The 72,089-nt window shown below is 34.4% G+C and overlaps 2 protein-coding genes and 3 pseudogenes across 2 annotated transcripts; 4 read left to right on the top strand and 1 right to left on the bottom strand.

Annotated features, from left to right (window-relative positions):
• Window positions 1–380: 380 nt before the first annotated feature.
• Window positions 381–2,178, top strand: LOC149169419 (GDSL esterase/lipase 7-like; annotated as a pseudogene).
• A 12,394-nt stretch (window positions 2,179–14,572) lies between these two features.
• LOC149169418 (uncharacterized) lies at window positions 14,573–20,618 on the bottom strand (annotated as a pseudogene).
• A 25,850-nt stretch (window positions 20,619–46,468) lies between these two features.
• Window positions 46,469–47,524, top strand: LOC149169417 (peroxidase 72-like). Its single transcript, XM_089425188.1, has 4 exons — window positions 46,469–46,633; window positions 46,724–46,915; window positions 47,062–47,205; window positions 47,354–47,524. The coding sequence occupies exons 1-4, from the start codon at window positions 46,469–46,471 to the stop codon at window positions 47,522–47,524; spliced, it is 672 nt and encodes a 223-aa protein (XP_089281314.1).
• LOC149169416 (peroxidase 15 pseudogene) lies at window positions 47,369–47,851 on the top strand (annotated as a pseudogene).
• A 1,919-nt stretch (window positions 47,852–49,770) lies between these two features.
• Window positions 49,771–56,304, top strand: LOC149169415 (uncharacterized). Its single transcript, XM_089425187.1, has 5 exons — window positions 49,771–49,869; window positions 50,161–50,496; window positions 55,774–55,781; window positions 55,892–56,065; window positions 56,163–56,304. The coding sequence occupies exons 1-5, from the start codon at window positions 49,771–49,773 to the stop codon at window positions 56,302–56,304; spliced, it is 759 nt and encodes a 252-aa protein (XP_089281313.1).
• The last annotated feature ends 15,785 nt before the right edge of the window (window positions 56,305–72,089 follow it).

Raw genomic sequence — 72,089 nt, 5'->3', positions numbered from 1 at the left:
AAAGCCGAGGAGGTGTCGATCCCCGATACTGATAACTCCGAGCTGCATTAATGAGGGTCACTGGGACTTATACTTTGTCTTCTTAACTTACCCTTGATGATTCGTCACAGGCGAAACACGATAGCGACCATATTGTACTCATTACTGATATTAGTGAAGTGAAATGATTTCAAATTCGAATGCCAGATTAGGTTTATCTTTTATTTATTTATTTGTCAATTTATTTGAAACAATAAGTAGAACTCTTTTATTTTAATTAGAAAATAAATAAAATTTGTGAGTGGCCAAAGTGAAATTTGAGCGGGTTTGCATACTGTAAAATCCAACGAGCCCTGATGCAGAAGCGCTGGGAGAGAATCTGCAAGCAATTTATAGGAATTATGAGGCCATCCTCTTGTCTAAGCTCCATATCCCTCAGGCTGTTCTTCGCCAGCTTCACTCTTACATCCTGCATTCTTTATATTCCTACGCTACAGGGCGCTCTTGATCCCACGTCATGGCTTCAATCTGCGGGACCTGCTCAAGAATCAGACGTTTCAGAAAATACTGCCATTGCTCTCTGCTCCGGCGTTCTTGGCGATACAGCCGAAAATGAAGAAGAATCAATGGAATTCGACCCTGAGCTTTCCGGCGTAAGCCTGGCCGAGGAGAGTATTGCACAGAGAAGGGAAGAAACGATAAGTAGTGCATTGGTAGCCAATATTGAAGCACCAGCATCTCAAGGAATTAAAGAATCCTATCCCCTGGTTCCTGCGTTCTTTATTTTTGGGGACTCAACAGTTGATGCCGGAAATAATAATTATCTTGGAACATTTGCCAGAGCTAATAATCCTCCATACGGAAGAGACTTTGATACTCACTTACCAACAGGCAGATTCTGCAATGGCCGTTTCACAATCGACTACCTAGGTTCGTTCAAGAAAAAGCCCTTTAATATTTGATTTCTTTGTTGAATCTTGAAAATTCGTCATTCTCAGTGTAGGTTGCGGCTGAATTATTTATTTATTTTGAATGCCACAACGGTTCTCATGGGGCTGCCATTTGTTCCCACGTATCTTGGATTGGGAGGAATGTACCAACACATGTAGCAGGGGGTTAATTTCGCTTCTGCAGGTGCAGGAGTTTTGTTTAACAGCGGTTCTGATCTGGTTACCTCAAATCCCCATTTCCAAAGAAACTTCCTGCTCTTTTATATCTTCTTGTTTGAGGATCCCTATTTTCGACGAAAATTCCTGTTCTTTATATCTCCTTGTCTGAGGATCCCCATTTTCGAACAAAATTGCTGTTCTTTTATAGGTTCTTGTTTGGCCCAGGGTTAGCATTTGGAGTCTGATAATAGGGTCGTTAAATTGCAGGGGTAGCACATATCCCTGACTCAACATATCCAGCAAGCCTCAGATACGTTCCAGACAATGTCCCTATTCTTAGGTGAAAAGGCGGCGAAGGACATAGTATCGGAGTCTCTGATATACGTTTCCATTTCAGCAATGACTACATTCATTTCTACCTGCGCAATGTCTCTGGAGTTCGATCGATTAGTTCTCCATGGAAATTCAACCAGCTACTCATCGAAACCATCAGTAATGAATTGCAGGTATTGGTATTTACTCTTTCTGCCTATTTTGAGTCTCAGTAGTTAAAACTTATTACAGTCACAGAAGATTCTATAAAATTTATGCGAAAAGCAATTTATATTTACAATTCATTTATTTAAATCACAGATATAGCAAACTTACACTGCATTAACTTCTTTTAATGTGAAAGACATATAAAATTTAGATAATTTTGTTAATAAATTTCCATTATTCCAACCTTCAGGTTAAATGAAATCCATTTAATGTTGGTTACAGATATTTGTTTTCCAATATATTTTATTTTATAGTAAATCTTTATATAAAATGCTTCTGTATTTTTTGTTCATGAAAATAAGCGATATATTGCAGCATTTATACAACCTTAATGCGATGAAAATGGTGTGCATCGGTATTGGGCCTCTTGGATGTGCTCCGCGCTTCTTATGGGAGAGTAACAGTGTCTATGGAAGTAAACAATAAGATTATTGAATACAATTTTGCAATGAAATACATGGTGCAACAGCTTAACGCAAAACTTCCTGATGCGAATATAGTTTTCTGTGACGTATATGATGGAATCACGGATATTCTCCAGAATCCATGACGTGGGATTGATATGAACCGCAGAAGTCCGAACTCCGACAGCCCGCACCCAAACCATTATAGAGAAGAGTGGAAAGGATATCGGGTTCGCGATTGTTATCGCATCGCCAGATCGGAACGGAAGGAGTCTAGCATTGAAGTGTTGGAATCGCCGATAGTTTTGACAGTCCGAGTACTATCACATCGGGGTTATTGGAGCATTATGTTATTGCTCTGTTCCATGTGAAATTGCCGACAGCGATTGCAGATAAATTCGTGTGTATTGAGATCATTGAACAGAACATGGAGGGTGGCACAATAGATTTTGATATTTATAGCGGTCTTTCAATTTTAAAGTAAGCAATAGGTTGTTGGATATTTTTTCATGTTCCTTCAATTTAAAAATAAGGAGAAGGTTCATAATAATAATTAAAAAGATAAACTTACGTGGACAACCATGGTCAAATAATAATATTATCATGGTCAACCATGGTCAATAATCATGGTGACATTGTCATGAACATTGTCTTTTGCTCCAATGTCACATTATTAAAACCATGATCATTCATGGTCAACCATGGTCCAATGTTGCATTGTGACAAAGATTGTTTCTATATGAAAATCAACCATGGTCCTACGTCACATTGTGACAAATATTGTCTTAATATGAAAATAAATCGTGGCCAACCATGGTACAACGTCGCATTGTGACAAAGATTATGGGAATATGAAAATCAACCATGGTCAACGATGGACAAAGATGTTTATTTTAGGGTTTATAATATTTATTCAAATGTCGCATTGGCACTTAGATTGTATATAAAAATCAATCATGGTCAATTATGCTCAAGCATGGTCAATCATGGTCAACCATGTTCAATATGAAAATCAACCATCGTCAATTATGGTCAGTCATGGTCCAACATCACATTGTGAAAGAACTGTCTCAACATGAAAATCAACCATGGTCAACCATTGTTGACCATGGTCAACCATGTTTCAACGTCGCATTTTGACGAAGATTGTCTCAATGTGAAAATCAACCATGGTCAATCATTGTCAACTATGGTCAACCATGGTCAATAATCATGTTCACATTGTAATGAAGATTGTCTCTTTGTCCAACGTCACATTGTGATAAAGATTGTCTCAATATGATAATCAACCATGGTCAATCATCGTCAAGCATGGCCATTCATGGTCAAACATGGTCCAACATCACATTATAAGAATTATTGTCTCAATATGAAAATCAGTCGTGTCAACCATCTTCAATCATGGTCTACCATGAACAAATGCCACATTGTGACAAATATTCTCAAATGAAAATCAATCATGGTCAATCATGGTCAACCATGGCCAATATGAAAATCAACCATGGTCCAACGTCCCATTGTCACAAAGATGTCTCAATGTGAAAATCAACCATTCTTAATCATGGTCAGATTGTGACGAAGATGGTCTCTTGGTCCAATGTCACATTATGAAAACCATGGTCATCCATGGTCAAACATGGTACATCACATTGGGACAAAGATTCTCTCAATATGAAAATCAACCATGGTTATCCATATCCATGGTCCAACATCACATTGCGACAAATATTTTCTCAATATGAAAATCAATCATGTCCAATCATGGTCCAACATTGCATTGACAAAGAATGTATCAATATGTAAATCAATGATGGTCGATCATGTTTATTTTAATGTTTATCTTTGTAATATTTATATTTGGGTTTATGAATATTGGGTTTATAATATTAGTCCCTTGGGTTTAATATTATTCCCTTGGGTCCATCATCCCTCGGATTTTAGTATTAATCCCTTGAGTTTATTATACCAATCCCTTGGGTTTATTATTCCCTTAGGTTATAATATCAATCATGGTAAACCATTGTCAATCATAGCCAAACATGGTCAACCATGGTTTTATTATTAACTTGGTTTATAATATCAATCATGGTCATCTTTATTAATCTCTTGTATTTGTAATGTCAATCCCTTGCGCTTCTTGATCCCTTAGGTTTTTAATATTTATCCGTTGGGTTCACTAATTCCTTGGCTTTATAATATTAGTCCCTTATGTTTAATATTATTCCCTTTGGTTCATGATAAACGAAAGGGACTAATATTATAAACCCAATGTATACAAACCCTAAGATAAATATTAAAAATACTAAAATAAACATAGTTGAATTAATAAAACCTCATAATAATTATTATTATGAATTAATATTACTAATTATGAATTATTAATATTACTAATATTATTATGAGTTTATATTATTGTAATAATATTATTATAATAATCATAAATATATAAGAATATCATTGTTATTATTTATATATTTATTAATTATTATAAATGGTTGGTCTTTAAAAAATTACACATAATTATTCACTTATCACAATTCTAATTATTATTGGATCATGATTATTATTATGAGTTATTATTATTGTAATAATAATAATTCAATATAATTGTGATTATTATTATTATTATTTTATATTATTGTTATAATAATATAATAATAATCATAAAATATTATTATAATAATAATAAAATAATATAATAGTAATTATTATTATTACTATAATAGCTATTATATTATATTATTATTGTTATTATAATGTTAATTATATTATTATCTTATTAATATTATATTATATTATTATTGTTATTATAATGTTAATTATATTATTATCTTATTAATAATTATATTGGTATATTATTATAATAATATAATATATTATCATTATTATTATATTATTATCTGATATTATTATTATTATTATTAATATAATTGTTATTATTATTTTTATAATAATATAATGATAATTATATTATTTTATTTCTTGGATAATATAATGATATCTAATTAATTAATATTAATAATATTATTATGAGTTTATATTATTATTATAATATTCATATAATAATATATATAAATAATATGGTTGTTAATATTTATATAGTTATTAATAATCAGTTGGCCTATATTTATTTTGGTAAATATGGTTGTGCTAATTAGTTTAGGGTAAAAAAACATTAGGCTAATTTGAAATATAAAATATATATATATATACCAAGTATCGATCCATTCTGCATATTAGTCTTGACCATCGCCTCCACTCGTGCATAGTTTACAACACACTCCCATCAGTCGTAATAGCGCAACTTATAACTTAAAGTCTTGACTCGTGATTACCGCCTCCATAGCACAACTGCAGATCAACTACAGGTTGAAAAATGTGCCATCGTGGCTTGCCCTTGATGACGATCGTAGACTACTTAGACTGAGTTCATCGTGTTGCTGGTGTCATCACGTGAACAATGATTTTGTCAAAGTTCGAATTGTGCTCAGAAATCATTGTTGGACTCTAGTGTTGGGCTAGGTCATGAGTTTAAGGCTCCAATCAAAAATACACAATTGCAAGTTAGGGTTTCGTTTTGCTCCTCGACTGGGGTTTGGGACCAAGGTATTACCATAATCCAAGGTTGGACGGGAGACCAGATAAAGTTTTAATATTGATTGTTTGATACAATGGAGGCTGGAGTGAATAGTAGACATGAGGGTGAGCAGAGAAAACCATAGGCTAATCAGTGAGCAACATGATCAACTAAGAGCTAAACACTTTTAGGATTCATTGTTCACCAACAAATATTTTTTTTTAACTAAGCAGAGCAAACCCTGGGCTAAGCAACATAATAAACAAAGAGATTTTAGGATTCATTGTTCACAAGCAATTTTTTTTTTAAATTAATGTTCGGGTTCAAGTTATGTTTTACATCTTAAAACCTCCCCAAAAAAATAATTAATGAAAAACAATGAAAAGGAAAGAAAAAGAAGAGGAGGAGAAAATAAAAATGTAAAACCTCCATTCAATTGTATTTTCAAAATCAATTATTATGGCATGGAAATATGTTAAGACTTTATTTAAATGTGGAAATCCATTCATTATCTCATGGAGCAATGGATTATTGCTTCTTTATTATTAGTAATAGAAGTAGGGGTAGTGTTAAAGGATCCATTAATATATTTCACGTAATATTATTAATAGAAGTGGAGGTTGTGTTGAAACATGTACTAAGATATATATGGTAGAAAAATGTAATCGAAAAAGACTATTATAACCTAAAGGGAGAAGCAATGAATTATATGGGAGATTTCCATGTTTTCCTCAAACATCATTTGTTCTATTCAAACATAATAATAAAAGTGTCCTTAAACACACAAATTTTAATTATAAAGGAAAACAAATTATATAATATGTAAGAGCTTACAACAATCATTCATTGCTTTTGGGAGAAAAACAAATTTTATATAAGCTTTTGTCCTAAGTTAATTTAGTTATGGAGAATTTGTTTAATGTGACAAGTGTCCATCTACATTTAATGTCATCCTAACAAATTTCCAAATTTGATTCCTAAATAGCCACACCATTCTAGATGTCAAATCTATTATAGAAAATAAATATTCTAAAAAGACTCAATGACTTGAAATAATTAAATATTAAACTATTTAAATAATTAAATACTAAACTATGTACATTGGATCATAAATCTAACATTCCCCCCCTTTGATCCAAAATTACATTACAAAAAATATCAATTTCTTCCCTAAACTTCGTAAATTTCATCCTGCCAAGTGGTTTTGTGAAAATATCTAAGATCTGGTCTTTTGAAGGAATATATATTAGTTTGATGATGATGTTTGCGATTAGTGCCTTGATGTAATGATACTTTTTGTCAACATGCATTGTTTTAGAATGGAAAACTAGTTTTTTTATAAGTTTTATAGTTGACTCATTGTCGATGAATAATGATGTTGCTTATGCTTGATGAACACCCTAATATTGAAAAAATTTGTGAAACCAAACAATCTCACATGTTGCTTCACATGCTAATAGATATTCTGCTTCTACGAAAGAATTTTCCATTGTGGATTTCTTTTTTCAACTCCAAGAAACTATTGACAACCCCATGTTCATCAAATAACTTAATTTTGAAGCCCAGTCCTCAATAATTCAAGTAAAATATGCATCTAAGTATCCACCATATACAAAATTCATAGTCCTTTTGTAGAGAAGAACATAATCTTTCGTACCATGGATATATCTAAGAACCCTTTTTATTTTTTCTTTGTCCATCCATAAATCGCAAGAGAATAATAACTACATAAGATAAGTTTGCACGAGTGCTTTTCAGAGAGATCAAGCTACCGATCAACTGTCTATTAGTAATATTGTTTACCAATTCTTCCCTTCAAATTTTGAAAGGAACATACTTGCAATTTTGCATTCCAATTTTTTTAGTAGTTTAGATGCATATTTTTTTTTATTAATGAAAAGGTTCTTTGAATGTTGAAATACTTCAACTACAAGATAGTAGTGAAGTAGTCTCAGTTTGGTCATTTTGAATCCAACTCATAATTCCTTCCTTACTTTCACAATATGATCATTTTTGTTTCAAGCAATGATCAATTCATCCACATACATAACTAAAATCACCATATTTTGACCCTTTTGGTGCACCTATAAGATGCCATCCGATTCACTATGCTTAAATCCAACCTTGCAACGATACTTGTCCAATTTTCCCATACCAAGCTCGTGGAGCTTGTTTCAACCTATATAATGCCTTAATCAACTTACAAAACTTTGTGTTCTTATCCTTCAAGTTCAAAACCAGGAGGTTGAGTGATATAAACTTCTTCTTGGAAGTTTCCACTAAGGAAGACACTTTTGACATCCATCTAATGTATATTCCAAACTTTTTGAGTTGCTAATGTGAGCATCAATTTGATGGTGTTCCATTTTCTCATAGGCACAAATAATTTGTCATAGTCTATTTTGTCTTATTGTGCAAAGCTCAGTCTTCCGTTATATTTATCAATTTCTCTCTCTAGATTATACTTGAATTGGAAAACTAATTTGCATCTGATGGGTTTCACGTTTTAAGGAAAATCAACAAGTTTCCAAGTATTATTTTCCATCACTGAATTATATTCTTCCACCAATGCTTTTTCCATTCTACATGTCTTACTGCCTCTAATGTGGAGGGCTCAGTGAAGTCATTTTTTACTAGGGAAAAAAATTCTTCATTTCTTTTTTAACTTCTTATGCCTATTTTTTCTATTGATCTGGTCTAACATCCTTCAAAAATTGAATGACCCTCTAGGTAGTTGATGTGACTTGTTTGTAGATCTGGATGATCACCATAATTATAATCAGATTGATATAAGCAAAGGATCATTGATTATCCAAAGGTTCAGGAGGTGGAGAGTCACTATTGGATGAACTACTTCCTAAAGATTTTGATGAACTTCCAGAAGATCCAGATGAAGCAGGTGAACTGGATGAATCATTTTCTAAAGAATTCCATTCAATCTCATACCAATGTTGTGTACTTGGTTTATTTTTATTTTTTCTTTTCTTTTTATCACCTTGAATTTCCAATTTCTATAGAAGAATTTCTATCTCTATGGCACTCTTTCTTTATGTTTCATAAAATATAACATCTCAACTTGCATTAAACTTTCCATTGGAAAGAATAATATATCCCTTCTTTTCATCGAAATATCTAATCAATATTCACTTCAAACTTCATGAATCAAGCTTATTTCGCTTTTCTTTCACAACTAAGGCATAACATATTGAAACAAAAACTCTTAGATGTTTGAATCAATGCTTGAAGCCAAACCATGCTTCATATTGTGTAATTCCATACGAAGAAGTAATGGGAGATATGTTCGTTAAATATACATCAATATGTATTGCTTCTTCCCAGTATGAAGGACTTCAATTCCTCTTCCCAAATACTTTCTCCCTTTCTACAAAATTCTCCACAAGAGTGTCAAAAGTAAAATCTTTAAGCTGGGCACTAGCTTATAAGGATTTATGATAGTGAGAATATGTGGGATAGAGAGCCTTGATGATAGTTGTGAGAGTAATGTCCATTTTAAATCCAGTAGCTTCTACATCATGCATGATAGCTCTAATTTCATAGGCTAGGGCCATGGGATCATCATCCTTAAACTCCAGGTTGAAGATTTTGATCATCAATTGGACTACCTAAAGCTATGAGTATGAGTCGTATAAATCTTTCAACTTATTTAATGCATCAAAAGCATTGGTAATTGGAATTATGTGAGAACTCACCTCTTCATTTTCAGATGTAGAAATTGGGGCATAGGACCTGGTGTTCCTTTTCTCCCATATGGTGAATTCTTTATTATATGTGGCCTTGGCAGGCATATTGTCATCTTCTCCTTCACAAGTACCCTTCCATAGGTCATTAAAGATAAGAATGTGCCTATTCTTTCTTGGCCATTCATGGTAGATTTCTTTTCCATTCATCACCACACCAACAATGGATATGAGAGAATGCATCTTCACCAATCTATTATCTATTCTCTAAGTTGAGTCATTAAACACCTTCTCCGAATAAAATAATCATTCTCCCCATAAGAAAAAGTTTACAATGGAATTAGAAAACCACATCTCTATGCTATGTCAACAAACAACAAGTTTATTGGAAGAGTTTGAGGTGTAAATGCAAATTGATTAATTGTGTCATTCTGGCATAGTGTAATACCAACACAACATCAATGCATATTGTAATATCAACAAAAATTTCACTTGAGTTGAAACACATGTCCTTGGTGAATCTATGGAACTAAAGTCTAAGTGATCCCCCGTAATGAGAAGACGCAAATCTTGGTGATCATGGTCTCCAAAAGTGACTTCTTGATCATAATTTAAACATTTTAACAAAAAAATAACTACACAATGTACATGATGCTCAAAGCTTATATTGAAAACTTTTTTACATTCTGTAAATGCAAAGCTAGTGACCTCAAATCTAGCGAACAATGTTTAGAATATTAAGCAATGATCTCAAACATTAAATAATGTTTAGAATATGAAAAAACGGGCTCAAACATTAAACAAAATTTAGAATATGAAACAGTAGGCTCAAACATTAAACAATTTTCATTCTAGTAAGTTATTTATGAATCAATGGCAAGAGTTCAATCATTAGTGCCACATCAATAAAATAATTTCAGGGCTTAAGTTGTTGGAGATTCCATGTTGCTTAAATTCTTTTGCATGTAATACGATTTTGATGCCATTGAAGGGTTGTATAAACTAACTAAGATAACTGTAGATTGTTTTCGATGAGAGAATAGGTTTGATCAAGAAATTTAGAGGACCATCTGAAGCCTTGGGCTTAACTATATCAAAGACAAGGTTTTGAATCTCAGATAACTTGAGAGCATGGAGAATGAACTATTGGGAATGAACCAATATGGTCAAACTTGTAATATCAATATTGGTAGAGAATATTGTTGAGTTATGTAACAAAGAGGCAAAGAATCCAGGGTGTACATTACGATCAAACAAGAACTATTTCACATTAGTGAACTAACTTGCAAATATGGTAATGAACACACATTTAACATGCTAAGAAACATAGATATGCAGAGGTGTTTCTCCCAAGGCAAGAAACCAACAGAGTTACAGGGGCAAAGGAATGCCAACATTAGGACCTGTTCTCTGATACCATGTAAGGCTAGGATGGTAACTCTTGAAATTGTTTTTTCCATTAGGATAAGAATTAATATATAAAATAGAATTATGACCCTTGGGATTCATATTCCCAAGTCTTTTCTTATTATAGGTTCACTATTTACATATTTACATAAATTCATTCAATCGTGGAGGATTGTGTGTCCAACACTTTAGTTAACATGCGTATTCAAATATTTGATTTATAATCCACATTAAAACTATCAATATATTTTTAGATATTATATATCAACTCCATGTTAAGAATGAAATAATTTACACATTTTACATTGAAAAGTGAAAAGTATAAGAATTTTTTTAATTTAAATTACTTTATTTTTCTATACAAAAATAATATAAAAGTACGGAAATTGAAATATTTAATTTATGACTAACATTAGAATATTTTTTTGTTATTAATATATTTTTATTTTAAATATTACATGTCAATCAACATTAAATGAATTACACATCATGTCACACTCAAATTCATATCTCCCTCATACTAAAAATGAATTACATATATTTTTAAATGTAACATTAAGGGAAAACAACTCCCTCATAGACACAAGAGGTACCCTAGTATGGGCGAAATGTTTTTCATTATTTCAAAAGAAATAAAATATTTCTTACTTCAAAAAAAATTAAAATGTTAATAATAAAAAAATTTATCAATATAGAACATATTAATAACAAAAAAAATCTCTCAATGTGTGCTATAAATAAAAAAAAATTCAATTTCCTTCTTAAATACATAACTTTACACAATTTTATGGATGAAGAGGGGAAATAATTGATAGTAAAAAAATTCTAATTTTTTCCATAAGTGCTTTTATTTTCTACTTTTTGGTGTGGGTCATATGTGTAATTAATTTATTGTCCACCTTAAATAACACAATTTTACGTCAACTTTATATAGTGTGATGAAGTAATTGAAAAGTAATAGATAATAAGAAAATTCTAATTTCTCATATACGTTATTTCTACCTTTTAATATCAGCAAGGTATATAATTCTTTCATTGAAAATTTTAATTATTTCTTACTTCTTAGTATTTTGGAGATTTGCATTTGAATATGAACATTAAATTTTATATGTGTGTCTAATTGTGTGTGGGTGAATATAGATAAAGATATAGACTTGGATCAACTATGTTTGTGTGTGTGTTTTTGTAGAGAGATATCCTTTGTTCTATTGAAACGTGTTTTTTCATTAAATAAATCACATATAGAATTTAAAATATATATATATATATATATATATATATATATATATATATATATATATATATATATATATATATATATATATCAGAGAGAGTTTTTCACATAAAAATATACTAATAACAAAAAAACATTTAAATGTTGGATAACATGAGCAATAAATAAAATATTTCAATGTCAACTATATATATATATATATATATATATATATATATATATTATATTAAACAATTAAAAAAATTCCTTATGATTTAATACTTTCTTGTTGTAGCACTCAAAATCAAAGAGATGGGATATATATATAACTAGAGTCAACATAGATCCATCTTAAGATGGGATGTATCAATTGTAGAGATGGATAACAGCTCTGAGGGTACATTCATTTTTCCAAATTTTACACTCAATTTTTTTTTTACCTTGGAAGATTCTTTGTAGGTGCTTAGGTGCTTAATAAATATTAGATTGTGAATTTATATACTTAAATAATATATATTGAAAAATCAGTTTGATTTGAAATGTGTGTAAAGTTAGAGGGTAGAACATTGAGCATCTAATTCAATGAGGATTTGAAGATTTTCTTGAAGTTTAATAAAAAATAAATAAACTAGCATTTGCACCAAATGTTGCAAAGGAAATGTTGTAAGGCATAAATTGAGGAGCAATGGCGACATAGGAGTAGGAAAATCTAAATAAGATGCAGAAATATGCATAAATTGAGGAGCAATAGTGACATAGGAATATGCAAATCTAAATAAGATGCAGAAATGTGCATAAATTGAAGAGCAATGGCGACATAGGGATAGACAAATCTAAAAAAGATGCAGAAATGTAACAATCAACATCTGGGGACATTTGTCCCCACGTCGCACCTCCTTTAATAAAAGCTCTGTCACGATGGTGCACATGCAAGCCTATACAACTTGTACCAAATTTCAGTTTAAGATTCTGTTGACAACAAAGAGCAACCTAGAAAAATTCTTTGGTCTTGTTAAACTGTTTTCATGGCGTACACCCAGTTTGGATACCAGTTGTCCAGAAGAGCATGTTTCATTGTATTTTCCTTCATTTCCGGTATAACCAGAATCACCATTGGAATTCACATGGAAAAACAATTCAGTCTCTATCAACGCCATTAAATGCAATACACATATTAGATATAGGTGCACAGTCTCTATCATCTCATGTTGGCAGAAGCAGTAAAAATGATTTCAATTATTGAGAAGTAAATCAGTCATATAATCCAATCTAGCACAAAATTAACACTCATGCCATCCATCAACATCATGGATTGGTTAAATTTGCAGGTATGGATCCCCCCATATTTTTCTATTTCTTTCTATTTCATGACCCTTCACAGTTTAAAAAATTGATAGCTTCTAGAAGTTGTAATATTAGCAGCCAATCAAATTTGAAATGAATTAATACAATCAAACAGAATATGTAGCCCACATTCTGTCCAAATACGATTTGCAGGCTCTGGATTCATAAACCAAAGAAATTTGCAGGTCCAAAGGAGGCTCTTTGAAAATGCTTCGATTGACTTTGTAAGAGTGTTGATATTCATTTGTTATTGTATTAAAAATGGCTGATTTGAACATGTGAATCCTCACTTTGGGGTCATCATGTCTCTTACATATGCAAATGGCAACTGATCCCGAGGATAAAAGATTTCTAATTCATTGAATAACAGGCAAAAAAATAGCTTCATTGGAAGGGTGTGCTTTCTCAATATCAGTGCAGTGTCAGCCACATCTGTAATGCCAACAACAACACACAAAATCAAAAATTAGTTACAGAGAGAACCAACCTCAAAACAAATCTCAGATGCTATCACACTAAAACTTCACCATAATTGAGCAAAGCTGAGTTCTCATACCACTGCTTGAGGGAAGATTTTCAGAGCTCCAAGGTTGCAAGTCGTCGGCACAATAACTATCCATTTGATACCTCACAGCTTCTTTGCTCCACTTTCTCCATATGACTGTGAAAACGGCTTCCTCCATGTTATGAGTATTGTAAGGATGCTTTGAGACAACAATATCAACATTGTGAGTTACAAGGAGATTTTCCAAAATTACCAAAGGATCAAGAACAAGTTGTAGCTTGGCATCCATCCAAATGTTTTAAACACAGTTTGGGAAAAACCTGTGGGAAAGGTACTTGCGAATGAGGCCATTCATTACAGATTCCTTGTATGGCAACTCCCTGACCAAAACAATGTGCCAAATTCCAATTCTATGAGACTCATTGGGCTTGATCTGGTATCTGGCAAGAAGTGTGAGAGTTGCATTGTCCATAAACACGAAGAAACAAATGTTCTGTTGTGATTTTCCTAACATACTTGGGTTTTTTAATCTTTCTTAGGCTCCAAATATAGTTGAAATTACCACACCCCCCTTGCACTGTTCCATGACCTTCCTGTCTTCTTCAGACACAAGGAACCCTTGGGTACGGTAATTGGCAAAACCACAAGGCAAATCAGTCCCTTCAGAATAATTGAAATACCTTTTTCTTTCCTTCACATCCAGAGTTCCACCGAAGGTCACTGGACCTGCTGCTGAATAGGGGTTTTCAGGTCCTTTCATGTACTGTAGCCAAGATTTACCAAATAACTCTTCTTTCTAAATCTGATGAACAATAGCCGAGACTGCCAACAACAACGAAACATAGTTTTAGCCTGATTCCTTTAACAGACATGCATGACATAAGGTAATTTTTCTTGATAGATCTCTCAAATTGTTAAATATGAGGATCTCTGATTACCTGAAAACTCAGAATATAAGTGGCAAGACCGATTTGCCATGGCTGTAGCTTTCCCAAGAAAATACTTCTCCGCTTCATAATCTGAAGGGTATTCGAGCAACTGCATTGCAGAAGATAATAGAAATTGTAAATTAATACCCATCATGATTGAACCTTTCAGGACTCATATAAGCACAAGTGCCCACAAAGGAATTGCACTGGGGAAAAGTGTGAGCCAACACAGTTCTGACACTGAAATCAGGAATCTTGACTTCTCTTATTGATCAGTAAATTGGAGGGCTTTATATCATGGTGAACAATTTTGTTCTGGTGCAGGTAATGCAAGCCCTTGAGCACCTGCCTAGCAACCTCAGCCAAATAGTGTTCTGGGATTTTATTGTGGGTTTGGAGAACCTACGCAAGGGTTCCACCGTCCATGTAGTCCAACAAAAAAGAGACTCATATATTTGTACCGTCTCAAATCAACATCTATCCCCACATTGCACCTCCTTCAATAAAAACTCTGTCACGATGGTGCACATGCAAGCCTATACAACTTGTACCAAATTTCAGTTCAGGATTGTGTTGACAATGAAGAGCCACCTGGAAAAATTTTGTGTTTCCGTTTGAGTTAAAAATGTTTTCATGGCAACGTTTCATTTTATTTTCCTACATTCCCGGTATAACCAGAATCACCACTGGAATTTACAATGGAAAACAATTCAGTCCTATCAACTCCATTAAATGCAATACACATATTAGATATAGGTGCACAGTCTCTATCATCTCATGTTGGCAGAGGCAGTAAAAATGACTTCAATTATTGAGAAGTAAATCAGTCATCTAATCCAATATAGCACAAAATTAACACCCATGGCATCCATCAACATCATGTATTGGTTAAATTTGCAGTTATGGATCCTCCCATATTCTGCTCTTTCATGACCCTTCACACTTTAAAAAATTGATAGCTTTTGCAAGCTATAATCTTAGCATCCAATCAAATTTCAAATGAATTAATACAATCAAACGGAATATGCAGCCCACATTCTGTCCAGATACGATTTGCAGGCGCTGGATTCATAACCTAAAGAAATTTGCAGGTCCAAAGGAGGCTCTTTGAAAATGCTTCGATTGACTTTGTAAGAGTGTCAATATTCATTTGTTATTGTATTAAAAATGGCTGATTCGAACATGTGAATCCTCACTTTGGGTGTCATCATGTCTCTTACATATGCAAATGGCAACTGATCCTGAGGATTGAAGATTTCTAATTCATTGAATAACATGCAAGAAAATAGCTTCATTGGAAGGGTGTGCTTTCTCAATATCAGTGCAGTATCAGGCACATCTGTAATGCCAATATCACACAAAATCAAAAAACCAGTTAAAGAGAGAACCAACCTAAAAACAAATCTCAGATGATATCACACTAAAACTTCACTATAATTGAGCAAAATTGAGTTCTCATACCACTGTTGTAGGAAGCTTTTCAGAGCTCAAGGTTGCAAGCCATTGGCACAGTAATTGCCCATTTGACATCTCACAGCTATTTTGCTCCCCCCCACTTTCTCCATCTGACTATAAAAATGGCTTCCTCCATGGTATGCGTATCACAGGGAAATGATAAAGAATACCAAATGTAACCAATTACCTGGAAAAAGCAATAAAGGCCTTGTGCGTTGGGGCGCTGAAGGAGAATTGTCAATATGTCAACTACAAAATATATCCATCCCATGTTATTAATTTATTTTTGCACACAACTTAGAAACTAATTAGAAGCATATGTTAACAATAACATAGACAAACTTTAATGTACATTTTGCTGAATTTAACAATAGTATTGGCTTATTAGATTCTGTTTGGAAAAACTTAGCAAATGAAACTGAAAATTTTGGGAGTTTTATATGCCATTTATGCTTTTTATTTACCTTTGTTCTGCTTGTCCATTGCAAGTATTAGATCAAACTCTTTAAAGTCTGTAGGTGATATAGACCTTGATATAGAAGTTATCTCTATTCCACGTTTCTTGGCTGCATTCTTCATCTTGGGATCTGCAGGACCGCCCTTCAAATAATTTCAACATATTAATACGTGATACCTATTTATTGCATTATAATAGACAAAAATACCAATTCAATTAGCCTTGACCCATGATAAGCTAGAACCTACCTCATGGTAGTCAATAGTTCCAGCAGAGTCAATTTTGAATGCTGATGTCAATCCCCTTTTCTACACAGCATCACAAAATACAGCCTCTGCAGTGGGACTCCGACAAATGTTGCCTTCCAAGAACAAGAATAAAAAGAGATTATTTTCCTGGAGAGATTAGCAAATATTTTTTCAACTACTTAAGATATCTAAACTTGCAATGCTTTTATCATTCCCAATTGCAACAGTAGGAGCCAATAACAAATCATTATCCTTGACAAATCAGATAATAATTTTTCCACAGCTAATAGTCATTATCCTTCTTGACACTGATATGCATCACAGCCCTAAAAAAGCAATCATGAGCATTGAGATATCAACGGTAACTAGTTACTAGAAATTCTGCTTTGTAAAGGACTGAAGTAATGCATAACTCTACATGAAATATTTAGTTACCATGAATTGGTAATTATTCTACAATGTTTTTATGAAGAATTTTATAGTGGATATTCTCTCATGTGATTGTTCTTTTTGTTCCATTTTCCACTGGCAAGTTAAACTCATGATTAAATATTAAAAAATCAACAACTTATGTAAACATGAAGCGGGCTCACGTATTTAAATGAAACTGAAATGCATCACTCAGCACTAAAAATAGAAAGACGGAAACCAAATCCTTGGCCCTGGATTCCACTAAAATGTTTCAGCTAGATTTAATGACTAAAGACACAAACATTGAGTGCAGAGAGCATAATAAGCCACACTCCTTGGTGACCGGCTCTGTTTTGACATGAAACTGACAACCAAAAACACACAAAAATAATCTAGAAAATACATACTATGGAGAGACCTTATGGAAGCAGTAAATTGGCCATTGAACTTAGAAAGTTCAAGCAATTGGAAGTAGCAAACAAAGTGATCATGTCAAGAGTCGGACCCTTGTTTCAATGGCCCTCCGCACACAACAGCCTTTGATTTGATTTCTTCCTTAGAAGCAAAAGGGCTTATTTGTTAAAGGATAAGCCCTAGTCCATTAAGATTGATCATTAAAGCATCTGCTTTCAGGGGTTGTAAGATGGGGAAAATAGTTGAGACAAAGCCAAGGCCTTTCTGAGGTGAGATTTCCCTTCCTCTCTCTTCCACATCCAAGGCTGGACCTTGATGTAATGCTCTGAGTTACCAGAAATAACTGGAGAAATACTAAAATACTAAATACACCAAATATAGAAAGGCAGTGTGGCTCAAAAGTATAATAATGATGAGACACATCTACATCTCTTAGAAATGGGAAAATATCTCTTAATAACCAAAATATTGAAAAATCATACACAACTGTGTGAGAATGGCTATAATAATCTCTTGTATATAGTAATTAGGCCCTCCTTATTCATGAGGACCCAGTTCCCCATTAATGTACCATTTCTTTATCTTGTGTCATCATGGCAAAGTTGTACCCTAACTAACAACCCCAGCTGCCCCGCAGCTTCCACCCAATCAAGAGTTGGCATTTAGCCCCTAGACTCCATACTAATTTCTCTAGCAATTTTACTCAGATCTGGTTTTATCGTAAAAACTGCCAGGATTTTGTCAACAGTTGGTCCTTAAACAACAATGAAAATATTTAATGGTATTTCTGTGCTCGGTATAAATATTTAAGGCTGTTAAAAATATATTATCGTAGAGTTATTGTCTGTATGACTATTACTTACCTTGATGGGACTTTGAGAATCTGAAAATGTGTAGAGAACCGCAAACTGAAAGCTCTTGGATAAACCAAAAACATGTCATAGATGGAATGGCAATGGGCATGATAAGCAGCGTGCCTATTGTGGCAATCAAAGCTATTCTACCTATGAGTTCCAAAATAAATCTAAGCATTGTTGTTTGATAAAGCTAACACCACTAATAGTCCCTGGGCAGCTCAATCGGCGGTGGATGTCCTATAAAGTCTTATGTAAAGTTTGTGGTCCAAAATCCTTAATTAACTTTGTGGATAGTGTGTGGGAGCGTGCATAGATTCGCCTAAAAGTTATAGTGGTAGTAGTCACAATTGACTCCATAGAGTGTTTTAGCAGCTGCTTATATATATATATATATATATATATATATATATATATATATATATATATATATATATATATATATATATATATATATAGATATATATATATATATATATATATATATAAGCAGCTGCTAAAACACTCTGATGATGTATCAGGGATCTAACAATGATAGGACAAGGGATAGCCATGCGGGTCTCTGAGTTGCAGAACTTCAATAGAATTTAGACAATGAGGCACATAAGGATAGTGCACAGCCTTTAGTGTCTATGTCCTTTTGTATTTTTGACAGTTGGTTGTCGATAACTAGCTTAACAGGTTGTAAAGTTGTTCAGTGATATCCACAAATTCTGTAAGCTTCACAATAGCAAGGCAAGGATGACAGAATCCCCTTGCGGGCACCTTAGGCTAGTTTGAAACTCGTCAGAGAGATGGTTGTCCAATTATGGACAAACGATGATAAATATGTAGTCTATCGTAGTAGTATCATTTTGTACAAAAGTAGCCCAATGAGCTATCTTAATTTTGTTGCAGTTCCATAACGTTGGTTGTTACCCTGCATTAGACCAGTTTAGCCTAATTGGTGGATTCCATATATTTCTGTAGTAACCGTGTACTAAATCTCATCGGATGTTCAGGAAACTGTACATCCTAAGTTTTAATAATCCTTAAATTAGAGGTATATATTGCAGTCATTTTTTTCATGTTTGAGTTCCACGGCTTTCAGCTCAAACTTAACTCTTTGATTATCAGGCACCCACCCTGGCTTGAGAGGTCACACCCATAGCATTAATAGCCTAAGGGGATATTGATTCACTAGTGAGGTTGGCGAAGTGTTAAGCTGTCCCCCAAGCTTTCTCACTGTGGGCTACCCCATCCATATGGCACCAAGGAATGAGGCTAGGTGCAGATCTCAGAGGATTTTAACAGAATAGTTATCCCTTAGACCCGGCACCTCAGTCGGAGGATGCAGCCCCTCACATCATGTTTCTTCTTGAAACGCTCAAAAGGGTAGAAGAAAATTTCTATGTCCTAACCGGACGTTCGCTGGTATTCAGGCATTACTAAAATTTGCTCTCTGCAATCATTGGGTGGATTGTATGACTGTAAAAATCTCCAGTGCCAGTTTATTATGATTTGTTCTAATAGAAACATAGATGAGAAATTGGGTCAGGGTTTTTAAGAATATAGAAGCTACGAAGAACCTAGCTCCTTTAGTTGAATTGAATAGAACTACAAAAATTTAGTTCGCTCAAGTCAGGCATGATACAGAGAATTGTGCTTGGCTTCAGGCTTTGGATCTATAGTGTACAATATACTATAATCTTCTACAATTGAATGGCTGACAATAATGGTAGACGCTATGGAAGCATCATCGCGAACAATGACCGATACCGAACGAACTCGTTGAATCATTGGATGGATGGTACTCACCAAGGCAAACAAAGAGAACTCCAAAAGGCTTGGAGGTTGTAGATGAATCAGACGCCATGGACCTCAATGCTTCTCTTCGTCCTCCTGGTGCTCCTCTTCATCCTCCTGGTTTGCTGCAAGTTCGGATTAAACCTGCAAACTTTTGGCCTGAAATGAGATGATAAGTTGTACTAAAAATGGGTGAAGGTGCAACAATTTGGGAGGGAGAAGCTTTCAGAGAAAAGAATGAACTGCGAAAGAATGGGCAATGAATGAGGCTTCACACCATCAACTTCATCTGCCACCCACGGATTGATAAATCCACACAGTTCTTGGAGCGAGAGTATTCCTTTGTCAATGTAGACTCGTATTTCGATTGCGCTGATTGGTCATTGTCATCAATAAATTGATTACAAGGAAGAACTATACTAGATTTCTCAGCAAACCCATATCTTCCATATACATTGCATTCAAATTCATGACGTTTATCATCATTTGCAATATCAAGATTCACATTAGAGCCTTGGGATTTGCAGTCCTTACCTCTTCCCGTATGTTCTTTCGCACAATCCGAAGGTGTTAACTGCAGATTCTCCTTGCAAAACTCCTCCTGAGAAGCCCTCAATTCCTTGGAAGCCACACAAGCACATTTTCTAGATATATCTCCATCTTCTTTCCTTTCACTTTGTTTTCATTCAGTGGGTTCCTTCTCGGGCCGATCATGCCCCTTTGGAACAAGGAATTTGCGGGGTTGAGCCTTGACCGAACCTCTTCCTGACTTTTTCTTCCTATTGCGAGGACTCTTGAAACGAGCGCTGGGACTCCGCTGATTTGGGTTTCCGAGGAGGGGCATTGAGCAAGAAAGTTTCCCTTCAGCAGGGAAAGATTTCTCAGCAAACCCATATCTTCCATCTACATTGCATTCAAATTCATGACGTTTATCAGCATTTGCAATCTCAAGATTCACATTAGAGCCATGGGTTTTGCAGTCCTTGCCTCTTTCTGTATGTTCTTCTTCTTCCGTACAATCTGAAGGTGTTAACTGTAGATTCTCCTTGCAAAACTCCTCCTGAGAAGCCCTCATTTCCTTGGAAGCAACACAAGCACATTTTCTAGATATATCTCCATCTGCTTTCCTTTCACTGCATTTGCATTCAACGGGTTCCTTCTCAGGCCGATCATGCCTCTTTGCAACAAGGAATTTGCGGGGTTGAGCCTTGAAATTGACCAAACCCCAATCTGGGTAGTTAGCAGCACATCTCATAGATTTACATGAATGAATCCCAGAGGCATTAGCCAACGAAGTTGTTTATGAAATATTGGATTTCAGAGACCCACCAGAGCTTTTCACACACCCATTAGATGTTTTCGCACTAAAATTACCATCATGGTTCTCTCCCGCAACAGCACAAGCAGGCTTGAGCCCATTGTTAATATCCTCTTCTTGAGACTTTTTCTTCCTGTTGTGAGGACTCTTGAAACAAGGGTTGGTACTCCGCTGATTTGGGTTTTCGAGCAGGGGCATTGAGCAAGAATGTTTCCTTCAGCAGGGAAAGCGTTGGGTTCCAAAGAAAGGCATTGTGCAGGGGAATCCACTGATTTCGGTTTTCCAGGAGTGCCATTGATTTGGGTTTCCAAAGAGTGGCATTTCAAGTCAGTGTCGCTTCAGTTATAACCATATGTTTAATCCAACGATGGCAATTGTTTGAATCGTCTAACATTTCAATCAAAGGGATTATAGCAAGACAGGTGTGATAAGAGGGGAGTTAATTTCATAGGGAACGCCTTACGGCGTAATAATTTCTTTTATGAAAAAATTAATTAAAAGGAAAATATTTTTTGGTTCAAATATATTTAGTTTGGAAAATTTTCAAAATTTAGAATGAAAAGGAAAAATATGTTTTCGTTTAAATATATTTAGTTTGGAAATTTTCAAAATTTAGAATGAAAACCAAGTGAAAATTAATGAGCGAATATTTATGGAGTTTCTATGCATTTACAAGGATTTGTAAAAGCTAAAAGAAAATAGACAATATTGATATTTTTATTTTTATTTTTTATAGTAGCAGTTTTGTGTGTGGAAGTAAGTAGAAAGAGGAAAAAAATGAAAAGTGAAAGCAAAGAAAAGGAAGTGCTTGGGCACAAAATTTCAAGAGCTTGTAAGAGATTGGCTTTATTTATGTCAATAAGTTGGGTTTATTGATATTAATATGTTGGATAAACAAGTTAAATTAGAATAATTAAATTTGGTATAATTATTATGGTCGACTAAAACCATTTGTAATCTAAATGTGAATGTTACATAAGAGATAGTATAATCTAATGAATATACCATTAGGGAATTTATTGCTCCTTGTATTCTTCCTTTATATTGGTTTATCTCTTCTAACATGCATTTGTTTTAAATTTATTAAAACCAATAATGTTTTTTTGAGTCGAAAGGTTCATTCTACCACCTAGTATGATGGCGATGTGTAAGTTTGTCATTCTACAACCTAGTATTATGGCGATGTTTTTCATTCTACAAACTAGTATGATGGCGATGTGTAAGTTTGTTCATCCATCTATGCTCAACATGGAGTTGACACCTATGATTATTAAAATTAAAAAAAAATAAAAATAAACTACTCTCTAAAAAGGAAAGTAATGTCAGCTATATTAAAAACAAAAACGAAACGAATAATCTATTTGAAGATCTATATTAACTAATTTATGTTGATATCAATTTATTTACACATGTATTTTGCATTTAAAAGAAACTTCCACCTCAAGAAATTTGATCCCTATCAACTCATATTAGATCCAGAATTAGATAAATCTAAATAGATTATTACCCAATCCTAGATCCAGTCGCAATCATATCAATATATATAACTAATCATGAAATAGAGTCAGGAATCATTCGAGCTTCATTATTTGACTTCTCTATCAGATTTTCAAAAGCTTACTTACTTATTCAAAAGATACTCCATAGAACAAATTAATTTGGGTTAAATTGCTGAGGTTGCCTATTGAATTCTAGATTAAGCAAGTCTTCATGGACATCGAGAATGTGATTGGGAAGTTTTTATATGTTGATCCGAGGTGTTTGGGGGCTCAGGATAAGAGAGTGGCCTGGATTTTGATAGAGAAAGAGTATATGGGTGGTTCTCCCGACCATATTGCATTACATTGGAGGGAAACAAACTAATCCCAGCATTTGGATTTTTGGGAGGTGTCATTCAAGTGTTTAAATTATCACCGTAGTCACCACCTTCTGGCACAGTGCCCTCACCATCGGGAAGGTGGACATTCGTCTCAAGGGTGGAATTGCTTTGGTTCATCTGGGTCGTCTTAGTATGAAGAACACGTACATGGATCCAAAGGTGGGACAACACAACATGGCACTGATTCTCAGCGTATTTCAGGTACTTCACATGTCCCTTTCTCTTTACACCCCTCTACTCACCGAAATTTGAAATTTGTATCCTCTCACATTATTGTTCCTTCATCCCCTCTGTCTTCTGACAGACCTAGTATTCCACTGGAAAATATCCCCTCCCCGAATATTCCTTCCTCCCCACTAGGGAACACTTTTCTCCGTAATAATTTCTCTCTCCCTTCCACATCGCATGACGTGCCTTCTACTTCCCATATCATTTACGCTCCTACACCATCTCCCTCCCATCACACTCATCCCTCCCAAAGGCATAGACAAAGCCTTATACCACCTAATTTGCCACTTGCATCACCTACAAATTCGGTGGGTAGCGACCTAGACTTTCTTCTCTAGAGGAATACCCTGAACCTCCATACCCTTACCATTCACAAACCGCCTGGCTCATCATCCCCACGTATCATCCCCACCTCCGCGAGTAATATTACCGTTCGTCTAAAGCATAATCGGGACAATAGGCACTTCTAAAGGCATGTCAAGCCTCTCCCTTTCAACTGTCCTAATGAACATTCTCTTGTTTAGGTTCCTATTACTGCTGCTAACTCTTCTTGGTCCCTTGGAGCACGGATTCCCGCATAGGGTTTGTCATGACTTTCATACTATCACTTAAAAATATGGGGATTGGGGGCCGACCTGAAATATCTGGCTCTCAAATAACTCTTTTCTTCTTTCAATCCATATATCATTCTCTTGAAGGATACCATGCACTTGGTTCCTACTGTGATTAAATATTTCAGAAAGATGTTTCTTGAGTGGCACATGGCTGCTACTCGTTTATCGGGTGGTCTTGTGGCTCTTTGGGACCCTCGATGGGTTAGGGTTAGGGCCTTCTCATGTTTTGTTGGTATCCTTCTTGAAGGACATATCAGAGGTCTTACAGGTCGCTTACATATTCTTAATATGTATGCTCCATATAAAAATAGACTTGTTTTTTGGGACAAACTGATTTCATTAGGGATTTTTGAGATGGTGTCTCTCATTATTGCAGGGGATATGAACTACACGATTAGTATGGATGAGGTATGGGGACACTCTAAGAAAATTGACCCTATGGTGGGGGTGATTAGAGATGTTATTATGGAATCCAATTATGTCGATATATGCCCACAAAAGGTGGTTCCTACATGGGACAATGGCTGGGCAGGGATGGCATACCTTGCGAAGGGACTGGACCATTTTATTATGCATGAACAGGTTGTGTAGCATCTGGGAAATGTACAATCTGTGGTGATTAACAGTTTTATCTCTGATCATCAACCCATTATATTATAATGGAGGAGTGGGGAATACATGAAAGGTATGCCTTTTAAATTCAACCGAGTGTGGTCGGATGACCCAAACTTTAATGATCTCGTGCATGCTATCTGGGCACATGATGTTGAAAGGGGCCTATCCTCCATGGCTCATAGGTTGGCTAAGCTTGGTATTCTTCACGGGGAGCTTAAAACATGGATGAAGAGGAAGAAATATTTACTTAATAATTTACTACAAAATATTATCCAAGAACTGGATGCCTTTAGCTCCCATATGTCAACACATTATCTCCCGAATGCTACCTATTGCCAAATTTATGAACTAGAGCTCAAAAAAAAGAACATTCTCTCTATAATTGAAGCCACCTGGCACCTCAAGAGCAGGGCCACTTGGATTCGGGAGGGGGACTGAAACACTAAATTCTTCCATAGATTTGCAAATCATAGGCGTAAAATTAATACTATATGGGAGATAAAATATGCAGATGGGAATTGGTTTTAGTCACAAAGCGATGTATGTAATGTTGTTGTCTTGCACTTTTAGAAGGCCTACAGTCAGAGGGATGAGATATATGTGGAGGATCTTAATTGGGGTGTGGAATTATATCCTTTCATGTTTGATGCAAATGTTAATAGTGAACATTTCAAAGTTGTCTCTGAGGACAAGCTCCTGGAGGTTTTAAAATATTTTAAGGGCGATAAGAGCTCGGGGCCAGATGGGTGGACGATGGAACTATTCTCCCATTTTTTTGATCTATTCAAACATGATCTTCTTGTCATGGTGGAGGAATTGAGGACAAGGGGATATATTCACCCGCATATTAATTCCACTTACATTTCTCTTATTCCAAAGTGGTGCCCAACAGACTCTTTCTCGGATTGTCGGCCCATCTCGCTCTGCAACCTTATCTATAAGGTAATTTCCAAAACGATTGCGATTAGGATGAAGAGTACCCTATCCCATTATATTACTCCTGAAATGTTCATGTTTCTTCAAAATAGGCAAATACATGATGTTGTTGCTATTTCCCAAGAGTGCATACATTCGATCCACACAAAAAAACAAGATGTTGTCATTATGTAGGTGGATTTACAAAAGGCATATGAGTGCCTCAATTGGGGATATCTCAGACTTGTCCTTCATAAAATTAGATTACAGCCCAGGGTTGTGGAGTAGATTATGGCTTGTGTCACAAATATAAATTTTGTTGTCATCATCAACAGGTATCCTTTAATTTTTTTCACGGCCGGACGGGGTCTCTGACAAGGTTGCTCGCTTTCACTGCTCCTTGTTATCTTGGCGATGGATGGATTGACTTTACATATTAAAAAAGAAGTGGTGGAGGGACAGTTCCAAGATTTGCACATGGGAAATGACATTGATATTTCTCATAGCTTTTTTTTTACGATGTACTTATTATGGGGATGCTTAACCGATTTGCTTGGCTGGCTCTATTTCACATATTTTCTAAATTTGCAAATGCTACTGGTTTATATATGAACCTCCAAAAGTCCATTCTATATCATGGCATATGTGATATCGAGATTGTTGTTTATATAAAAGGTCTATTCGGGGTGGATGCGGACCAAATGAGGAACAGTATGAAATACTTGGGATACCATATTAAACCATGTGGTTATAAGGTGGCGGATTAGTCGTGGCTTGCGGATCGTTTCTAAAAAAAATATCTGGATGGGAATTTAGATGTTTATCTCTGAGTGGCTGCATCATCCTGGCACAAGATGTTCTGATGTAGTTGGGAGTTTACTGCTAAATTTATATGGTCGGGTAGCAGGGACAAAAACAAATTTCATTTGGTTAAGATGTCTCAAATCACACTCCCGAAGCATATGGGAGGTTGGAGTGTTATGAACATGCGACGCTTTGGTTGGGCACTATTACTCAAATCTTTATGGAGAGGGATTTTTGGTGAAGGAACCTGGGGCAAGATCATAAGACACAAATACCAAAAGGACCAACATTTTCTTGTATGGTATCATAGGACATCTTTTGGCATCTCATCGAGCTCAACCATTTGGAATAGTTTCAAAAAAATAAATTCATTATTTTTCCAGAATCTTGCTTGCTCCATGGGGTCAGGAAATAACATAATCATTGAATTTGATCACATGTTGGGTTATGGGGAGAATTGCTATATTTTGGAGGACTTTATCCGATCCTTAAATGGTCGTGAGATATTTTTCTGGAGTCGCGTTATTGCTACCTGGAGGGGTCCCTGTCCCTCTTGGAAGAGCACAAATGCGCTGGGTTTGGTCGGTCATATGGCGGGGGTATGGGAACGGACCTGTACTCTCATGAATTTCATAGGAATCTGTCGTGAGGACTTTAGTGATCGGATTGTATGGATTGGTAAGATGAAAAGGGGGAACATCATGGTGGCTGATACATATACCACTCTCTGTGGAAGGGAGGTCCAACATTTGGAGATATGTGACTTTTATAAATTCTGAAAAACAAATACTCCCATCAAAATCATCCTCTTTTTCTGGCTGGTATGTCACAAAAAAAATCTCACATGGGAAAATATTCAAAAGAGGCAATGGCATGGACCGGGGATTTGTATGATTTGCAGGAACGCAGAGGAGAACAATGTACACTTGTTTCTTAAATGTCTCTACACGGTACAGGTATGGAAAAAATTGGCTCATACTATTGGCTTTCCATGTTTTCGATTTGATAATATCCAGGCTTGCATGATATAGTATAGTTCTCAGAAATCCTATTGGAGGATTATTCCCCCATCCTATTTTGGTCGATTTGGAGATGGTGAAATAGGAAAAAAATTAAAAATTCTCACGACAGCTTTATGATGGTTTTTGATCGCACTATCTCTTGTTATGCCATGGGTTTTTTCCATGATGTTGGGCCCAAAAGAGAACCATGCAAGTTACGAGGTCCTCAAATGGAATATCCGGTTGGATTTTTTGATGGGGCAACATAGAGAAACAAATGTGGATTCACATTTTGGATTGGCATTACTGAAGAACGGGAAATTTGGGTACACTGGGATGTGGGAAGTGGCACGAATATAAAGGCTGAATCGATGACTCTATAGGGATTGTTATGGTTTTCTCACTTCCTCAATATCCAAGATATCCACATATTTGGTGATTCCAAGATCATTATGCACATCGGAAGGGATTACAACCATAAGCTGATAGATTGTCAAAAGAGGGTCTTCTAGAGCAACTAGATGGTATGCACATTAAAGTCAAACTCGGAGACACTACATTGGATGCGAGGTGTTTCCATTTCCTGAGTCAGTGTAGTTTGTTTTCTTTGTTTTGGTATAATCTATGCTTATATTTATTATATGTTGAACATATGTCTCGTCTATTATCTATTGTTGTGTTTTGATGATAATATCATTGAGTATATGGATCATATGTATATATCCATGTAGATCTAGATGTGGCTTCTTATTTTGCCCACCTGTTTATTATGTCCCCATTATATGTGGCTAAACTTTCTAGGCCATTTTATGTGGAATAGTAAAATTGGAATGTCGTATGATTTTCTGGATGGGTAGCGACAATTCGCAGGTATGATATATGTTGTAACTGTATTGGTATCTGGAATATCATAATATGTAATATGTTTCTATAATAAAAATATTTATCGCTTTTCTCTTGCTGAAAAAAAAATATAATATATTTTGTAATCTGCAATTATTTGACTTCCTTCGAATCCCTGTATTGTTGGACCATGGGACATGAGTTGAGATAAAAATGAACAAAGTAGCAAAAGAGAGATAAGAGGGGCGAAATAGTGATGGCCAAGGCGTTAAGGTTGAATTGAGTACAGAAAAATCACGGAATTCAATGGAAGAAGAGTGTTCAGCTGCTACGCCGGACGATGATTGATTCGCATCTTTAAATTTTACTAAATAATTGTTAGATACATTGCGGAAAGGAGATTTTCCTTCCTGTCGGTTACTGAAGTTTGGTGTTACATAAATTGCAAAAAGGAGACAGCGAGACCAACAAAAGTTTCAGGTACAAGGGAGACGGACCAAAGTTTCAGGTAGCCGCCATTGTTATTGTTTTTATGTAATTCACATTCCTTTCCGGTGTTGGTTGCCACGAGTGTCTCGCTACCCCTTTTCTTTCCGTATATAGCAACGACTCGCGATTGGGTTCTACAATCTTTCGTTTATTTTATACAGCCCATGTGTTTAACCACTTTATTGCACATTACTATTTATTTGATGCATAAAATTAATATAAATCTTCAAAAATATTTCGTGTATTCCGTGTTTGTCGTGTCGCCAACTCCCTTCGTATAGTCTACACTGCAACGTAAGTGAGCTATCTTATTGTCTCACCTTCAACAACACAACAAATATATTTACGGAAAGGGGAACTAATGGTTTCCAAATTAGTATTTTTTTAATTGTTGTTGAGAATTCTCAGTGATAAATACAAATATTATAAATTTATTTTAGTTTCAGATTTATCAAATATTAAAGAAGAAAAATCTCCTAAAATAAACTAAAAAATTTATATGTAAAACTTAAAAAAATGTATATCTAAATTTTCACATTTCTAAATTTCTATTTTAATAAAATTTTAAATTTTCACATTTCTGAATATAAAAATATTCTTACTTTCAATTTTATTAAAATTCTAATGATACATATAATTACATATATTCTTCACTTTTTCTTTCACACATTTTAATATCATTTAATTTATCTTTTTAATATATATTATTATTATTATCATCATTATCCAATTTTAAGGTGAGGCCAAGCCACGCATTAAATTGGTGTATGAGACCCCCTTGTTTGTGGAACAAGAGACCCACCACCATGCAGTGATTTTACTGCTAAATCTACGAAGGCATACATACTCTACCCCCCTCTCTTTTTGAACTTGTGACTTCTTAGGAGGAAACACATGCTCTTAACTTATGAATATGAATCATTATTATTTAAATTTATTTTGAATTGATATACAACCCTCTTAGTGCATCCAGCCTAGATCCATCTTAACCTGGATATATCAAGCGCAGAGAGAGATCCAATCTCTTTAGGTGCAAACCTCTTTTTTGAGTGCAAAACTTAGAAAATGTTTACACCTCAAGAGATTTGATCTCTCTCGGTTCTTGATAGATACGAGTTAAGATGGATCTATGTTGGTTATATAATACTATATAATCTCTAAATTTGTATCTATGTGTCTCTTTCATATTCCCTCTCTATTTCACCCACCAAACATAAACACTCTCTATCTCATCTTCCTCTCGGCCTCTCTCTTCCCCTTCTCTCTTTCGCTCTCTCTTACCCCCCACTCTCCTCTCCTTCATTCTCTCTCCATCACTTCCTTGTCACTCCCTCTCTCTCTCTACCTTTCTCTCTCTATGTCTTTCTTATTCCTTCCCCCTCTCCCCCTCCAACTCCATCTCTCTCACATTCTCTCTCTTGAGTCCTTTCTCTCCCACCTCCCTCTCTCTCTCCTTCCAATCTATCTCTTGCTCCCTCTCTCTCTCTCTTTCTCCTCCATGTTCCCTTCCCTCTCTCCCATCCATCTTTGTGCCATCCTCTCTCTCTCTCCCTTCTCTCCCTATCTCTCTCCCCTCCTCTTCTATCTCTTCCCTCATCTCCTCTCTCCCTCACTCTCTCACGATCTCTCCCTTGTCACTCCCTCTCTCTCTCTCCACCCCTATCTATCTATGTCTTTGTCTTTCCTCCCTTTATCTCCCCCTCCAACTCCATCTATCTCTCTCTCTCTCTGTTTTATCACTATCTCCTTGATCTCCCCCTCCCCTTATTTTCCCCTCACTTTGCTTTCTGTCATCACTTGATCCTTAGTTAAGATGGATCTATGTTGGTTCTTACTAATACTATATGTATTATATAAATTTCACATTTTTAAATGTAAATTTATTCTCATTTTTAATTTTATTAAAATCTTAATTTAATTTATATGGGAATATTTTTAGTAGTTGTGAGGACAGAGGGTTTAAATATATCTAAAAACTAATTATAGCATTTTTCATTTTAGCTTTGATTAGAATAATGTTATAAAATTAAATTAAAATAAAATATTTTTACTGTGAAATAAGTTATGGTTTTGGCTCATGGTATTGTAAGAAAGCTTATTTACAAGTTAGTAATATCAATGGTGAAGTAACAAATCCTATTTACAAGTTAGTAATATCCATGGTGAAGTGATGGTGAATATTCATGGTTAAGAATCTTGTCATATTATTATAAAATATTTTGATTGTGAAATGAGATATGATTTTTTGGTATGTGGTATTGTTAAGCCATGGTATTAGCCATGCTATTGTAACAAAGACAAGTTCATAATATCAATCACAAAGTGGGGGTGAATATCCATAATTAAGAATCTTGTCATATTGTTATAAAATATTTTTATTGCAAAATAAGTTATGTTTTTTGGGCATGTGGTATTGATAACCCATGGCATTAGCCCATGGTATTGTAACAAAACCTATTTACAAGTTAATAATATCCATGGTAAAGTGGGGATGATTATCCATGGTTAAGGATATTGGCGTATTGTTATAAAATATTTTGAGTGTGAAATATGTTATGTTTTTTGGGCATGTGGTATTGTAACAAAGCCTAATTTGTACAAGTTAATAATATCCAAGGTAATGTGGGGGTGAATATCCATGGTTAGAATTTTGTCATATTGTTATAAAATATTTTGGTTGTGAAACAAGCTATGGTTTTTGGGCATGTTGTATTATTTTTTATCTTTTAATTAAGCCGACATTTAAAATTGTTTACATACTTACATTACACCTATACATCTACTTTATACTAGGATGTAGAGCCTTTGGATGCAATGATACATATTCAATAACATCTTTGAGATATTCACAGTAAATTTTGATTTTGAGTAACAAATTGAATAACTATTCTTAATATATAATTTTTAGTTATTAATTTTTTTCCAATTATATTAATTATATTTTTTATAGCAAAGTAATTTGCAATTATCCATATGAACAAAAAAGTAAAAATTAGAGAGAGGGGAAGAGAAGCCAAACTTCAAGCAAAGTTCGAAGAAACGATTGTTGATAAATCTAAAAAATCCAACGAAAGGGACAATCAACCCAAAAGAAGATTTTGAAGACAACTGTAGTCTTAGAAACAATGCTAAATAAATAGCTAAAAGAAAATCTTAGTAACAATTTGGCCCTAAATAGTTTGAAACATAAAGAACATAAAATGGGTATCAAAGTCATCAAAGAAGAGATGAATAAGGTTGTAGAGTTAAACCCTAAATATAACAAAAGAGACTTGACCCTCATCATTTTTATGTGAAAGAGTAGAAAAATGAAGACACCTTCGCAAGAAAGTAAATCATAAATTGAAACAACTTTCCTCATAGAAGAAAAAATATTAGGAAAAATAATTTAACATAAAGATACATTAATTCACTTGTAGATATATGGCATCCTCAAAAAAATTATGAGCTTAAAAGGGCAAGGAATTGTTCAGGAGTCCAACAAGAAAGTCTCAATTTGATTTTTCCTTCGTCAAATTGAGAAAATTTGAATTTCCACATCAGCAAACAACTTGGATGCAATTAATTTACGTGACATGGCTCTCATCACTCAGTTAGATCAGTAAATTCAAGTTAGAGAGCTTGGAGTTTAGTTAAGCATGTGTGATTGCTAAATTCTAGTAATCGAGTTCAGTTATATCCAGTTGTATTTATTTAAACTAGTTCTAATTGTTGGTAAAACTAGTGGAAGGTCAGTTGTGCAGTGGGAATTAGTCTAACACAATGATCATCTAGTTAACTAATCAATCATCCCAAAATTACTAGTACATGCAGAGAATTCAAGGTCCCCAACTATGGTGGAGATTCCAAGGTAGTGTAACATCAGTTGTATACTAGTCTTGAGTGTACAAGTGTTGCATGTAGTCAGATGATCAACCTTGGGAATTGTGCAATCAATTGGAGGAAAATTCCTAAATACTAGAGGCCTAATTCCTTAAGATTTTCACAAGGAAATAGGGACTCAAGATGAGGCAAAATTTGTCTAAGTTTGGGTTAGAGCTTCTCATTGGGTAGAGAGATAGGTTATTCACTTGCAAGTTGAGCTTAGAGCGAGCAAGCAATTGTAATACATTGTTATTCATATGATTTAATGCAAGCAAGATTAGGGGGTTTTTAGGAGTTTCTTTCCCCTAGAAAAATATTGTGCATTTGTATTACTTCTTATTGCATGTCTGAGATTGTTGTTCTAAATTGTGAATTAATGTCCGCAGAACATTAGAGTAGAATTATGTCTCTTGATTTAGATTAAGAATTCTTGATCAGTTACAATTCTACACAAAATTTCTACATGGTATCAGAGCACGATTCATATTAGAGCAGGAATTTTGAAGTTGTTTCTAAGGAGGCTCAAATTTGCAGCCTGAATGTAGCAGGATATCTTCATATTTGGGAAGATGAGTTTTAAAAGATTGATATTATAGTATGCCATAGAAGGAAGCTCGAATTTCATTGCATGGAAAGATCACATGGAGGCGGTGTTGGATGGCAATGGATAGCTAGAATATGTCAAGACAAACATTGCAAACCACAAGAATATAACACACAGAACCTAGCCTAATGGAAGAAAGATGTAGCCAAGGTGAGGAGAATAATCTTGGAAGGAGTGTGAGACCACATTGTCTCAAATCTCCATGGGAAAGAAAATCCTTAAGAAATGTCGAATAAATTGCTAGAGTTGTTCGAGAATAGAAATGACCATAGAAAACTGGCCCTCAAAGACAAACTTTGAAATATCAAGATGCAAAAAATGACATTATCCTACAGTATCTCAACATATTTACCCAAGTTCGTGATGAGCTTGGAGGGGTTGGTATGAATGTTTCAGAAGATGACCTAGTGAGCCTAACTCTTCTAGGTCTTCCCAAAAGTTGGAATAACTACCAAGACTCGGTGAATGGGAGGGAGAAATTACTGAATTGGGAATGCTTATAGTCTAATTTTGTACAAGAAGAGATCAGGTGGAATACCAGAGATGGAACTTCATTAAAGGGAGAGGATGAAGAAAAATTTTCATTGGTTGGAAAGTGAAAGAAGGGAGAAGGAAATAAATCTCAAACCAAACCAAAATCCATCCAAGGGGGAAAGAAATACTTATCCAAGATAAAATGCTTCAATTGTCATGAATCTGGCCACTATGCTACAAAATGTCCACATAAAAAGTATGGCAAGAAGAAATCAAGAGGAGAAACATGTGAGGCATTGGCTTCACAGTTTGAGTTAGACTTAACCCCTATCACATGCATGGCCATCATTGTGATGGGAAGTGTGTGGCACTTGGACTCTAGTTCCTTGTTCCACATGATAGGGTGTAGAGAGTTTTTCAGTGACTTGAAGGAGAAAGATATCAAAATGCATATTGAGCTTGGTGACGAAACAAGGTATAGTTCTCCTTGGATTGGTACAGTAACATTTCAGAGGGAGTATGGATCTCCTCTTCGCCTCAAAGATGTGATGTTTGTTCTAGGCCTAAAGAATAATCTCATTTTTGTAGCAGTTTTGGAATATTGTGGTTATGATGAGATCTTTAACAAAGGGAAAGCATTCTTGAGACACATAGCCACTTGACAGGTGAAGCAGATCAAGGTTCATGTGAAGAACATGTACAATTTTATGTGGAAGATTGCGCTACATTAAGCAGTAAGGCAGAGAAAGTGCAAATCTGCAATGTCGGTGAACATTGGCACACAAGATTGGGCCATTGCATCATGTCACCCTGAAAGTTATGTAGGAAATAACCATTGGACTCCGTAAAGGAGTACTTGAGCAGTACAATGTCTGCAAAGGTTGTACCTTGGGGAAGTATGTGATATCCACATTCCATGAGTGAGACAAAAAAGCACATGCAGTCTTGGAAAGAGTTCACTTTGATGTTTGTGGTTCTTTCTCAACAACCTCCACTGCCAGACACAAATATTTTATTATTCTGATTGATGATTTCTCAAGGAAGTGTTGGATATCTTCTTCATGTGGAAGAAGGACAAGACATTCTCCAAGTTTGTAGAATTTAAAGGTACTAGTTGAGAAAGATACTGGCAAGAAGGTGAAGGCTCTGAGGAGAAAAAATGAAGGTGAGTATGTTTCTAATGATTGCAAGGAGTTCTATGTGAAAGAAGGTATTCGAAGACAACTGAAAACACTTCACAACCCATAGAAGAATGGGGTAGCTGAGAGAAAGAACCAGAGCATTATTGGAGTTGCAATATCTATGCTACATGACCAAGGCCTACCATTGCATTTGTGGGCAAAGGCATGTAACACAACATTCTACTTGCAGAACCAGAGTCCTCATCAGATTCTTAGTATGATTACACCGAAGGAGGCTTTCTTGGGGAGAAATATGGATGTGTCTCACTTCAAAAATTTTGGAGCCTCTGTTTACTGCTATGTCTCCAAAGATTCGAGAAAGAAGCTTGGGCTGACAGTAGAGTTGGGAGTTTTTGTAGGCTACATCGAAACTTCACACACTAAATTGTTTTTACATCTACCATAAATTGTCTTCAATTTGTGGAATTTTTTGCATTAACGCTTTCATCTTTTCTTTATTGGAAATAGGTTTTCCTTCATTCTATGAATCTCTCTTAATTTATCAAACTTTCTCAAGTATAATAAAAATATTAAATATTAATTAAGTAAAAATATTAATTAAGTTTTGTAAGCAAATTTTATTTTGGTTGTTTCTTGTGATTTTATTAGATATGCATATGCACTCCATATCCTTACTCTTTGTTTCATTGAATACCTTCTTTGTTAACAAAATAGTTTTTTGGTTATAGTAAAATAGTTTTATAAATCTATTTCATATAATTAAAATGTATAAAACCCTTATGTTACACACAAAGATTCCTTATATTTTGGTTTAATTAAAATTAATACAACATGATACTACCATTGAACCAACAAAAAAAATGCATCCCCATATGGACTTCTTTCCTTCAATAAATTCGATCCATTTAGAATCAATATGTTCTAAGTAGCATAACTTCCCTTTCATTTTAGGATTTCACTCACCCCTGATACTTTCTAATCAACCCATTGATGTGCACAATGCACCATATAATTCTTCTAACTAATTTGTAATGACCTATCTTCAATTATTCTATATATTTCAAAATTATTATAATAACACAAATAAAGTTAGGTGAAGTAACTTTCTTACTATGTGTTATTATAACTCTTTTATATAAGAGATCTCATCAAATGTATGTTATACTTCCACTCCAAACTAATAATCCAAGTCTTTTAGCTATAATAATTATAATCTAATTTTAATGTCACCACCAAGACAACACCAAATTGGTGTACTAGACCCCTTAGAACATGGGACCTATCTCATGTACATATTTTAATTAATAAACACATAAAAACATAATACTTATAGTAAAATCTTTCTAAGAACCCCTCACACACACATGTACATTACATTAAAAAAAATAGATTATAAAATTATAAAACATGTTGATGAAAAATAACAAATATCTAACTATATTTAATATCAGGATTTTAATATATATATATATATATATATATATATATATAAAAGAACCAACATAGACCCATTTTAATTTTGGATCTATCAATCTCTCAAAAAAATTAATGTCTTTGGAGGTGTACATCTTTTCTCAAGTTTTACACTCAAAGAAAGGTCTGGACAATTTTATCTAGAATCAATAAATATTTATTGTAATTAAAATTTTAAGATGTGTAGTTTAAACAATTCAAGTATCCAAGGGAATTTTCAAGGCATTCAATACATTTGTGCATTCAAAAATACAATTTAAAAAATGAAAATTTATACATGGTATAGGTGTCTGTGTATCCATCTTAACCATGAATGTATCACAAAGAGATCAAGTCTCTTAAGGTGCAAATATTTTTTTTTTCTAACCCTCTAAAAGATATTTTTACCTCAAGAAACTTATCCCTCTAGAATATATTTTCACCTCAAGAAACTTATCCCTCTCGAAACTTCATAGATTTGTAATTAAGATGGATATATGCTAGTTGGTACATAGAAAATTAAGATAAATATATGCCGATTCTTAATAATACTATTTATATTTTTGTAAAGTTCACATTTTATATATAATTTTTTTTTTAATCTATAAATGTATCAAGAAGAATTTTATAGTTTAATCTATAATTAGTTATATGGTAATTTTATTTTTATCAATAAAAATTACAAACAAATATATATATATATATATATATATATATATATATATATATATAGAGAGAGAGAGAGAGAGAGAGAGAGAGAGAGAGATAAATTCTATTAAATAATATAAAAAAAAGTAGATTAAATCAGGAAGTGAGAAACTTCAAAGAACATCTACAGCATTTCTAGTTTTACACACTATAATTGTTCATGGGTTTTTGTTTTTTCATTTTTCTCCTATGGACATCTACCCAACCTATAGAGTTATTAGTTGGAATTGTTTGAGAGAACTCCATCGCTTCCGTCTCAGCCGAGCGTGGAATTTCTTTATCATAGTCAGAGTGGTCAGACTCGTGGGTGCAATTAAGCTTGTTGATTACTAACATGAATTGCTAATGTTCTATCATTATCCTTTGTCAAGAGATTCTCCATTGCTGAGGGATGAGGCATTGCCATCGGGGTCTCCTCTGCATCTTGAGAAGCTGAGATGTCCAAGGTTGTCTTCTGTTGTTATGAAAAAATATTTTTTCTTGTCGATATATTAACACTTGATGTTGTCTTTTGATCCCACCAACCACAGTTGTTTATTCTCGTCTCTAGGGAGTCGCATGACCCCTTTGAGGATGGGCATGCATTTTGAAGATGCCCAAGTTGCTGATAAATTCTACACCTGAAAGCGACATTTTCATAATCAAAGGGTTGAGAATGTTCCTTTACAGCGAACTTGGGAGTAATTTTATCTAGTAATCCTTCACTGAGGTGCAGTTCAACACAAATATAGATGAATGATATGAAGCTTTTAGCCAATATTTCACTGTCTATTTTGATGAAGCGACCAATTGAATTACTAATTTTTTAGAAGACATCTAGCCAAATCCATTGGAAGGGTATGTTTGGGAGCCTTACCCATATTAGAGTAGCAAGAGATTTCATGGAAAGAGGGTTAAGCTCTAGAGACCATAACTGAATTGAAAGATCTACATGGCCCCAAAACTAAGTCTCTTGGTCGAAAACACTCTTATGGTCTTAAAGATCCTTGAAGACTACCACAATTCATTCTTTCAAACAAAATAGAAGATCTAAATTTTGGGACCGGTTTTGATGAACTCAATGCCAAAAGGGAGAAGATGAGGGCCAAAAACCATTGAAACGACATATAAAGGCTTGTCATTTATAATCTACTACCTTCATCATAGTTAAAATATCATTCACCTCGATCATTGGGGTGTACGTTGAGTGCTCCACCATCAAAGCTTGACATGAGAGATCCTTTACTGACTAAGAGTTGGAATCTAACTTAAGGACATCTTTGAATGACAAGGGTTTGGATATTGAAGGTGCCGCACCTTCTCGGGCACCTCCAAACAAGCATGCTACTATAGAGATAGTGGCATCCCTCTTAATTCCATAGTCTTTAAGGCCTGTTTCCATCTTTAGTTTCCTCCCTCCATAGAGGAGCCTCATCTCACCCACAAGGATACCTGTCTGTTGTTGAATATTGACTGCTAATGGTCCTACAACATCTGATTCTGTGGCCATAAAACAGAGGGACTCATTGGACATGGATTGAACAAAACTTGGAAATTTTTGATGCTCTGAGTCCCCAGCACCTTTTATTTCCATATCCAACACGAGCTTGAGAATTTTGTCAAACACTTTGTGTACATTACCATACTCCCAGTGATTATCTCTTTCTAACATTTTAGCAAACATTTTGTTGACATCCTTATCACTATTGCAATTGCTAATTCCAAGAGCCTCCTCTAGCTTAAGGATCCCACAAAGGTCATTGGTATGCAAACCATAAGAATTTGCAATAACATCTCGAGTGGCCACACTGAGATATGCTGCTTCGTCTAGTCTACGTAGCTCTGTGAAATCCACCAATGCTAGTGAATAGACAGGGGATGGAGGGGGGGTAAAACCCCTCCCATCCTTTTTGTTGGAGGATCGTTCAATATAACCCCACTCCGATAATCATTTTATCAGCCAAAAAGTGATGAATCTACAAGTTCCTTCAACGCAAACTAGTATCTTGAGATAATCATCACTCTCTCAATTCTCACAGAAAATATTAAATATGAATTAATCAATACAAACCATTCTATATATCATAAAAAAAATTAAATAATAATAAAAATTTATATTCATAAAAAAAATTTAAATAATAATAATAATAATTCATATTGATTACCATATAATCTTAAAATTTCATAATATTTTAAAATTTCAACTAATTAAATATATAAAAAATTAAGATTTACACCTAAAAAAATATTTTTTACAAACAATAAATAATATAAATATAAAATTAAAAAAAAGATAAAACATGCCCATACCTAATAATTAATTGTATCTTAAACCAAAATTACATGGCTAATTTAAATATTAATTTCAGGGAAGGATTAATATTAAATTGACTGTGTAAATGCAATTTTTTGAATATTTATTTTGTGCAATCTTTTGTATATTGGTCAATTCCAGATAAATAGCTTATTGTAAATAATAAAGTGGATTTACTTAAATAGAAAGTTTGGTTAGCACAGGTTTGGTGATCCCTTACCTAATAAACTTATATATGTTTTAACACTCCGAACCTGAGACACTATTTTTTCATTCGAGAATAAAAACATGTGATCAAATACCTAACAGAATTATGTATGTTTGAGCTACTCCAAACTTGAGACACGAATTTTTCTTTTAGAAAAAAAAATATTAAATAGTAAAGTGGATGGCAAGAGCTAACGAATCTGTGATTAGGCATTAAATGTCTCGCTACATGTTTTTTATAGCTGTTTAACACGCTCGGCGATAGATAAATAAAAAATAATAGCGTGTGCGTTAAAGAGCGATCAAAAACACATATAGCCAAACATTTAATGCCCAATGACAAGCCCATTAGCTCTTGCCAAAGTGGACTCGGTGATTGGGAGTTCGTGACATGACAAACACACGATAACTAGAGCAGCCGTCTCTCTCCAACGCTCATAAGAAAATGCGTTTAGATTTGGCTTCAAGGAAAAAGGTGGCATACGGCTGTATGCAAGTTTCTTGGGAGAGTGTTTATATTTTGTTTCATACTATTTTATATAAATTTATAAACAAGTTACGCAATAAGGTTGTTAAAAAAAGCAGTTTGTAAAATAGACAAAAGACAAATTTGTTGTTTTAAAGGGATTTTATATATGAAGATCCCTGGAGGAATTATTTATTTTGAAGCTTTCGAGAGTTGGAACGGTGATTTATTGGAAAAATATTTTGTATTTTTTAATATATAGTGAATCTGTAACTGCTAGTGTTATTTATGGGAAATTTACGATCATGTTGATTGTCGTTACACCAAAATTCGTAAGTGTTTGTGCACCAAAACCCGCAGGTGTTTGTAAACAGACACATCGTTAGTGTTAAGCACATGCTATGAAACATACAGGGAGTGTTAAATTATCTTTCTACACCACCATTAATGAAACATACAGGGAGCGTTAAATTATCTTTCTACACCACCATTAACTGGGAGCGTTCGATTATCCAATTTCCAACAATCTCCCCCCATTGCCATTACACCAAAACCTGCAACAATCTGCCAGTGTTATCTATGGGAAATTCATGATCATGTTGGAGTCACGATTGCCGTTACACCAAAACCCGTAAGTGTTTGTGGCACCAAAACCCGCAGGTGTTTGTAAACAGACACATCGCTAGTGTTAAGCACTGTTGGAATATTAATTCCAACTGTTGTGCAGCAGCAACAGCTATTTTACTTTATCCATTTGTATTTATCCGGCGCCCCACATTTTTCCCCCGATCTGTTAAATCACCGCTATTACCATCTTTTCACGGTTTGCTTGTTTGTGTTCCCAAAGGAGGAGGAAGATCAGATCTGGGCTCTGCGCCATAACAGCTCACCAAATAGCATTAAAGAAGAAGCATGGCCGAGAAGGAAAGTACCAGCCGCAACACTTATCAGTCTTGGGTTTCAGCACAACCGACTCAAGAAATACAGCAAGAAATCAAATCTGTTAATTATGAGCAGCAGATATTTTATCAGCAAGTTAAGGCGGTGAAGAACCTTTCCTGCACTATAAATAGAAACAGAAACAGAAGTAAAATATATGTGTGAAAGAGAAAGATAGAGAGCAGAGGAGAGCACGCAACAGCGTGAGTATAGTTTTCTGTTAGTGAATATGGAAACGCAGCACACAGCAGTGTTAAGAGTTTAGCAATATAGCGCAGCAGCGCTGGAATGTAATTTCTGTGTTTTTAAGAAAGAATGTGCAGCAGCATGAGCTCACATGAATGAAGCCATTTTGCACAGCAGTGCTGAAATTTTATGAGATAGTTGTTGTGTGGAACTGAAGCGTTCCTGATGTAATCCCTCTGTTAAGAGGAAGATGCTTTTCAGCATAGTTTGGTGAATCCCTCTGTTGAGAGGAAGATGCTCTTTAGCATAGATTGTAAATCCCTCTGTTAAGAGGAAGATGTTTTATAACAGCAGTTGTGGAAATCCCTCTATGTGAGGAAGACTTAGTTTTATCAGTTAGTTTACTTTCATAAATAGAAATTCCTTTCTGTGCGTTTCTGTTTCACCAAAAGTTATTTCGTCAAAATTTTCTTAGTTGCTGAAACAGCTCGTAACTCAAAAATACTTGACGTCAAAATTTTTACGTTGCTAAAACACCGTTGCTGAAACACCTGTTTCAGCAACTGAAAAAAAACTGTGTTGCTGAAACACCGTTTCCAGCAAACGAATTTTTCTGTTTTTCTGAGTTAAAAACAGAGTATTTTCCTGTGTCAAAACCAGAATGTTATTTTGATCAGTTTGTGATCCTGAGGCAAAGTAGAGCATTATTTTATGCTCGGTTTTGTGTTTTTGAATTATCAGAAAACAGAGTATTTCTCTCTGTTCATATTTCTATTGTTTCAGAATTTATCAGAAAATTCTGAACAGTGGAAACAGAGGATTTTTCCACTGTATTTTGTTTGGAATAACCAGAAATTCCCGTCATGGTATCAGAGCTTGACCAGGCTCTTTGAAGGCGTCAAAGAAGCTGAAGGAAGATTTCTTGCAGCAGCAACTTCTCCAGCAGCGTGAAGACTCAGCCAAGAAAAATATAAGGTATTTCTCAAGAATTTCTTTTGTGTTGTTGTTGAAGAAACAATCAGTTATTTTAAAATACTCAGTCAAATGGCAAGGTCAAAGAAGAAAGTCACCAATCCTGCTAAGAATGTGTCTCCCTCTACTCCCAAAATAGAAGACAATCAACTTGAAAGCATTCTATTTGAGGCTTCAAGACTTAATGGAAATTTTGATATGTGGGAAATAAAAATGAGGACTGTCTTACAGTCTCAAGGGATTGAAATTTGGGAATCAGTGATTGATGATAGCAAGATGGATAGAGAATCCAAGGAGTGCAATGCAAAAGCAGCAAAGACAATTTTGGATGGGCTGCCTGATTCTTTAAAGAAGAATATAGGAAAATATTCATCAGCAAAGGATATATGGGACAGACTTCATGACCTTCATGCAAAGGGAGCACTGACCATGACAATGAGTCAAGAAGAACCCATCATAGAAGCTGAGAATGAAAAGCTTGACCTCATCAAGCTTCAAGTAAAAGAAAGGGATGAAGAGTTAGCCAAGCTCAAGAAGGAGCTTGACCAATGCAAGAGGAAACATCATGAAGAAGTCATATCCATGACAAATCAGCTGAATGAAGTAAAGAAGCAGGCAGATGTCTTGTCAAGTCAACTTGAACAAAGACACAAGAAAGTGAACAAACTTGTAGAAGAGATTGGACAGTGCAAGGCAGAGGTCTCCTCCCTTAAGTCCGAACTACAAGAAGCAAGGAAGCAGGCAAAAGGAGCTGAAAAGAAAATGGAGAGCAGTCAAGCAGAAACCTCCAAAATGAAGTCTGATATTATCTCCTTTAAAATAGTAGCAGCTGAAGCTACTTGTAGCAAGGAAGAAACTGAGAAACAACTTACAAAGAAGAATGATAAATGTGAAAAGTTAGAAGAAGAGATTGTCCTCCTCAGGAAGAAGGTTGAAGGGATGAACAAGATCATGAAGAGCTCTCAAGCCTTGGATGATATGCTCAGCTATCACAGATCTCCATATGATAAATCAGGACTTGGGTATGTAGGTGAACCCTCAAACAAGTATGAGGATGCCTTAAGCAAAGGAGATGTGAAGAAGCCAGAAAGAGATGGTGATGCTCCTAGTTCCAGCAAAGGCAAGGAGAAAAATGAAGGCTGCAATAGAAGAAATCCTGCTCCAAGCATAAAACCAGCTCCAAGAAGAAATGTAGCTGATGGCAAAGAGGCAAGATGCAATGGTCATCAACAAAGGATCTCAAGGCAGCAAGGCTTCAGAAGTACATCAAGGAAACCTCCATATACCAGGTATCAAAGTTTATTTTTTGGTTGTTGTTATTGTTGTTCAAACTTTGGTCATATGGCAAAAGACTGCAGAGCAGCTCATAGAGATAGATGTTGCAGTCTCCGACAATCTCCAAGAAACAATTTTGCAAGAAGAAATCATGAATTTTTATTCATGAACAATGTTGAATGTTTCAAGTGTCATAACATTGGGCATATGGCACGTGACTGTAACTTGACATGGGCCTTTACACAAGCTAAACCCATGCAAAAGAAGAAAGTTACACAAGTATGGAGGAGGAAGAAAACACAGTCCGAAAGTCCCTTGAGCTCTCCAGCCGATCTAAGTTTCTTTTGAGAAGATTCTGCCGAAAGAAGATAATGCATACACTAAAGGGGAGCCTGTAATTTTTTTTTATCATTATTGCTGAACTGTATTAACAGTCATTCTTTGATGAAGATCTTCTTATAAGGAAGAGATATGGAATTAAATCTCCCATGACAACAGAGAAGGAGCAGGTTGCTGATATTCTGACCAAACCATTGGATCAGAAAAGTTTTGAGTTTTTTTTTATGAAATGTCTGGGTATGATTGAATGCCCAGCAGTTGAAATTAAAAGGGGAGTGTTGGAATATTAATTCCAACTGCTGTGCAGCAGCAACAGCTATTTTACTTTATCCATTTGTATTTATCCGGCGCCCCACATTTTTCCCCCGATCTGTTAAATCACCGCTATTACCATCTTTTCACGGTTTGCTTGTTTGTGTTCCCAAAGGAGGAGGAAGATCAGATCTGGGCTCTGCGCCATAACAGCTCACCAAATAGCATTAAAGAAGAAGCATGGCCGAGAAGGAAAGTACCAGCCGCAACACTTATCAGTCTTGGGTTTCAGCACAACCGACTCAAGAAATACAGCAAGAAATCAAATCTGTTAATTATGAGCAGCAGATATTTTATCAGCAAGTTAAGGCGGTGAAGAACCTTTCCTGCACTATAAATAGAAACAGAAACAGAAGTAAAATATATGTGTGAAAGAGAAAGATAGAGAGCAGAGGAGAGCACGCAGCAGCGTGAGTATAGTTTTCTGTTAGTGAATATGGAAACGCAGCACACAGCAGTGTTAAGAGTTTAGCAATATAGCGCAGCAGCGCTGGAATGTAATTTCTGTGTTTTTAAGAAAGAATGTGCAGCAGCATGAGCTCACATGAATGAAGCCATTTTGCACAGCAGTGCTGAAATTTTATGAGATAGTTGTTGTGTGGAACTGAAGCGTTCCTGATGTAATCCCTCTGTTAAGAGGAAGATGCTTTTCAGCATAGTTTGGTGAATCCCTCTGTTGAGAGGAAGATGCTCTTTAGCATAGATTGTAAATCCCTCTGTTAAGAGGAAGATGTTTTATAACAGCAGTTGTGGAAATCCCTCTATGTGAGGAAGACTTAGTTTTATCAGTTAGTTTACTTTCATAAATAGAAATTCCTTTCTGTGCGTTTCTGTTTCACCAAAAGTTATTTCGTCAAAATTTTCTTAGTTGCTGAAACAGCTCGTAACTCAAAAATACTTGACGTCAAAATTTTTACGTTGCTGAAACACCGTTGCTGAAACACCTGTTTCAGCAACTGAAAAAAAACTGTGTTGCTGAAACACCGTTTCCAGCAAACGAATTTTTCTGTTTTTCTGAGTTAAAAACAGAGTATTTTCCTGTGTCAAAACCAGAATGTTATTTTGATCAGTTTGTGATCCTGAGGCAAAGTAGAGCATTATTTTATGCTCGGTTTTGTGTTTTTGAATTATCAGAAAACAGAGTATTTCTCTCTGTTCATATTTCTATTGTTTCAGAATTTATCAGAAAATTCTGAACAGTGGAAACAGAGGATTTTTCCACTGTATTTTGTTTGGAATAACCAGAAATTCCCGTCAAGCACATGCTATGAAACATACAGGGAGCGTTGAATTATCTTTCTACACCACCATTAACTGGGAGTGTTGGATTTTCCAATTCACAACAATCTCCCCCCATTGCCATTACACCAAAATGTGCAACAATCTCCCCCATTGCCATTACACCAAAACCCGCAAGTGTTAGTAAATAGACACATAACTAGTGTTAAGCACATGCCACTAAACCTATAGGGAGCGTTGAATTATTTTTCTACACCCCCATTAACTGGGAGTGTTAGATTATCCAATTCCCAACAGATCAATCCTCGTAGCTGCCTCTATAACACTAAGAGTACATCCAACTAGGAGTACATCCAAATTTCCTCGTAGCTGCCTCTATAACACTAAGAGTACATCCAAGTAGGAGTACATCCAAATTTTTAATTCCTATTTTATAATGGGAAAAAGAGCTTCCTATTTTATAATGGGAAAAAGAGAAGAGGAGATATTGACAACAACAATGGCGGCTACCTGCGCTTTAAACTTTCGGCCGTCCTTTCATGCATGGGACAACCCTTATTCGTCTATGATCATTGACTTAGTGGGACAGGCGTATTCTTCCTCAGATTTTTAATAGCTAACCGACAGGAAAATCTCCGTTCTTGTTGACTTTGAAATTCGTTAGTAACCATTAGAGATATGAATCAAGCATGCCGCGTCAGTTGTGGTACAGGGGAGTAGCTGGGCAGTCTTCTTCCATTGAATTTTTCACACGGTAGAGTACTGCCCATGCGTTTATATAGGTAAGCGTCCACATACCCAAGACCTACAACCTCTTCTTTCTTTCGTGTTTCAACTCTCTTGGGCTGATTCATACATCCAAATCGCAGTTCTTTCATTCATGAGAATGATGGCCATATCTATGTTGCCCCACCTCTCCCTTATCCCTCTTTTGCTACTTTGTTCGCTGCAGGCGTTCGTAATGTCATTCCCTCAGCCTTCTAATAACTTGATTCCACATTTTTATGACCATTCATGTCCCATGGCCGAGCAAATAGTTCAATCCGTCATTGAGAAGGCGGTGATGAAGGAAGCTCGAATGGCAGCATCCTTACTCAGGCTTCACTTCCATGATTGTTTTGTTCAGGTCACCATTATTTTCCTTATGCACATTGATCTAATTGCTATCAATAGTAAAATGTATGTATTTATGGGTGAAATTTTAATGGGATGACAGGAGTGCGACGCATCTTTGCTGCTGGATAACAGTTCAACCATTGTGAGTGAGAAAGGATCAAATCCCAACAATAACTCTGCCAGAGGATTTGAAGTCATTGATCAGATTAAGAGTGAGCTGGAGAAGGCCTGTCCCAAAACTGTATCCTGTGCAGATATTCTTGCTATTTCAGCTCGTGACTCAGTGGTCCTGGTAATAAATCATATACTAATCTCTTTACTAGCCAGTATCTTAGTATAACATATATAGATCTCTTTGCTAGCACTTGATTTCCATGACAATATTATAATCTCGTAACTAATAGTTCATAGTGATATGTTATAAATGAATAATATCAGAGTGGAGGCCTGGGCTGGGAAGTTTTACTGGGGAGAAGAGACCCGAGGAGTGCAAGTTTGAGTGGGTCGAACAACAATATCCCAGTGCCCAACTCAACTCTCCAGACTCTCATTACTAAGTTTAAACGCCAGGGCCTGGATGAGGTAGACTTTGTTGCCCTTTTAGGTATACATATTGTATTTATAACTTGCAGCGTTATAATTTGCAGTTCAATCATTTCATTTTGTAGCATTCAATATTAAGTGGAGATTATTAAGTAGTGAAATACAAATACAAATGCTAATTACGCAGGAAGTCACACGATCGGTCAATCTCGATGCACCAGTTTCCGGCAGAGGCTTTACAACCAGAGTGGAAATGGGCAGCCAGACTCGAGCCTGGACAAATCTTACTACAGTCGGCTTATATCTGGGTGTCCGAAATCGGGAGGAGATAATAACTTGTCTCCATTGGATTTTGTGAGTCCTACCAAATTCGACAACTACTACTTCAAGAACTTGCTGCGGGTATGGATTGTTGAACTCAGACGAAGAATTGTTCGCCAAGGGCCAAGGGACGACGATGGAAACAGTGAAGGCTTATGCAGAAAATGAAGAGCTCTTTCTCCAACAGTTTGCAGAATCGATGGGGAAGATGGGGAATATCAGCCCTCTTACAGGCACCATGGGAGAAATCAGGGTCAACTGTCGTACTGTTCTTAGTTGATCAGAACTTGATTTTAGTTATTTTTCATTGTTATGCATTGCTTTATCTTATGTTCCCTTTTGTAGCTGTCATCAAAATGTATTACTAAATAATTCTTTCGAGCGCATTCACATCTATAATAATTATGCCGTCAGTAAACTATTTAGTTTCAAATAGGGTGAGACAATCAACGGAAATTAGTTCAACCTGCACATGAAATTGCCATGTAAGAAGTAAATGTGGCTGAATCAGTTGTTTCATTTCAAGATCTTGAGATTCACCATATTTGATTTCTCTGTACCCTTTTTCAACTGATCGTGTTTTCCCAAAATAAAAATAAAAAATAGAATAGAAGTTTGGGGTTTCATCAAGTTGGTATAAGTCATTTGAATATCAAAGTGATGCTACTCTTTGAATGCTTGCCTGCACGTAAACATCGTGATTATTATGAATGTTAATCTTGCATAACGAGAGTAGTCCAACCTAAACTTCCAGACATAGTCCCCATCACATATTAATGATGTAATCTCTTACTCATAAGAGTAATGGCAATGCAGATCACATATTAATGATGCAATCTCTTACTCATAAGAGTAATGGCAATGCAGATTTATATGTTGTTTGTGTTTACGTGCTGTGTTATTGATGGAAGGTGATTACCAACAAGTTTCCAAGTATTATTTTCCATCACTCACCTATATTCTTCAACCAATGATTTTTCCATTCTACATGTTTTACTTCCTCTTTGGATGTGGAGGGCTTAGTAAAACCATTTGTTATGAGAGAAAAAATTTCTTTCATTTCTTTTTTAACTTCTTGTGCCTATATTGTTTTATTCATCTGGCCCAACATCTTTCAAAACTTGAATTTCCCATTTAGGTAGTTGATGTGACTTGTTTGTGGATATGCATGATCACCATCATTATAATATAAGCAGAGGATCATCAATTGTCTGAAGTTTCAGGAGGTGGAGAGTCACTATTGGATGAACTGCTTCCAAAAGATTTAAATGAACTTCCACAAGATCCAAATGAACCAAGTGAACTGGATGAATCATTTTCTAAAGAAGGCCATTCAATCTCATACCAATGTTGTGTATTTGGTCGATTTTACAATTTTATTTTCTTTTTAACACCCTAACTTTCCAATTTCTATACAATACTTTCTATCTTTATGGGACTCTTTCTTTATGTTTCATCAAATATAACATCTCAACTAACATTAAACTTTCCATTGGACAAAATAATATATCAAAGTTTGAAGCCAAACCATGCTACATATGGTGTAATTCTATTCAAATAAGTAATGGGAGATATGTTCCTTAAGCAGACTTCGATATGTATTGCTTCTTCTGAGTATGAAGGACTTCAGCTTTTAAAAGTTAACATGGATCTTGCCATCCATAACAAGGTGTGATTCATTGCTTCTACTACTCCATTATGTTGTGGAGTGTAGACATTTGTAAATTGTGATTTGATATTGTTGTCCCTGCAAAAAGTTTGAAATTCATTGGAAGGGGTGTCCAACATCCCCCCATTTAATATGAAGGGGTGTTTGTAAAGCCAAGCATGATTATGAATTGTTCAAACTTTTCTCTTCCAAGTGCTTTGGTGAAGATGTCTATAATTTTCTCATTTGTATGACATTGTCATAGGTGAATAGTCTTGGCCTCAACATGACGTCGAATCAAATGATACTTTGCATTGATGTGCTTCGTTTGATCATGAGATTTTTTATTCTTGCTCAATTTAATTGCAAAACTATTATCAATTGGAAGATGAGTAGAGTGCACCTTTTTCTCTTTCAAACATTTAAGATTTTCTTGAGCCACATAATATCTTTAGTTGATTACGCTCAAGTACCTCGAGCAAGGGAGACGACCAAACGGGTTATGGAAAATGGCGAACTAAGGAACTAGGGTTTCTGACAAACCCTTCCACGGTGCACAGTCTGAGCAAGTAGCTTCTCAGGCCCAATCAGAACTATCGCCAGGACCGTCTTTGTGCTTCTGGATGTAGAGGACAATGAACAATCCAACGGGGGAGGCATCAGTACCTCCCCCCAAAGATTACAATCAAGAGAACGCAACTAAGAGTAGAACTGAGAATGCAAAGAAGCCAGAGGTATGGCCTGCGTAGCGGCTGGAGAAGAACAAACAAGAAGATCTGGAATACGAGAAGGAGGATAAACAAGCAACATCTGGAAAACCAAAGAAAGCTTCATCGTCCACATGCAAGCCCATTGCCACAGAAAGGCCCAAGATCGAGCTGCCTAGTCACCAGATCAATGCTCAAATACAATTTATGAAAGACCATGCCTTGATTGGCAAATTCATAAGTTACTGGCCAACTGAAAAAGCCCTGCAAGGCTGGATCACCTCAAAATGGAAGCCCAAAGGTCATGTAACTCTATAGTTGGGCCCTAAGGCCTTCTTCACAGCCATCTTCAACTGCCTTCAAGGCCGGAATTGCGTTCTAGATGGAGGACCCTATTTCTTCAATGCAGCAAGTCTTTATCTCCGAGACTGGGTCGAAAGATATAACCCAGATAAGGAATATTTCAGCTGGGTGCCAGTTTGGATACACATGTACTCGCTTCCACTGGAATACTGGGACGAGGACTCACTAACAGCCATTGGCAATGGATTAGGCGAGTTCATAAAGGCAGCGGAGGAAACCAAGCTTCGAAGATACACATCCTACGCACGGATCTGTGTTTACATGAAGCTGGGCCATGCGCTCTCGGACTCGGTAAGTCTTCTGCATGACGAATTTGAATGGATTCAACCCCTTGACTATGAACATGTACCCTTCCAATGCAGGAGATGCCATGCCCATGGTCACCTCTTTCATGACTGTCCCTTAAACATGCCTCCTAAAACCACAGAAAATGGAAACAAATCTGATCCAAAAGGATTCACCAAGGTAGCCAACAGGAAAAGGCATACCAAAAAACCTCCCTCAGTACCAAAAAACACTGCTCCATCTTCTGATTTGCCATCCTCCAGCAATAGCTTTGATATTCTGACAAATCTAGAACAGCCTGAATCAGTTACACCTATGACAGCAAAGCCAAGCTCTGTTCCATCCACATATTTGTCCCCCATGCTTATCCACTCTAAAACCAGTCATCCATTGAATGCCAATAGCTCTAAAAAGCCTACCTCAGACAACACCAACCCCGTTTAGAACAAATCCCTGTGGTCCGACAAAATTATGGACATTAATGATACATCAGCAAAACCTTCTTAGCCACCAACCCATCCGGAGGGAGGCAGTCAGCAAAGTTTAATGGAAGAAGAACCATAAAGCTTTGATCTTAGTGAAATAGACATTTTCAGACTAGAGCAAGCCTGCAAAAGGAAAGAGTTCGACACCATACCGGATAGACAACTGGAAAATTTGGAAGTAGTGCTCACAAGAGTGCATCATCACAATACTTTGGGCATACAGCACGGAGGCAAATGGGATGGGAAGCATATCGTCAAGGATGGGAAGAAAAGAGGTAGAAAGACAGATCTACAACATACCATATTAATTCGGGAAATGTTAGTGGAGTCGGGAAGGTGCTCCAAGCTGATCAAATATTACCGATCCCTACCTACTAGAACAATGTAAACTTTGAAACGGGAACTGATACTGTTACCCGTTTCGTAGAGATAGCAAAAAAATGACCCGATTTTCAAAAGTGGTGATGCAGAATACACATGTCTTTTTTAGAACATGGTTTTTGGAACTTTAATTTTTTTTCATGTTCAAGGATGAAATCAAGTTTTAGAATGGAAGTGATTTTCATGCTGATTTTAAAAAGTGAGTATTCTGCATCACACCCTTTTTTTAAAAGACCTATTTTTTGACTTTTAATTTTCTAGTGTGTGAAATGTAAAAAATTATTTTCTAAATTTGATAGTTTTTGAAGTCGTCATTTTATTCATATTTTCTTCTTCTCTATCTTAATTTTTTTTTTTTTTTAGGGGGGTTTTTATTGTTTTGCGTTTTTAAATTAGAAAGTCGATAGTTTGAATTTTAGATAATCTACATATTTATACATCCTTAATTAATTTTTCAATCCACATGAAATAATTGTTTCTAAAAAACAACATTTTTTAAAAATGGACATAAAAATAACCATTTTTAACATAAATATAACAAAAAAACTAAACATTTTGATAATTTTTTGCTAGAATTAACATGTCAAAATCACAATTTTTATACAAAAATATTAACTAAAAATGGTCAAATAATAGTTTTTTTTATGAATTTCATGTCAAAAAAATAATAATAACAACTTTTTTTTCAAAAAATAATAATTAACTTAAAAATCAATGCGAAAATCACAGTTGTGCTCTCTCTTTCTTTCACATACCAGACTCTTGATGGAAATTTCACCTCTTTTGAACTTTTCCAATCTGAGATTAGCTTCTTATCACTTAAAGCACTTGAAATATTTGTAGGCATGAGCTCAGGTGGAGTTCGTTCACCAATGTTTTTTGAAGATACACCCTTAAGACTCTTTGGTCCAAAAAGATTCACAGAAATTTTCCTTGATGCCATTTTCCTAAAAAAAACACATAAATTAGTAAATAAAAAAAACATATTAACTTAAATTAACAACAAAAATATACCATAAATTTTTTATTTGTATAATGAGAATTGCCCAGCCACCTCTAACGCGCAGGCGGGTCGATGGGCGTGCGGGAGGTCAGGTGAGGGATAATGAGACTAAGTGCATAATTAGGCAAGTATGGGCGAGCCCCTACCCATGCGCCCCCCACAACCCCCTGACGACTACATTGAAGCCTCGACCCCATTAACTTATTCCTCTCACGAGAGATCTCTTGTCTGGATTCACTACACATTAATAATTAAAGTAACACGCCTGATCCAATCTTCGAAAATGATGATGATGACAAATCCCTCGATATGATTACCAAGTTATTGTACTCCTTGCATCCATCAAATCTGTGTTTTCTCTTTGTTTCGCTCACCAACTCTGTATTTCTTCGTGGTCCATCTTTTGCATGCTACGCTAGATGTTTGTTTTCAGCTGAATTTTCTGTTTGAACGAAGCTTCCTAAGCTTCCCCCCCTCCCCTTCCCTCACCCTACCCCCTACCGTCCCCCCACACTCCCGCGCCCCATCCCCCCTCGCTCCCCACCCCCGCCACCCTTTATCTCCCCAAACCCTCGCCCCCCCCCCATCTCCCCAAACCCCCTACACCCCCCAACCCCCCCCCCCCGAGGGAGTAAACTTGTTTGAATAACAATAGAAAAGGTGTTTGGTTTTTTCAATGCATGGATAGAGAGTGATTTGTTGTTGATATTTAAGTAATGATATTTTGTTTATGATTGAATTTCAACGTAATCTTTAGGTCTTCCGGTGTGATAAGAACACACATGTTTGACATCATATTCTATTGTAAAAATGTTGTTTCTACATTGATACATAGCTTAATCTCAAGTCTTTTACAAGTAGTTAAAGTGCCAAAAGGCACATGCAAGGGAGGTTGTGGGCTATTAGCTATAGAGCAATGAATACTACCATAGAGGGACACAACAATCACAAAAGGAGTCATTTGTGAGGAGATAATTGAGACTTAAATAAATATGGATAAGTAGGTGGCAATCTAAAACAACTTAACATATCTTCCTTATTGTGTAGAAATCAATTTTAGTAATGTGATTGCATGCATAAAATGAGTAAATATTTCCTTCAAACTTAAATTATTTAAACATCAAGCTTTGCATAGATGGTTTGTTTATTGAGTTATGAATAGTGCATGGTTTATTACATTTTGCAAAGATTGGCCTTTGAAGAAATTTTGTATGAAATGTTTTGACAACATTTATCCTTCTATTAAAAATGTAAATATTAGAAGATATACTTCCATTATTTTGGAGTTCCACCTAGGTTTCCATTGTGTCTTTTCTAAGCCATTTTTCCTTCAGTGTAAGCATGTGTACAAATTTAATTATTTATTTATTAGAAAAAGTCAGAACAACAATTAGAAGCCCCGCTTCACTCTAACAGTGATAATCGTAATAATTAGAAAATATGATGGTATTCAACCTTGATTGAGGAATCCCCATGTATGGTCCATGTATTAGATATAGAATATGGATATGCAAGCATTGAGAAACATTTCTTGGAATTTGAATTGCTCAACTTTTCATTCCTTTTGAGCACGACCTTTTTTTTTTTTTTTTTTTTTTCAAATGCACTCAGGAATGCTAAAGTAACAGTGTTTTCTCAAATTTCAAATATAAAATGTTATCCTTTGCTAGACATTCATATGCATACATCAAATTCACATACTAACAAATAAATGCATTTTTTCCAACACATAAATGTAAAGACCTTATTTTTAAACATGTGTTTTATTTAATATTATCCTCACATTGATGAGTAGGGAGCCATGTAACATTAATTCCGATGTGATTATTCAACAAGAGTAAACACATCATTTGCTTTATAAATAGTTATTAAAAGAAAAACGGCATAATGTCACTACTTTTGGGATTGTGTTAATCGATGAGACACAACTCTATAGTATTGTTTCAAGGTTTCAGATAGAGTATATAAATAATTGCTTCTCCAATCCACTAATAAGTATGCCTTTCTTATTTATGTAATGCTATGATTTTCATATATGAATGTTCAACTATGTTGCCATTATTATTTGGGTTACATCAATTACATATAGCCAAACATTATTTCCATTGATACCAGTAACCATTTTAAAATGCTAAAATCTCAAGTTTTTGTAGTTATAATTTAAGCCCATTGTGAAATCTCATATATTTTTCCACGAACAATATTGATCATTCTCCAAAGTTAGTTCTCTCAACTCCATCGGCAAACCTTACCTTTTCCTCTCATTCCCTATGTTGTAAAACAAATTCTATGACTGTCAGTGTTCCACATTTAACTTGCTTTCCTAAAAATGCCCATTAAAATTAGTTGGATATGCCTAAAATAAGAGTTAAGAGTAAAGGATTGGTAGATTAATGGATGAAACAATATGTATTAGCTCATGTAATAGGAAGGAAAATCCTTTAAACCTCTGTGAAAATGTCCATAATGAGACAAATAACTCTATAACATCGTTTCAAGGTTTCAGATTAAGTATATAAATTAATTTGATTATCCAATCCACTAAGAAGTACACCTTTCTTAATTTATGTAATGCTATGATTTTCATATGTGAATATTAAAAGATGATTAGGATAATCAAAGAGTATTCATTCACTGAAACAAGACTTAACTTATTATATTACAGTTTGGAAAATTAAAATTTTAAGTCTTTCAGTTTTCACAGATTTCATATTACTTTAATAATCTATAAAATTATGTCTGAATCAAAATTATTATTAATAATAACTTTTATCCTAATACAAATATGAAAATATATATATATATATATATATATATATATATATATATATATATATAAATGATCAGCTACCCCTTCTCCTCCTTAAAAATAAATAAAGTGAAACTGCTGATTCCGAAACCAGGAGCAGCAACTACCTCATTTAATGGATGATTAGGGTAATCAAAAAGTATTTCCTTTACTGAAACAGGACTCATTATGTTAACCATTTAAGAGATTTAAATTTTAGTTTTTCAGTTTTCGCAAATTTTATATTACTGGAATAGTCTATAAAATTACTTTTAAATCAAAATTATTATTATTAATAACTTTTATCCTCATACAAATATGAAAAAAAAAAAATATAAAAATGATCAGCTACCACTCTTTTTTAAAAATAAATAAAGTGAAACTGCTGATTCCAAAACAAGGACCAGCGACAACCTCATATAACCGATGATGAGGATAATCAAAGAGTATTTCCTTTACTGAAACAGGACTCCGCAGTCGGCTCTCATTATTTTTTCTGAGTTGTGTGTAAATATTGTGCACATAATGGTGAGAAGCCTTTCTGTATATACAGAGATGGAGAATTCAACCTGAAATAGCTATGTGCCGAAGTCAAATTAACGTTGGATATGGAATCATATTTTCAGTTTTTAAGGTATATATGTTCGAATCTTTTCGCATTATTTTTCTTTTCATCAAAGTTTTTATTACTGAATTCAAATTTAATAACTATGCATTAACTACTAAATTCCCCACCATTTGAAGAGAGAATGAAGGGCCATGGCGGGGCGGTCGATTCCGGGAACCGACCGGTCGGTTGGCGCTGCTCTTTGGTTCACTCGAATCACAATATCATTTCCAGCTTGCATATTCCCCACCATTTGAAGAGAGAATGAAGGGCCATGGCGGGGCGGTCGATTCCGGGAATCGACCGGTCTGGTGGCGCTGCTCTTTGGTTCACTTGAATCACAATATCATTCCAGCGTGCATATTTCTTCGTAAAAGTCATCAAAAGTTTGCTGTATATTAATTGAAGGGTAGCAATTAATGACGGCCCGGGGTGGATCACAATTGCTACCCTTGCCAACGGAGCAGCGCCACCCGACCGGTCGATTCCCGGAATCGACGGGGGCGGTACACGAGCTAATACGTTAATGTCCAATTTATGTTTCTCGTAGGTTATAATAATTTCATTATATGTTAAAAATTCTAGAAAAGTCACACCTAAAGGAGTATACACGCCGGCTCAACTCTCGATACGTGGATTTTGACGGCGACTTTATCGGGCGAGATGCTTTGAAGTACCTCGAGATTCTTCGCGTAAAATTGCATATCTCCCCTTGAATTAAGCTCCACACGCAATCCACTGCTAAAGTAATCTACTCTGATTTTGATCCACTACAGGTAATTTACTGCCACTAACATTGCAAAGTAATTCAGCCCATGGGCTGTGGTCTACCAGAGGTGGTTTCTCACAAGTCTTGCTGTCTATTCCCATAGGTGACTCTCTAAATCACTTCTCTTTGGACATTGAAAAAAAATTCGCTTTGACTAAATCACTTCTCTTTGCACATTGAAAAAAAAATTCAAACTTCTCTTTTGACATGAAAAGGAAAATTCACCCTTGCTATTAATTCCTTGTAAAATTCAGATATCCGCTATTCAGTTGAAAAACATAAATATTACGGCCTGATATTCACTGAAAAACATTGAAATATTACGGCTCAACGTAATGTTTCACTCCCAAATTTTCAAAGGAAGGACACTCAGCTTTTTCAGTTTTACCATGGCCCTGCATCAGTTTGAACACAGCATTTTGAAACAGGGTCTGCGATAATCCTTTTGAATGTGAATGATAAACGAACGCGATATGTAAAGTCAAGTTCACGGCGTCTCAACGACATTTTATGATTCACAAGTACCAACCAACCAACTCACTGATTCGTCGAAATCACGCAATTATTCATACCTGCCAACTAACTCATTGATTCCTCGACATGATGGAAATATCAGTTAGTGCGCGGCCGGAGACTAGACCACCAGAATTAGAGGAAACAAAAGATGTTTGCATTTCTCAAATTATGGCTGAAACTACACTTTGCTTTTCTCAAATTATGTTTTTAGGATAATTATGATTTTGACGGTTTAGGGCAGAGGCAGGATTTACGGTGAGATCTAACTGTAATGTAAAAACCGTTCCTAAGATTATTTAGATTTCATCAAAGTAATTTAAATTTGTATTTTACAATTTAAAATATAGTTGTTTTAGTTTAATTTAAATATAAATAAAAGAATTCAAACTAATTGAAAAAAAACTAGCACAATTTTAATAACAATATTTTATAATTAAATATATCTAATTCTTTTTGACTCGAACATTAAAATTTAATAACGGCATTTCACAATTAAATATATATCATTTTTCCACTTAACATTAAAATTAGCTTGCACCTTAACCTAAACTCAGCATAAATGTTATTAAAAAAATTAAAGAGTTCTCCTAATCAATCCAAGATTGCATATGCAATTGGAATTTTACACGCTTCTCCTATCTCTACTAATGTTTTGTTCGTACTTTAAAGCATGCGATTCACGTTTCTAACTCCTCCAATATTCTACGAGCTTTTTATAAACTTTTCTCAAGTTTTACTATTTTTTTTAATTTTTATTTGTTTATTTATTTTTTATAACAAAGCTGTCCTAGGAGTTTGAAATCTTTATGAATTTAGAAATTTATTTAAATTTTTAAATCAATTTAAAATTGGATAAGAATTCTTGAAAATATAATTTCGCAACGTTTCAATTATCATAAAATTTTGATCAGTTTGAAAAGTTTATTATTTATCAAATTTATAGTTTAAAAACAAATATTTTATTAAAAATAACTTGTTCATTTCCAAAACTAATTTACTATTATACAAGTTAAATTAGATTAATTTATATAATTTTGAGTCCAACTTGGCGGATATTTTGCACAGACAGACAGGGCTTCATCCAACGTGGGTATAACTTGCAGAGATTGTTCCAATGATTAGGTTAACGTATTTGTGGACGAGCTCGTGTACCACCCCCGTCGATTCCGGTGGCGCTGCTCCGTTGGCAATGGTAGCAATTGTGATCCACCCCAGGCCGCCATTAATTGCTACCCTTCAATTAATATACAGCAAACTTTTCATGACTTTTACGAAGAAATATGCAAGCTGGAAATGATATTGTGATTCGAGTGAACCAAAGAGCAGCGCCACCCGACCGGTCGATTCCCGGAATCGACCGCCCCGCCAGGGCCCTTCATTCTCTCTTCAAATGGTGGGGAATATGCAAGTTGGAAATGATATTGTGATTCGAGTGAACCAAAGAGCAGCGCCACCCGACCGGTCGATTCCCGGAATCGACCGCCCCGCCATGGCCCTTCATTCTCTCTTCAAATGGTGGGGAATTTAGTAGTTGATGCATAGTTATTAAATTTGAATTCAGTAATAAAAACTTTGATGAAAAGAAAAATAATGCGAAAAGATTCGAACATATATACCTTAAAAACTAAAAATATGATTCCATATCCAACGTTAATTTGACTTCGGCACATAGCTATTTCAGGTTGAATTCTCCATCTCTGTATATACAGAAAGGCTTCTCACCATTATGTGCACAATATTTACACACAACTCAGAAAAAATAATGAGAGCCGACTGCGGAGTCCTGTTTTAGTAAAGGAAATACTCTTTGATTATCCTCATCATCGGTTATATGAGGTTGTTGTTGGTCCTTGTTTTGGAATCAGCAGTTTCACTTTATTTATTTTTAAAAAGGAGTGGTAGTTGATCATTTTTATAATTTTTTTTTTCATATTTGTATGAGGATAAAAGTTATTAATAATAATAATTTTGATTTAAAAGTAATTTTATAGACTATTCCAGTAATATAAAATTTGCGAAAACTGAAAAACTAAAATTTAAATCTCTTAAATGGTTAACATAATGAGTCCTGTTTCAGTAAAGGAAATACTTTTTGATTACCCTAATCATCCATTAAATGAGGTAGTTGCTGCTCCTGGTTTCGGAATCAACAGTTTCACTTTATTTATTTTTAAGGAGGAGAAGGGGTAGCTGATCATTTTTATATATATATTTTTTTTCATATTTGTATTAGGATAAAAGTTATTATTAATAATAATTTTGATTCAGACATAATTTTATAGATTATTAAAGTAATATGAAATCTGTGAAAACTGAAAGACTTAAAATTTTAATTTTCTAAACTGTAATATAATAAGTTAAGTCTTGTTTCAGTGAATGAATACTCTTTGATTATCCTAATCATCTGTTAATATTCACATATGAAAATCAAAGCATTACATAAATTAAGAAAGGTGTACTTCTTAGTGGATTGGATAATCAAATTAATTTATATACTTAATCTGAAACCTTGAAACGATGTTATAGAGTTATTTGTCTCATTATGGACATTTTCACAGAGGTTTAAAGGATTTTCCTTCCTATTACATGAGCTAATACATATTTTTTCATCCATTAATCTACCAATCCTTTACTCTTAACTCTTATTTTAGGCATATCCAACTAATTTTAATGGGCATTTTTAGGAAAGCAAGTTAAATGTGGAACACTGACAGTCATAGAATATGTTTTACAACATAGGGAATGAGAGGAAAAGGTAAGGCAGCAAGCCTATCACCAAAAGTTTGCCGATGGAGTTGAGAGAACTAACTTTGGAGAATGATCAATATTGTTTGTGGAAAAATATATGAGATTTCACAATGGGCTTAAATTATAACTACAAAAACTTGAGATTTTAGCATTTTAAAATGGTTACTGGTATCAATGGAAATAATGTTTGGCTATATGTAATTGATTTAACCCAAATAATAATGGCAACATAGTTGAACATTCATATATGAAAATCATAGCATTACATAAATAAGAAAGGCATACTTATTAGTGGATTGGAGAAGCAATTATTTATATACTCTATCTGAAACCTTGAAACAATACTATAGAGTTGTGTCTCATCGATTAACACAATCCCAAAAGTAGTGACATTATGCCGTTTTTCTTTTAATAACTATTTATAAAGCAAATGATGTGTTTACTCTTGTTGAATAATCACATCGGAATTAATGTTACACGGCTCCCTACTCATCAATGTGAGGATAATATTAAATAAAACACATGTTTAAAAATAAGGTCTTTACATTTATGTGTTGGAAAAAATGCATTTATTTGTTAGTATGTGAATTTGATGTATGCATATGAATGTCTAGCAAAGGATAACATTTTATATTTGAAATTTGAGAAAACACTGTTACTTTAGCATTCCTGAGTGCATTTGAAAAAATTAAAAAAAAAAAAAGGTTATGCTCAAAAGGAATGAAAAGTTGAGCAATTCAAATTCCAAGAAATGTTTCTCAATGCTTGCATATCCATATTCTATATCTAATACATGGACCATACATGGGGATTCCTCAATCAAGGTTGAATACCATCATATTTTCTAATTATTACGATTATCACTGTTAGAGTGAAGTGGGGCCTCTAATTGTTGTTCTGACTTTTTCTAATAAATAAATAAATAAATTTGTACACATGCTTACACTGAAGGAAAAATGGCTTAGAAAAGACACAATGGAAACCTAGGTGGAACTCCAAAATAATGGAAGTATATCTTCTAATATTTACATTTTTAATAGAAGGATAAATGCTGTCAAAACATTTCATACAAAATTTATTCAAAGGCCAATCTTTGCAAAAGGTAATAAACCATGCACTATTCATGTTGATAACTCAATAAACAAACCATCTATGCAAAGCTTGATGTTTAAATGATTTAAGTTTGAAGGAAATATTTACTCATTTTATGCACGCAATCACATTACTAAAATTGATTTCTACACAATAAGGAAGATATGTTAAGTTGTTTTAGATTGCCACCTACTTATCCATATTTATTTAAGTCTCAATTATCTCCTCACAAATGACTCCTTTTGTGATTGTTGTGTCCCTCTATGGTAGTATTCATTGCTCTATAGCTAATAGCCCACAACCTCCCTTGCATGTGCCTTTTGGCACTTTAACTACTTGTAAAAGACTTAAGATTAAGCTATGTATCAATGTAGAAACAACATTTTTACACTAGAATATGATGTCAAACATGGGTAAGGGGGGTGCAGGGGGGAGTGGGGGGGGAGGGGGGTAGGGTAGGGGGTTGGTGGGGGGGAGGGTAGTGGTTCGGGGGTGGCGGGGGTAGGGTTTGGGTGGGGGGGAAGGTAAGGGTGTGGGTGGGGGTGGGGGAAGGTAAGGGTGTGGGGTGGCGCGTAGGGCGCGAGGCCCATGGGGCCGACGTTAAGGAAGGGGGGGAGGAGTTGAGATTGGAGGGGAATGGGAGTTAGGGGGTGGGCTTATGGGGAGGAGAGTTGTGGGGTAGGGAAGGAAGAGTTGGGGAAATGGTGCATGGGTGGGTGAGTTGGGGGTAGCAAGGGCTAGTGCATGGGTAGGGCAGAAGCGGGAAGAGGGCATGGGTGAATGGGAAAGATCGGTAATGGGTTGGGGGAAGGGGGCACGACGACGACCTACCCACGGTTATTGGGTGATTGAGTTTGAATAATTGTTTAAGACAGTTTATATAACTGATGTATGCATCGTATCTTCAAATAAAATTAATGTTTTCCCTATTTTGTTAAATGAGAAGTTATGAAGCATTTTTATGTTGTTGGATTATGTCTTAAGTATGATAAATTTTATTGTTTAAATATCTACAATGCAATATCAAATTAGAGATATAATGTCTGTTTTATTCAGTATACAAATAAAGACTTTTGAATTCATTCAGTGATATAATTTGTTCATAATGTCATGTTTTTTTAGTTTTATAGTTGAAAAAATTTCAATTTCTTTTGTATCTAGCATGTTGTGGTTGAAAACATGTTAAATTTATACTTAGGAACAAAAAATGATATTCTACCAGAAACATTAATGTGTTTTTTCCTTAAAATTTAACTTTTTTTGAGACACAAAAAATTGGTTTTATTAGCATTTTTTAAAAAGTTTGAAAATTGACCCTAAAAAAAAAATCATTATTCCAGTATCAACACTTTCGTTTTGAAGCTATATTTTGCACGAAAATTTCGTAGTAAATTTAGTAGTCACTGTCATTTTTAAAACACGTTCAAAATTGACACCTAAAAAAAAAACATCGTTCGAGTATACACACTTTTCGTTTTTAGCACTGTTTTTGATGTTTTTTTCGGGTTTTTTGACCAGAGTTCCCATTTTGAGTTTATAGTTCCCGTTTCAAAGTTTACATTGTTCTAGTCAACCATGAAGCTCATCTCATGGAATGTAAGAGGACTTAATTATCCCGGGAAGTACAGAATGTTAAAAAACATGATTCAGCAAGAACAACCATACATTGTATTCATGTAAGAAACAAAATGTAGCACCAGCACATTAGAATCCATATTATCCAAAGCCTGGGCAGGATGTCAAGCGGTAACAGTAGATGCAACAGGTGCCTCGGGAGGGTTGGCCATAGCATGGAACACTCAGCATATTTCCTTAACAAATTTCCATGCCTCTCACTAATTCATCCAAGCAACGTTCCACCTGATCGGTACCAACATACATGGACATTTAACCAATGTTTACTTCCCTCAGGAAAGTATGCAAAAAATTAGGCAATTAGAGACATTGGAGATTCTTAATGCTCCAAGAACTTACCCACTATGGATCATGGGAGGAGACTTCAATATGATCACAAAGCTAGAGGAAAAACTGGGAGGCAAAAGAAAGCTAGACAAAGAAAGCAATAACTTCAAAGATTACATTCAACACAATGGTCTAATAGACTTACCTTTTGATAACGACATCTACACTTGGAACAACAAAAGAGCTGGCACTCAGCAAATAGCATCAAGGTTGGATAGATTTCTAATTGTACACAATTTTGTTCATCTTGGTGGTGGTATAGGCGCCTCCATCCTACCCTTAGCTGGCTCAGATCATTGGCCCATTTCTTTGCAATGGAAAAATCCCAGAAAATATAGCAGAAGACCATTCAAGCTTGAAGCTTTCTGGCTTACCCACCCTGAGTTCAATACAGTGGTCAAATCAGCATGGGAAAGTTTCCTTCCCAATGGTGGCTCACTCATGTACCAATTCAAGCAAAGATTGAAGCATATCAAAAAACAAATCAAAACTTGGAATTACACCACATTTGGCAACATCCTTCAAGAGAAAAAAGTTCTTAAGCAGAACATGACAGAGCTACAGCAGAAGATCATCCTAGAAGGCAAAACAGAGGAACATGCCAGACAGGAACAAATCCTACTAACACAACTAGATGAAAGAAGCAGACAAGAGGAACTGCTCTAGAGACAAAAATCAAGAATTAGATGGCTAAGAGAAGGGGAACGAAACACCAAAGTTTTTCATCGTACAACTATACAAAGAAAAATGAATAATACAATCTCACACATTCAAAACTCACAGGGAGACAATGGAGAAACGGGAAGACATAGAGAAAGAGCTCACAAATCACTTCAAAATTGTTCATCAAGAGCCGCCCACAAACAGACAGCGTGCTATCAATGAGATACTTCAGCATATTCCTAAACTCATTACAGAGGAGCATAATAAACTATTGCTAAGACTAGTCATCATTACGAAGGTCGAACATGCATAAAATCAACTGACAGCTGGGAAAGTGCCTGGACCTGATGGTTTCACGTCCAACTTTTACCATCACTTTTGGGACTTAATCAAAGCAAATGTCTGGAATGTGGTCGAAGAATCAAGAGTAATGCATTGGTTACTTCCTTCGCTCAATACAACTTTCATCGCTCTTATTCCCAAAGTAGCGCAACCAAGCACTCCGGAAAAGTTCAGGCCTATTGCAATCTACAATGTCATCTACAAAATTATCTTGAAAGTCATACCAACTGCCTCAAACTGCTCCTCCCTCTTCTCAACTCACCAGAACAATTTGGTTATGTAGAAGGTCGTCAAATTGTGGATGGTATTATATTGACTCATGAAACAATCCATTCTCTAAAGCAAAACAAACAGGCGAGTATGCTGTTGAAAATTGACCTTTCCAAAGCCTTTGATAAACTCAGCTGGACCTACATAAAACAGATGCTAACGACCTTTGGACTTAGCCCGACCTGGGTTAGATGGATCATAACCCTAATTTCCTCCCCACTTTGCTCTGTTCTTGTCAATGACATCCCCTCTAAACCCTACTACCCTTCCAGAGGAATTCGTCAAGGTGACCCTCTGTCCCCATTTCTATTTATTATGAATGTATTCTTTATTAATAACAACTATTGATTCAAACTAGTTGTTATATTCTAGCGGTTAGTTAGCTTTTCTCTACATCTATTTATTTCGATGCCTAGATCTGGTTCCTCATCTTGTCCTGAAGATGAGCCATACTAGTTGGTTTGAAACGCGTCGACGAGATTTTCTCTAGAGTTGTCTGTAGTGCAACTAGTTGGTTTGAAACGCGTCGACAAGATTTTCTCTGGAGTTGTCTGTAGTGCAACGTTTTCGACTTTCTGGTGCCAGAATCCAACGGAAAAATTTGGAGTGAAATCTTGATTTGTGTTATTTAAACTTGTTTTTTTTACTATATATATATGGATTCAACACCCTAAAAAACCCTAGGGCACTTCGATTGTGCAGGGGTTACCCATCAAGCTTGTGATTGCAATAAATTTGTGCTAGATTTTAGAGAAATTAGACTAGAAAAACCCACGAGAAAAGCTTCCAAAAAGTCTCACTGAAGACAACGCAATTTTCTCCTATGTGATTTTCACCGAAAGATTCTTTGTCATACATATTATGGATCATAGGAACCTGAATTAAAAAAAACAAAAAAAACAAAACAAAACACAATATTATTGTTATTAATAGTATTTAATTAAACTATTTCATATTGTTTAATTATTTTTATATTTATTATTGTTTAATTTAAATTATTTAATTATTTAAAAATAATATTGATTGATAATAATAGCGATATTAATTAATAACAATAATATTACTAGGGTTTAGCTATTAAAATTTATAATAGGTGTTCTACTTGCCTAACTTTAGTTATATATATTTATTAATGAAAATAAAATGATCAAATATAAGATATATCAAATAAATAAATAGATGATTCATATTTATAAATAATAATAATAATAAATTATATCTACTTGGTTAACTTTGAGCTAAAGCTTATAATGGTAGTGGTAGAAATTGATCACAATTCAACTGAAATTTATAATGGTATTCCACTTGCCTAACTCTCAACTAAAAATTATAATGGGTATTTCATTTCTCTAACCCTCATCTGAAGTTTATAATGGTATTTGTTTGATACTTACTTTTAACAATTTAGGTTAACTTTGAATGTATTAATTTATTTTTTTATAAATCAATTTATAATGGTGGCAATTGGAATTCATCCTTATATTAATTTTATATTCTATAATTCAATATTTTTCCTACCAGTTTTTCATAATTTTATATGAATTTTAAAATTAATTATTTTTCTTAAAATAATTTTTTTAATTCAATTTAATTAATTTATTTTTTTAAACATTATTTTATTTATTTTATTTATTCTTTTCTAAATTAAATGAAAAATAAAATAAAAACACTTAAATGAAAAATAAAATAAAAACACTTATCTTAGATGGCTCATCCATTCAATATTGTCATTACGCCTAGCTTAGGCTAAACTTTAATAAGGAAAATCTATCCTCATAAATATTAAATTAGTGGCTGTAAATGATATTTCATGGATCCATAATAGGGAGCGTCATATAATCTGTCCATCCTTGGCTCACTGTATAGCTGAAACCTATCCAAGACAAAACCGTGAATTATAATTCTATAAGTGTTGCCTGGTATTAAGGAGTTGCTATTTTCTTTTCTTTTTTTCTTTTTTCTTTTTTTTCGAAGGTGGCAAAACCTATCAAACTCAGGTGTCAAACCAACAGTGAGGACAACCATCTCTGGTTGCTATCCGCGAATGTCAATTTGACTCATCACTGTTATCAAGTAAAACCACGCCACCTGTAATAACCCGCTGGTGGTCCGTAAGGGAGCAGGCTTTCACTCCTGCGAGATGCCTTTGGGTCTTGGGCCGTTAACCTGTTTCCTTACGTCCGAGGAAGACGAGCTCTTAGCCAAGCAGAAACAGTTTTAAAGCATACTCCTAGCCGAGGAATTACTTGTTTTATATTACAATATCATTTCTTTTATCATTTTTCTTAAAAACCTTTAATGGTAATTTTTTCCTTTCGCACTATGACATATCTGGATGAATTATTCATTCCAACCTAATCGAAAGTGAGTACTTACCTGAAAACCTAATATTCCAATGAAATTCCCTAAATTAGTTCAATGTTGAAGAAGCAAATTTCAAAAGGTCGTGGAAATGCTTTTGGTTTCATACACATGACTATCAATATCACAGCACGTTTTCTCCTCAACAAAATTTAGGGTTTATTTGTTGATAAATAGGCACCTTGGCTTCTACTCTACTTTTGAAAACTTCAAGTGTTTTCAACATTCCAACTTTGGTCATAGCTTCTTCATGTCATCTTCCACATGAGGTTTGGCATGAATCGTGTATTGGTTCATGCTTTCCATGCTTTTTCCATTGTGCGGGAAAGAATTTCTTGTTCTGGTTCATGCCTGGTTCAGTACTAATGAAGGGAATCCTTGATTACTTGCTTATTACTCACCAAGGGTGATTCCTTAGCACTTATGGTTTAACCTCTTGACATTTGAAAAACAATTAACGCTTGTGTTGTAATGATAATTTTTTTTTTTTTAAGAAAAAGAGGAGTTCAAATGAATGAATGAATATTAATATGGATTTTCCAGCATGGAAGGAAGAAAAAGGTTTTTTTTTTAGATAAACGGGTACGCGTAATGGCGCAACTGGAGAGGCCATAGGGTGAAATGGGTGTTTCCAATATTCCAGAGGCATACAAGGGATCTATTAATCATTAAGAAGATCTTTCAAAAATGATAGTACAACCCTAATTTGCTACACCACAACACGAGAGGTCCCTATAAAGGTACAAAGCACCTCACTTCACTAAGTAAAATCAATCATTTATAAACTAAAACCGTCCTCACCATTCCCTGATCATCTACATGAGCAGGAACCCAGTAGTTGGTAGTCGGGTTACTACGAACAATGATCCGTTCCATTAATCCAGTCTCCTCTTGAAAAGGCAAACGGAAATACGATCCTTAATTGCAATCCAACTTTATAAACGCTTCTCCTCGTTGCGAATATACTAGTAACTTAACTTTGAATTTAAATTACGAGTAAAACAAAGTAACGAACAATTAAAGGACAAAGCTCACAAAAAAAAACATATTGGGCACAATGGCCCAATTTTCAAGTCAATTGTTCAAGTTCACAAGGTGAGTATTCCGGATCTATCGATCAACCATCATTCTCCATCAAGGACAGTGCCCCATGCAAGGTCTGGATGTTCTAAGTTTAGTAAGCATCTGAGCTGAATACTTCAGAGCCTCTCGGAGATTATTAGACTCGTTCTCATGACCTTTTCACTACTGATTAACGAGGGATGGGGATTTTCGAGGATGGAGATTATTTCTTATGACAAACTGCTTCACAAGGGCCGAGAAGCTATTTGACTTCACACGGGTGCATTGCTTTATAAATCAACTTTTTGTTCGACAGTTCGGCTCTCCTTTGGCCTTAGTGGTGGATCATGGAATAAGACGAAGGATATGCTTGGTATATTCTTTCAACACTTTATTTCAGTAGTCCATTAAAATTTAAGTTAAATTATTGACTTTTATTTTGAAAAAGTAAATTATGGTCCAATAAAATTATGGTCAACCATGTTTATTTGAAGATTTATAATTTTTATTTTAGCATTTATATATTTTGTGTTTATAATCTTTTAGTTTTTTAGTTTTAATCCCTTGAATTATTTAGGGATTCATATTCCTAGGTTATAATATTATTAGTAGAGTTTAATATAGATCTCTTGGGTTTGTAACCATGTTCAACCATGGTCTAATGTCACATTGTGACAAATATTGTCTCAATATTAAAATCAACCATGTTTAACCATCAACAAACATGGTCATTCATGGTCAACCATGATCCAAAGTCACATTGTGAAAAGATTTTCTCAATATAAATATCAACCATGGTCAACTATAGTTAACCATATTCAATCATGTTCAACCATAGCTAAATGTCGTATTGTGACAAAGATTGTCTCAATATGAAAATGAACCATGTTTAACCATCATCGACCATGCTCAACCATGGTCAATCATGGTCAACCACAATAATCATGGTCACATTGTGACGAAGATTATCTCTTGGTCCAATTTCACATTATGACAACCATGGTCATGCATAGTCAACTATGGTCAAACATCACATTATGACAAAGATTGTCTCAATATGAAAATCAACCATGGTGGACCATGTTCATTTTAGGGTTTATAATATTTATCTTTGAGTTTATATACCTTGGGTTTATAATATTAACCCCTTGGATTTGATAATATTCCCTTGGTTTATAATACCTTATAGTTTTAGAATTATTCCCTTGGGTTTAATACAAATCCCTTTGGTTTATAATTATGGCCAACCATGGTACAATGTCACATTGTGACAAAGATTGTCTCAATATGAAAATCAACCATGGTAAACTATGTTAGACCATGTTTATTTTAAGGTTTATAATATTTATCATAGGGTTTAGATACCTTGGGTTTATATTATTAATCCCTTGGGTTTTTAGTATTAATCCCTTGGGTTTATAATATTAATCCTTGGGTTTAATATAGATCCTTGAGTTTATAATCTTGGTCAAGCATGGTAGAACGTCACATTGTGACAAAAGATTGTCTTGAAATGAAAATCAATCATACTCAAACATGGTCCAACGCCGCATTGTGAGAAATATTGTCCCAATATGAAAATAAACCATGGTGAATCATGTTTATTATAGGGTTTAAAATATTTATCTTTGGGTTTGTATACATTGATCAGTTTATAATATTAATCCCTTTGGGTTTAATATTTTTCCCTTGAGTTTATAATATATAGGGGTTTTAGAATTTAACCCTTGGGTTTATAATTATTATTAAAAATAATAATATTAATTAATAAAACTAGTAATTAATTAATAATAATAATAATAATAATAATAATAATAAGAAAATGATTAATTAATTAACTAAACTAATTTAATTTAATTTAAAATCTATATAAATTAATTTATTAACTAAAATGAATTATTTATTTATTAATAATTAATTATAGTGGTAATAATAATATTTTTATTGCAATAATTTCTTTTGTATTATTATTTTTATTGTTATATATTTATCAATGATAGATACAAATGTAACTTTTGACTATATCAACCGCATTAATATTTTTAATGTGGTTGTGTTATTATAAAGGTAATATAATTGATTACTAAAACTTCTAAGCACCTCTACTACAGTAATTTTATGAATTTGGATATATATAAAATTAAAATTAAAATAGATAAATAATTCAAATACACTTAAAATATTTTTTTATAAACATTATAAATTTGTTAAGAGAATAATGTAGAAATTCTATGAAAAGTTTTTCAACATTATTATTAAGATCAAAGGTTATAAAATTTTAATGGAATTTATTTTTTAAATAAAAAAATTACTTATTTTTAAATCTAGTTGTAATTGTTTTTAATTTGATTTTCAAAAAATTAATTTAATTACTATAACCGTTGGGTGTATAGTAGCTGGTGATAGGGTGTACTATTAAGGAATTTGTGATGTGAAGGTTACTTGTTCAAAATTTGGTGAACAAAAAATCAAGTCATATTAAGGGATGATGTATGCCCTTGGGCCATGGTTTCTTAAGTCAAAGATTACACATGTAGTCATTTTAGGACTCACACAAATTAGCAAGCAAAAAAAAAGAAAAAAAAAGTATATCCACTGTAAGAAATTGAAATTTGTATTTATAAATGCCATATCGTTTCAAATAACATTCAAACATGGATTTACTTTAGAGAATAATATGTTTGGAATTAAGTATACAAAAAATATCAAGTATTATCATAGGGAAATACTAAAAAAATGGAGATTTTTGTTTTGTTTTGTTTAGTTTTTTAAATTATGAAGAACATTTTTTTTTGGAGTTAAACATGTAATAAAAGGAAGAATGGAGGACATGAAAAATTTGGAGGCTTTTTTTTTCTTGTCCCTCTTATTCATATACTTTATATATGGCAATCCTTAAACCATAGATTTAAAGCCTCCTTGTTCCTATTAAAAATGGTGAAAAAAACATATTAAAAATTGTGGAAAAAATAATATCTTTAATTATAGGATTATTACGATTTATCATCTTCTATCCAAGTTATAGGGAATTAGTTTAGAGTATATAACACATACATTGTTCATAGCTTCACTAGATAAATTGTGGTTAAAAATTTAAGGAAAAGGTGATAAAGGCCAAATTGGCTTTAGATTCTATTAATCAACTATGGACCATTTAATTATCCTTAAAATCATCATGAAATATTAAAATCAATCTCATGTCTTGATTCATTGATTTTAGGAAATTTGTTTATATTGTGGTTATAAATAATCTTTCAATAGAGTGGAAGCTTTAATAATTACTTTGGAGTTGAGAGTTATTCCAATAAAGTTACGGAAGTTATTGCTAAGTTCAAGAATAATGAAAATTGGTTAGAAGAAATTAATTGTAATATAAGGGTTAAACAAATTTTAACAAGTTAACAAGTTAGAGGTAATTAGAGGCATGTTTGGAAGAAACACTTGTACTACTTAAAATCATAATAGTTTTCATTCTCCATCTTTATGTTTCAACAATATTGTTCTTATGGAAATGTGCCCCTCTCACCTTGACAAGGAACTAAAAATTATCATGTTCTAACAGTGGTATAAATGTAAACATTTTTACAACAATGGCTTAATGCTAATCAAATATAAGAAGATTACTTATGCCAATTGTGTATTGCTATAACAACTTGAGGAAGTTAATTTATATAAGTATCTTGGCATCGATCTTCATATAAATCTCAACTAAAATATAACATTGAGAAAAAAATTGAGGGATAGAAAACATATTTTGGTTTTGAGATAAACTATAAATACACTCATTTCAAAGTCCATGAAAAAAGGTTCTTCTTTGAGACACTAGTTTATCTAGTTTTCTTATATTCAATCTTCCTTTATGACATTAATTTTCCACCCATTAAAAGTATAGCCATGAATAGGTACTTGATGTATAAACACGAGATAACTAACATGTAATTCATGAGGTTTCTTAACATTGCTTTAAATTCTAGTCAAAAGTCACTTATGACTTAATATAGAAGGGCATAAATGTACTAATGCTTGTTTAAACTATTTAAGAATATAAGAACTACATTTGAAAATTATTATTATTATTATTATTAAAAATATTATTGCATTTAAATTGAAAAAGAAGTTAAGATGCCATGAATAAATAGATAATAAACAAAAAAGAATATAATATAACATAAAGATATTAGTAAATCTAATTAGAATATTAACAATGGGTTATTTTGTAAATAAAGTTTGAATTAGAAAAAAAAATCAACATTTTAAAAACTCTAAAAAAAATTATGAGTTTTATAATGAAACTAGACTTCAAATAAATCCTAACCTGTTATGAGATATATTTTTATTTTATTTTTTTAATATTAAAAAGAGAAATGATGAAACACATTTTTCTTAAATATTCTATATATACTAAAAAAAAATTAATTTAAAATATTTATAACATTACCAATAAGGAACAGTTTGATTCGCCATTGGCCATTGATATGTTATAAAGTATGAAGTAAATTATGAAATTTGAAATTCAAATCTTAGTAAATCAAACCAAAAAAAATACTAAT

This window comes from Pinus tabuliformis, chromosome 4_2 (assembly GCF_031772625.1).
Source record: "Pinus tabuliformis cultivar Carrire ecotype Pingquan chromosome 4_2, CPIR1, whole genome shotgun sequence".
Classification (NCBI taxonomy): Eukaryota; Viridiplantae; Streptophyta; class Pinopsida; order Pinales; family Pinaceae; genus Pinus; species Pinus tabuliformis.
The sequence above is the reverse complement of the archived record's forward strand: the minus strand, read 5'-3'. Positions and strand labels throughout refer to the sequence as shown.

What these genes read in the sequence shown, in the direction of transcription:
- LOC149169417 (XM_089425188.1), top strand. Translation starts at nt 46,469, where the DNA reads ATGTCATTCCCTCAGCCTTCTAATAACTTGATTCCACATTTTTATGAC. An exon ending in CTCGTGACTCAGTGGTCCTG is followed by an intron (nt 46,916 to 47,061) that starts GTAATAAATCAT and finishes GAATAATATCAG; the next exon opens with AGTGGAGGCCTGGGCTGGGA. An exon ending in AACGCCAGGGCCTGGATGAG is followed by an intron (nt 47,206 to 47,353) that starts GTAGACTTTGTT and finishes CTAATTACGCAG; the next exon opens with GAAGTCACACGATCGGTCAA.
- LOC149169415 (XM_089425187.1), top strand. Translation starts at nt 49,771, where the DNA reads ATGAACAATCCAACGGGGGAGGCATCAGTACCTCCCCCCAAAGATTAC. An exon ending in AGAATGCAAAGAAGCCAGAG is followed by an intron (nt 49,870 to 50,160) that starts GTATGGCCTGCG and finishes GTAACTCTATAG; the next exon opens with TTGGGCCCTAAGGCCTTCTT. An exon ending in TCCGGGAATCGACCGGTCTG is followed by an intron (nt 56,066 to 56,162) that starts GTGGCGCTGCTC and finishes TATTAATTGAAG; the next exon opens with GGTAGCAATTAATGACGGCC.